Genomic DNA, 72,089 nt, shown 5'->3' on the forward strand with positions numbered 1-72,089 from the left:
ATCATCGACACAAAGTTTTCTAGTTGCACCATATAAATGTATGATCAATGTTACCATTGAGAAACCATTAACTTAATATTCATCTGATGTAGCTTAAGGTCAAAATATTTCACTAAAGTCATTTTAATCTTTTATTTAGTGGACCTTTTTAATGACATTCATTTTTGAGGTTGTTGAGTTTGTTTTTCTAGAACAATTACCTCATTTTGAATATAGAGTTGTTCAACATTGTCTTGTTGAGGTTTTGCTTCTTGATCAATAATAGGTATGAGAACCTGAATATCGTCAAAAGTGATAGCAGGAACTGAGTTAGAATCCAATTCCTCCTCAAAAGCAATACCTCTAACCTTATTTCTCCCTCCAAACTCAACATCCTCAAAAAATGTTACAATTCTCATCTAAAAATATTTCTAATTATTGGATCATAAAACTCATAGCCCCTAGATTGCTCAGAATTTCCTTGACCCTTATACTTCATAGACATCAAAAAGTCAGAAGTGATGTCATCTCAACCTTATTGTTTTTAGCAAAATGTTTCTCAATTTCGTCAAGGAAACCTTAGCTTGAGTAATCTCTTTAGATTCTATCCCCCTAAAGGCTTCTGGAATGCTATGCTTAATGATCATTAGACTCATGCGATTTGAATGATCCCACCTCTCAAAATCCCTTTTAACATAAGGGGTGATTTTCGCAATGAGAGGTGCGGGCTGTTCTTCCTTAAGTGTAAGGTCTACGTCCATACAACCAAGCACTATAAGTAAGTGCATTTTCCATTCATTAAATTCAATCCCATTAAGCATGGGTATAAAATTTATATAAGCAGATATTGTGGCGGCAGAAGATGAACTAGCTAAATATATAACAAAATAGATAAAAACAAGCTCACATGAATATTCATAAGTAAACAATAAATTCAAAATAGTGGTTAATCTCATCTCAATATACCAAACACAACATTAATATCAAGTCTTTGGACAGTAATATTAACAATAAGCGGTACTCTTATTGTAGCAATCAAACATTGACAATAAATTATGTCAAACAATCAATTAATCTTTGGACTAACATATTGCTCACATAAAGTACCTTATAATTGTCACACATTTATCACCACAGTTGTCATTGAAATTACGCGAATATTAACTTACATTTGGGTCAATTAATAAATGCATGAATCACAAAACATGTAATCATCTTAATATTTTAAATAAACTAATCTCTGAAAAAGAGGTCACTTTGGCGACATTTTGTTTCAACTAATCTATTTAAAATATTAGACATCCTTAATTAAAATCAAAGCCAAAATCTGAATTTATTTGTTTCAAAATATTTTTCTTAATTTCATCTTTCAATCAAATTAAAAGATAATAGTATATATATATTTACCCCAAAACAACATACAGTGATGTTAGCAAATATAATGATAACTGAATAAATCAAAATAACATCACATAATACTTTAAATTTAAACCAAAATAATTTGAAGAAAGGAAAACCTCATATCAAGATATCAAACACTCCATTAATATTTCATCTTTAGACAAAATATTAGCTTGTAAGTGATATCTTGATGTAGTAATCAAACACTAACAATAAGAACTCGTCGAACAATAAATCTTCCTTTGGGTCGATTTATTACTCACATGTAAAATCGGATAATCGTCACATGTTTAATTTCAATAATGAGATCACTTTGGCAACTTATTATTTCAATTAAGTTATTTTAAAATATATACATACCAATATTCAAATTTAAAATTTACCCAATAGTCAAAGGTCAAAACTATTTTTATTGCTTTATAGATTCCAAAATAACCCAAAATAAGGTTGTCTTAATAATGCAATAAAAACCGAAAACATTAATCTTTGACTCTTTTTTGTTCCAAAACCATATATATAAAAACTAAAGAAATAATGTAGTGGTTCAAAGTCAAATAATTAATAAGCATATGTATTCTTAATTTTGGCATAGACAAAAACACCAAAACAATTCACGTATATACATGTATTCATAATCAAATAAAAACTTAACATGAATATATCGTAAATCCAAAGTTGTATTTATGATTAAACAGAAATTCACGTGAATACTTTAAAAATATTTTCAAGCTAATAAATCCCAAAAACAAAATCATAATAGTTGTCATATCCCACAATTCATACAATAAACCATATCATCATAATTTAACCAAATATTTGGAACCATAAGATGTCAAAACCTAATATTATAGAACCAAACTTAAAACCAAATTATTTAGACATGTATATAGTTGACATGAATTTGCACCAAAGCACCCATAAAATTGAATATATAACCATAACAAAAAAAATTTAACAACTTCAACAATATCCATCAAAACTTAATTTCACCAATTAAACTATAAAATATATATTCTTGAATAATGGTTATAAACACCTACTCACATAAACTATAATCATGCATTAATTCTCAAAATCATTTATAAGCATATAATATATATACAAACAATATATAATAATAGAAAAATAATCTTGGCTTGCCTTACATATTTCATGTAAACTCAAATTTATATTCACGACTAGAGACATTATCATAAAACTTCTTTATACGCACAAATACTTAAAAAAATTCATAACCGTCAAATATAAAAAGAATCTCAAATTGTATATAAGCCTTCATATGCAACTACTTATGAAAATTCATAGCCGCCATATTAAAAAAATCCCAAATACTTTAATTTTAGTCGGGTTCTATAAGGACTAAAAATTATATAAAATGATTATAGTAGAAACCAAAAGTAATCATTCGTATATATGAATTGAATTCAATCGTGAATATAATTCATCATGAATAAAAACAAAAGATGATAATTCCATATACATTCAACTACAAACATAAAATTTAAAACAAATAGTGCAAAAGAAAAACAAAACATCTTATGACATTTATTTATTCGCTTATCAAGTGAATTTATAAATATATAAATATTCATCTTTCGAATAGATTATGCAAATATTAAACTAGATTATATTTATAAAATCCTAAAATTTTATTAAAAGAATCAAAACCCATAAATTTTATCAAGAATTTTAAAGATTCAATATAGTTTATAATTGAAATATCAAATTCGGAAAATTAAAAAAAACAAATCAATCCAAAAATAATAAATAATCAATTCATTCTCAATGATTCTCAGTAATATTAAACGTGTCAATGATTCTATTTTATTTAGTACTAATTTTAGTGAATAATTAAAATATTAACTTAAAATTTATTTTTACAACCAATGATATCCGTATTATATTTTCGAGCCTAACAATAACAAATGAAAAGAAGCTAAAAATAAGGCTCGTTTAGGGGAAGAAAATATTGGAAGAAGGTGAAGCTTAAGCTGATTTACTCGCAAAATCCAATTCTCCAAATTTCCCAAACGTCATGCATACAAATGAAATAACTTTTACACATGCATTGTTAATGGATATACAGATCATGAGTTGATTTAGATGCTGGTGCAATAGACGAAATCATGAGTTGAATTGAGTGAAGCTGTCATTGCACAGGATTTTCCACCATAGCTTCATCCCTGACCAACTCTGGCTTGTCCTCAAAGCGGAAACTTTTTGAACTTGATTCAGGTTTACAACTTTACATTCATTGACGTCGGTAGCTTTATGCTTTCCTGGTGGAGATGATGATGATTCGATTTCAGAATAAGAATGTTGGGAAAATTATTTAATTATATATTTTTAAGGAATAAATTGATAGAATTTATAAATGTGGAGTGTCAAATTGATTGAACTATTTAGAAATATGATCAAATTGGTAGAATATGAAAGTATTGAACACTAAATGTGTTATTATAACAATTAAGAAAATTCACGGCATCATTCCTACTAAAGAAAAACAATTTAGAGTGTTAGTGACAAAATTAATTTTTTTATACTTGAGTGACTAATTTTTTCTTAGTAAAGAAATGAAGAATAAGGGTTAAATGGAAGATATTTCAGTAGTCAACTCTCTTACTCTCACATTGCTCTTCTTGCACCGGTTGCTCGACTTGGAGCCACTACACCAAATCAGGTTTTTAGCGGCGTTTTTTAAGCCTTTAGCGGCGCTTTTTAGCGCCACTAAAAAGCGCCGCTAAAATTGCCGCTAATGACAACGCCACAAAGATTTGCGGCATTTATTTTTAAAAACGCCGCTAAAGAAGCTAAAGAACATGTTCTTTAGCGGCGCTTTTTACACAAACGCCGCTAAAGCTCATGTTCTTTAGCGACGCTTTCTACACAAACGCCGCTAAAGCTCATGTTCTTTAGCGGCGCTTTCTACACAAACGCCGCTAAAGCTCATGTTCTTTAGCGGCGCTTTTTACACAAACGCCACTATTTGTTTGGTTGCTTTTAGCGGCGCTTTTTTAAAAAACGCCACTAATTTTGGTGTTTTTGAAAAATACCAATTTTTTTTCTAGCCCTCCTGTAGCAACAAATCAAAAGAAACTAAATCTAAACCAGCCAATAGGAATAAATTTATATAATATTTCAAATTAAACGAATAATATAATATTAATATCAATATTCTATTATTTTCACAAAAATGTTAAAATAATAAAAATATTATACACTATGACGACGGAGGTTGGGACTGCTGAAACATCTTCATCATACTCTGAAGCTGCTGTTGGAGTTCATCGTACTTTCTGCTCTGCTCTGCTTCTCTCGTTGCAGCCTCTGCTTCTCTCACTGCAGCCTCTGTTTCCCTCGCTGCCGCCTCTGCTTTAAGTTGTAGCAGGAGTTCTTCATATTTTCTTTGAACCTCAGCTGTGGTCGCTTGCATCTGAGCCATCTGGTCTTTTAACCTCGAACTTGACTTGAGCCCGACTCCCAAGGCATGTATTGTCATGAAATGGATCCAAAATATTGGGTTGGGCTAATAAAAGATCCTTGAAATCGAACCCAGCCATACCTTTCAGGACCCATAACTTCAGTAATAATCCGATTATCAATGTCTTCAAGATGAACAGAACTATCACTAGAAGCAATCGCTTCGTACTCCGCCTTTTTATTCTTTAGTTTCTCCTAATAAATAAATCACATATTTAGGAACACAATATATATTAAAAAAACAAATGCAACACAAGTTAACAATAGTATCATTACAAGCAATGAATTAAACTATTAGAAAATTGTATTAAGTAAACGTACCATTATTTCTGCAGCTTCAGGAGTCATAGGAGATCCATCTTTCTTCTTATGTGTAATCTCAAAAAGTTGAAGGCGTCCAACTTTTTGACCGGACGACCGTTCCTACAATATAGTAGTAAAAATATTATTTAATGGAAAGTAACACATATTTTACAGTATTAAAAAATTAAAAATACCTCAGCCTCAGCTACACAAGCAAAACTTTTCGACCCGGCTGTGTGCGTGAATTTTTGTTTCTCCCTGCTGTTTTTTCCAACCCGTTCACGATCCTACGTTATACAAATTATTAGTACGTAAATAGTAAATACAATAAACCAAAATAATTACAAGAGTTTAAAAGTACATCATACCTCGCCTTTCTTCGAATGCCAAAATCTAACTGCATCTTCCCATTGGTACCTCAGCATACTCGGCGGGACATTTTGCAATTTCTCATTGAAGGTTGTTTTTACCTTATAATAATCTCTCTTTAAAGTACTTTTATGGTCTCTCCATCTTTTTCCCAATGCCTTCTTTACATAGGCATCCGAGACCTCTAAGGCAAACCTCGCCTACAAAAAACACAAGTTAAGAAAGTAAATATAAGTGAAACTAGTTCCCAAGTATTACAGATGACATTAACATTTTGTTACCTTAATATTATCGAGGGCTTGATTTTTGTTACTATCGGGCATTTGATGCCATGACTCGTAGTTGATAGGCAACATATTCGCATTTCGTGCTAAAATGCCCAAGTATCCTGCTAATAGTCGAGCTTCTGTTCCAACAGGCTGACCAAAACTGTTTCTGCATACTTTGACACGCTCGACTGGATCTAACTCGTACAACTCGCTAAGTAGCGTACGACCTCGACCTTTGCGCGTCCTACCATTTTCAGCTGAAAAATGGTATATTCCACATATATAATTTTGTAAAATAAACCAATTACAAGTCAACACGTATGTAAATTAAATGTAAAATTACTTCGAACTTCTGTAGGATCCTCAGGTATAATCGGAACATTCGAAGATCCAATTCTCGTCTGTTCTTCACTATTTATTTCTGCCGAGTTTGGAGCACTTTGAACAATGCCTACCTCTCTCATTTTTCTTCTGGGCATTTTTTTTGCAATACATATAAAATAGTTGAAAACTTAGTAACAAATTACAACAGCAACAGCGAATATAAAATAGTTGAAATATATAATAAGACCAAGATTTAAATTATATTATACATATAATTAAACAATCGTATATTCTTACTACATCATTATTCGTAAATATCTTCATCTGCATCCTAGCGAACCCATTGAAATTGCGTACTAGTACTAGGGATATTTTCGTTTAAGTGTTGTTCTGGAAAGGGCAAAGTTTCTGATCTATCATCGATATTATCTCTACTTCCACTGCCCATGTCAAACAAGTCTCTAGGGATGTTACGGAGTACAACGTACCAACCCTCGTCGGTTGAATCTTTTGAGTAAAAAACTTGTCTGACTTGATATGAGAATACATACGGCTCATCTATCAGTTGTTGTCCTGTGTGAATCAATCGAGTGAAGTTGACCATTGTAAAACCAAATTGATCAGCTTAATTCCACGAGCAGTATTAACATCGGCCCAATCACCTCGAAATAAGACAACTTTCCATTTGCCGTAGTAATCTAACTCAATTATGTCAGTAAGAAGTCCGAAATATTCCACATTTCCCTCGACAGGATTATTGTCCCTAGCACTAGCATAACTTGTAATTGAGGAATTAACAACTATTCCACAATTTTGCGTTCTCCTCAATCTCTCGCGATATTTTGTATGAAATCTGAATCCGTTGATGAGGAACACACTATATCTTTTAACCACTCGATTTGGACCTTGGGAAAGCCATTTAACTTCGTCATTCACATTCTTCCCACTCCAAACCTATTGAATGGAAAGTAAAATGAGTAATTAAAAATGTAATGAGAAAACATTATTATTTTTAAATGAAGCTCCAATTGCATACCGTTTGGCTTAACCATTCATGAAAAATTTCAGTGAACAACTTATTGATATCTCGATGTTGTGTTCTTCGTGAGCGCGAACGAGATCTCAATATTTGTTTGTACTCACTATGTTAAAAAAATGTTCACTTTGTTAGAAGATAAACAATTTTGGATTGATGAATATTTATCAAATTTCTACAACTTACTTCCGTAATGGTTCCATTGATTCATGGTGAAACAGAACATATCGATGTGCTTGTACCCACAATAAATCATCTAATTCTGCAATATCAACTTTGCCGATTGGTTCTCCAAAACTTTGGAACAGATAAGAATCGGCAGAGTTATGTTCCGTGAGTCCAGCATTTCTACTTGGTCTGTTCAACCTTGTTTCAACATCTTCCAAATATCTTGAACAGAAGGTCATACATTCTTCTGCCAAGTAGCCTTCAGCAATCGATCCTTCTGGATAACGCTTGTTGCGGCAATAAGACTTTAATTTGGATAGGAACCTAAACATAATATACAAATTATCAAAAGTTGTAACTAAAACAACTATAGTTGAATGAGGAAAAATTTTAAAAATAAATTAACACCTTTCTATGGGATACATCCATCGATAGAAAACGGGTCCGCCGAGAATTACTTCATGCGGGAGATGGATTATCAAGTGAACCATAATAGTGAAGAAGGAAGGTGGGAAGATTTTTTCCAAGTTGCATAAAGTCAAAGCAGCTCGATCTTGTACCTTCTGAAGTTCTTGAACATCCAAAACTTTGCCACAAATGGCTTTCATTATATTGGACAGTTCAATTATACAAGACGTTACCTTCTTCGACATACAACATCGTAGAGCAACTGGCAGTAAATCTTGCATCAAGATGTGATAGCCATGTGATTTTAGCGAATATAGTCTTCGATCTTTAACACTAACACATCGAGATATATTTGATGCATACGCATCTGGAACCTTTATATCCTTCAACACCATGCAAAACAGTTCTTTCTCCATCTTGGACATTGAGAAAATTGAAGGTGGCAACCGATATTTCCCATTCGGAAGTGGATTCGGGTGAAGATCAGGTTGAATTCCCATCTGAACTAAATCAAGTCGACTCTAAAGATTATCTTTTGATTTTCCGTCTACATTTAAAATTGTACCGACAATGTTCTCGTAGACATTTTTCTCAATATGCATAACATCAAGATTGTGTCGTAATAGGTGGTGCTCCCAATAAGGCAACTCAAAAAAAATACTTCTTTTTTTCCACAAGTCCGCCTCATTAGGATCATCCTCTTCATCGAAGTCATCATCAACTTCATCATTTGATCTTTTATTTCTTTGCATGTTTGCCGGTTGGTTCATCTTCCCATAACTGAAATCCATATCTTCCAACATTGACAAGATTTTAGATCCAGTTGTCTGCAAAGGAGCTTCTCTGAACTCTTCAGTACCGTCAAATACAGAACTTTGAAATCTAAATCTATGATTTTCCGGTAACCACCGACGATGGCCCATGTAAGAGAACTTCTTCCCATTGTATAACCATTGCGAACATGTTTGTGCAACACAATAAGGACACGCATAACGACCCTTAGTACTCCAACCGGATAAATTGGCATAAGCGGGAAAGTCATTAATGGTCCACATCAAAGCTGCACGTAAATTAAAGTTCTCCTTTTTCAGCACATCGTATGTCTCGACACCAGCCCATAATTGTTTTAACTCTTCAATAAGTGGCTGTAAATAAATGTCGATATCATTCACGGGTCCTTTCTCTCCAGGGATAATCATGGATAAGATAAGAGAAGATTGCTTCATGCAAATCCACGGAGGCATATTGTAAGGAACAAGCACTACTGGCCAAGTACTGTACGCGGTGCTCATGATCTTGTAAGGATTAAATCCATCAGATGCTAGCCCAAGCCTCACACTCCTAGGATCGTTTACAAAGCTTGGAAAATTATTGTCAAATGATTTCCAAGCTAAAGAATCTGCCGGATGCCTTAGTAATCCATCATCAGTTCGTCCATCATGGTGCCACGTCATAGACTCCGCTGTCTTCGACGACATGAAAAGCCTTTGAAGCCTCGGTATCAGCGGAAAATACCGTAAAATCTTTACTGGCTTCTTTCTTGACTGTGCATCATTTTCATCGTCATTCTCATCCTCTGTGCTTTTATTTATCCAACGAGATTGGCCGCATACATGACAGAACTGTTGGTTTCTCTGATCGGCCCAATACAACATGCAGTCATTCGGGCAACTATAGATTTTGGTGTACCCAAGGCCTAAATCTTTTATCATTTTCTTCATATCTTTGCATGATCGAGGGATTTTTGCAAACAGAAACATATCTCTCAAAAACTCTAACAGCATTGTTAAAGAGTTCCCGGTCCACCCTCCCAAACATTTTAACTGAAAAAGACGAATACAAAAAGACATTTTTGAGAATTTTGATCCCTCATACAGTTCTTCGTTCATGTCATTAAGTAGCGCGTAGAACTTCGCCGCTTCTCCATTCGGCTCTTCATGAGGTACACTTCTTCCCTATTCGGTAAAAGCATTTCCACCGAGATTACAATAATCAGATGCCACAAAGTCGGCTGGGAACGACTGCAAACCATGATTGTGTATATTAAATGCATCCCGCAACATCCCTTCCATGTCATCCCCTCTAACAGACTGATGGTAAGCATTACCATCATAAGATACATCCATCCTTGAAGAGGAAGTACTAGGCGGGCATTCTCCATGAAAAAGCCATTGTTTATAACCCCGAACAAAACCATCAACAATTAGATGCTCGTATACAACTTCACGATAATGTCAGTTTATGTTCACACACTTCTTACAGGGGCAAAGAATCATGTTCTCTTGGCTTGCATATTGAAATGCAAAATTTAGAAAAGTCTGTACTCCATTTCGATAACCGTCGCTTACCCTTGACAAATTCATCCAAGACCGATCCATTTCTTAATTATTGAAGTCTGACATTGGCAATAAATTGCACGGGTTTAGGATTTAGGAATAAGTGTAATTAAGGTATGTAAGTTATTATTTAAGTTAAGGTATCGTATATATCACGGTAACTTATAAGTGTATTTAAGTTATTTGAGTTCCACCACATAAGGGATATTTATGTAAGTTATGTATATAGTAAATTATGTAAGTTATGTATTATGCAAATTATGTAAGTTATGTATTAAATAGGTTATGTAAGTTATGTCTTATGTAAGTTATGTAAGTTTTTGTTTTTGTGTATTATGTAACTTATTTATTTTATGTAGGTTATGTATTATTATGTAAGTTATTATTTAGGTTATTATGTAAGTTTTTGTAAATTATTATGTAGGATATTATGTAAGTTAGGATATTATGTAGGATATATAATTTTAAAATTATATGTATTAAAACTATATATAAATATTATCAAGATTATGTAGAACCAAGTATTATATATTTTAATAGTTGTAAATTATGAATTATGTAAATTATCTAAAATACGTAAGTTATGAAATTTGAACTTTTAAAAAAATTAAATATTTTAAAAATTGTGATTAAAATAAATTAAAATATTTAAAATATGACTTTAAATAAAATTTATTTAATTAGGTAAATTAAAAATAACAGAGAACAAACCAAAATATATTTTTCCTAATTAAAATAGCATAAAATAAAATAAAAGATAATGAAAAGGAAAACATTATAATATTTTAATAGTTTTGGACCAATTTATTTATCCATGTTAATATTAGTTACACATTTAAAATGGGATTTTGGAAATGAATTCGTTGACAAATGGAAGAAGATTTAAATAGGGTATCATAATCGATATGAATGAAAGTTAAATGTTAAAAGAAATTAGATTAGAAAAGGATACTGTCAATTTTATACAATTATGTAATTTAATTATTTATTTAATTTGGGTCATACGAATCCTATGCAGTAACTGATGCTGTAATTAACGGCAATGGTGATGGCAGGGCACGTGAAAACATTATATTTAGATTCCTTTAGTAAAAGTATCATCAATTAGTCCCTATACATTAATATACAAAATCAAATCAAATATTCCACATTATACTACTGTCTAAATTTGCTCCATTATCTGAGACATTTTTTCCCAAAATATTTATGGATTTCGGTGAATTAAATAAATGTGCATTCTTTCCTTAAATAAATTAAATAGAGACATGGTGAAATAGATGAATGATTATATATTAAAAAAGAAGCGGCAGCAGCAGCATGCACCACCATAATATCACCATATCAATTAGTCCAAATAATTGAAAGGAAATCCAGCAATTAAATCTATACATAATCGGAGCCCCAAAAGATTAAATTTTCAGAAATCATCATGATATAACTATTATTGATTAAAATTTTGAACTAAAAGGTACCTTAATAATTTCAACAACCTGGACTACTCCACTCTCACTAGCAAACAGAGGCTGCAGTCAGAAAAATGGTATTTGTTAAGTAATTTAAAGGGAAAATGCATATAAATAAGCAAATAAATATTGCAACGAATCATGTACCTGCCGAAGCAATATTAATTCAGGTGTATTCGGTTGCACCAAATATTAATTCAGGTGCTCGATAGTACCTAGAACAGATGTAAGATTATAAGATTAGGACCAAATATTATGTAAGTCAGTTGAACCAAATATAAAAACTTTGTCAATATCACTACCATATATTAATTCGAAGATTAAATGCCAGCTTCAGTTGAACCAATATAGTTGCAGGAGGAGCAGAAGCGATGAATCGATTAAATGCGAGAGGGTCACGACAATTCCACAAGTCAGAATATATACAAGAATACAAAAAATATTATAGACGATAAAACTTAGTCAAATCTAAGGGTAGAAAACTACTAAGATAAAACTTAGTCAAACGAAAATAGTATTTGTTTTCGTTAGTTCAGTGCATAAACAAGTGCAACTTCAATAATAATTCTCATTAACATATAAAATAGACATACGAATGCCTCTAGTTTTATGATATACTTAGACCTACACATGGTAAATAACAATAACCAATAACAAATAAACAGTTTTACGATTTCCAAAATACAAAATACAATTAGAATATATAAACAGAAGTTTCTAAAAGATGGAATCCAAATTCATAGTTTATCATTATGGCAACCCAAAGCCGCACTCCTGCAGTAACTGTTGACTGTTCTTTTTTATAAATAGAACCAACAATTTCCTTAAACATCAGCAAAATAATTACATTAAAGCAGAAAGCAAGGCACCATGCTCTCACTACTTGAACCTTTCTTACTTGTCATTTTACCGAAAATTAAATATAAGAGGGTTGACTTTTGTCCACAGATGCTTATAAGTGTTTCTAAGGTGTTTTTAAAATTAAAAAAAATCAAATTACAATTCAATTTTTAAATCGTAAAAGTATTAGGTTTTTGATAAAATTTACTCAAAATTTATCTGCGTCTTAACTCGCTCTAAACTTATAATATTAGATGAACTATATTTTTCATTGCAATAAAATGAACTTTTAGTATGAAAGGATTGTTGTAGATAATAATTTAATTAAGTACAACATTTAACTAATTAACTGCAACCAATATTTATAACAGAGAAGGGATTATTATAATGATAATACTAATTCAACAAAAAATTAAATTAAATTCTATACTACCGGGAAAAAGAAGGAAGAACACTTACACCCCAAAATCGAGAATAAGCAAGGGGTCGAATGCTCTTGCAGGAACCAGAATAAAGTAACGGCGTTGTTCCTGTCTTGTATGCGACGCAGCTCCAACACCTTCGGGTTAAAGATTCGAGCTTTACAGCGGATTGGAAGATTTAAAGTTTGAAAGGAAACAATTTCGGTTTGGGAGAAAATGGAAGTAGCATGGACGAACCGGATAAGAAATAATGGGATTTCGGGAATTGGGGGTTTGGATCACAATGGGATTGCAAGTTTCAGGATTGGGGAAAAAATTTGGGGAAGAATAACCTAAGGAAATTTAGGGGAAATGGCGAAAGGAAATTGGGGAACTGCAGTCGATCGGGTAAATCTGAATTGGGGAAGAAAGTAAAGGAATTCGGGGTTAATAAAACGACAACGTTTAGGTTAGTTTAATTAAATTTTGTGGCGTTTCTTAATAAGCGCCACTAAAGCATAGAAAAAACGGCACCGTTTGGGAAACTATTAACACCTATTTGTGGCGTTTTCTGCTAAAGCGCCACTAAAGCATAGTCCTTTTACGGCGTTTTACAAAAAACGCCACTAAAATTTTGCATCAAAACGTACCGTTCCGCATTATAAGCACAAATTTTGCGGCGCAATTTAAAAAAACGCCACTAATTTCTATCCTTTTGCGGCGTTTTGTAAAAACGCCACTAAGAACACAGATCAAAACGCAGTGTTTTGCCATTTCTGAAACAAAGTTGCGGCGTTTTTATAAACGCCACTAGTAACAAAAAATAAAACGTCATCGTTTTGCATACTGTGACATATTTGTGGCATTTTTTACTAAAACGCCACTAATGCATAAACACTAAAATAAAATGAATTCCACATGTCTTTTTTAATAAACACTAAAATAAAATTATTTCTAAAAAAAGGGAAATTATAAAAATACGTATATAAATTGGTTTTTCTGTAGAAATTCAAATAATTCCTTGTAAAATCCAAGTTTGTACCTATAAAATCCAAGGTTTCCCTTCACTTTGGTTCATTTTTAAGCATGAGGAATTGAATTCGATCGTGAACGATTTTATTTTGATTCGAATCATAAAAAATAAAATTGAAATTAAAGCCAAAACATAAAAAATAAAATTGAAAAAGATAAAATAAGATATTAAAATGAAAACTTATAAAAAATTGGATTACTGATTGTATAATTTACCTTATTAATGCCATTTTAAACTTAAACTAGATTGATCCCTATTAAATTATTATTTTTCATTTCATTTTTATATTATTAAAGTATACATATATATATAAATACAAAACAACTTTTAAAATTACTCTCCATATATTCAAACAAGCAGTGAACTTTCAAAATCGGGGAAATCTGACATGGAGGAAATTAAAGGAAATTCGGGGTTAATAAAACGACGTCGTTTATGTTAGTTTTAATTAAATTTTGTGGCGTTTCTTAATAAGCGCCACTAAAAGCATAGGAACAAACGGCACCGTTTGAGAAACTATTAAAACCTATTTGTGGCGTGTTCTGCTAAAGCGCCACTAAAGCTAGTCCTTTAACGGCGTTTTACAATAAAACGCCACTAAAACTTTGCATCAAAACGTACCGTTTTGCAGTATCAGGCACAAATTTTGTGGCGCAATTTAAAAAAACGCCACTAATTTCTATCCTTTTGCGGCATTTTGTAGAAAACGCCACTAAGAACACAGATCAAAACGCAACGTTTTGCCATTTCTGAAACAAATTTGCGGCGTTTTTTTTATAAACGCCACTAGAAACACAAAATAATACGTCATCGTTTTGCATACTGTGACATATTTGTGGCATTTTTTACTAAAACGCCACTAATGCATAAACACTAAAATTAAATTAATTTTTGTCATTTTTTATAAACCTTAAACCGTTACAGCCATAAACAATAAGACACTAACAATTATAAACTATACCATAAACCAGACCCTAAATCTAAACCCTAAATCCAAATAACAAACATTAACCACTGAACCTAAAATACTAAACACAAAATGTACCCTAACACCCTAAACTTTAAACCATAAATATATATTATAAGTTACAATTAAAAGTAATTAAAAAGAATCTTATTGCTTGTTTGAACCCTAAAATAACTTTATATTTTTTTATCAAAATCCCTAACCCTTAAACCCTAATACCCTAATCGGCCCTTAAAACCATAATTAAACACTAAGACTCTGACTATAAAAACTAAACTCCAAACAACAAACTTTAAAACACTAAATCACAAACTCAATATAACAAACCCTAAACCATAAACTATAAAAGCCTTAAACTACATACTATAGTAAACATTAAACCTTAAACTATAAAACCCTTAAACTACATACTATAGCCCTTAAACCACCAATTAAACCCTAAACCCCAAAATTTATAGTCAATATTAAGTACTGCTTCCACAATTTTTTATAAACATATATAAACTTTTACATTAATATATATATATCTATGTATATACATGTACATCATGTTTATAAACATATATAAGCTTTTACATTAATATATTTTTTTGAAATTTTTAGGGGTTTAGGGTTTTAAGAATTATGAATTTAGGGTTAAAAGGTTTTGAGAAAGCCATATGGCCGGTGTCGATTTTAACAGCTTAATGGTAACTTAAATGAAAACTTCTAATTTTAATTAATATAAATAAATAAATCAATTAAATAATAAATAGGTAAATAATTTTTTTGCGGCGCTTTCTAAAAAATGCCACTAAATGAATAGCATTAGCGGCGTTTTTAAAAAAAGCGCCGCTAAAGGCCTGAGAATTAGCGGCGCATCAATAAAAACGCCGCTAAATCCCAGAACATTAGCGGCGCTTACTTAAAAACGCCGCTAAAAGCCCAGAACATTAGCGGCGCTTACATAAAAACGCCGCTAAAGCCCGGAACATTAGCGGCGCTTAAATAAAAATGCCGCTAAAGCCCAGAACATTAGCGACGCTTACATAAAAACGCCGCTAAAGTCCCGAACATTAGCGGCGCTTACATAAAAACGCCGCTAAAGCCCCCGAAAAGTCAGAAAACGGTGTCGTTGGGTTCCGATTTTTGCGGCGTTTTTTTTAAAACGCCACTAATTATATTTTTTGTGGCGTTTTATATAAAGCGCCGTTATTTCTCGATTTTTAGCGGCGTTTTCTATCTAAACGCCGCAAAATGTGCCGCTAAAAACCTGTTTTGGTGTAGTGAGCTTACGTCTTATCGGAAAGATTTAACGTTTTATGAAATTTTATAAATTATTCTAGAAGGATAAAATCATCAATATTGATTCGATGCATGAATTCATGTAATTTGTTTCAATGGCGGAGCATTTAATGATGTGACTTTGTATTTGTGTTGTTGATGTTTCTATAAAATTTACTTTTTTGGTGCAAAATGTTTTTGGTATGACTTGATTTTAGGCAATGATACAATGTTGTTTTTGGACTTAATTTACATATCAATAAAAGAAAAGGGATTTCTATTGCTGAAATCTGAAAAGAAACACCAAAAAAACAGGATGTGGTAAGTCTAAATTCCCTCAAATACATCATCAACCACCCAAAAGATGGTCGTCTCCTCTCAACTCAACCCCATATTGAGGTTCTTACCAAATTCCAGCTCTGGTCTTTTATCTAAACTAGGGTTGAGGTTTTGCTTGGAATTTCATACCCAGATTCTCCTCCCAGTATTACTATTTATTTGGGTTTACAACGAAAACCCTGCAAGTCAAACAAAATAGACCAAATAATTGACCTTTTCTTTTGACAATTATGATGACAACAGTAACAAACAGACAGTACTTCCTACTTAAAGAAAATGAAGAAACCAAAAATAAAAGGGTTAACAAGTGAAAAGAAGGACAAGCCCAGATGATTAAAAAAGAAAGCAAGATTAAGGAAGGATATAGGAATTAGTATTATATTACAATAGCAGTGGCTGTGTATTGATATGCACTCTCTCCATCTCATTAACACTTTTGTCGGTTTTTAGTTGATCATTCATCCTCCTCTTTTCACTCTCTTCTTCGCCAATATCCTCTCTCGTGGAGTTCGGGGGGCAAAATTAATTACTTCACCCTCCCCTGCTTGTCCTTTCTTCTTCCATTATTCCTCCTTTTTCTGCTCTGGAAATCTTCTAAGCTTGTAGCTAAGCTAAGCTAAACTAAACTTCTAAGACATGGATCTTCTTCACTCCTTTAGCTCATTAGCTCTTATTCTGTATCTCATTGTCTTAACTCTGAACTCTAAAGGTTAAACCCAGCTCTCTCCTTTTTTCTGGGAGTCTCTCAAGCATCGTGGTTTCTTATATTTACACTAAAAACCCCATCTGTTTTTTTTCTTTCTTTCAGGTGCATTAGGTGCTTCTTTCACATTTGTCAATCGATGTGGCTACACGGTGTGGCCTGGGATATTAGCAAATGCAGGCAGTCCTACACTCGACAGCACTGGGTTCGAGCTACCAAAGGACTCATCTCGTTCATTTCAAGCCCCAACTGGCTGGTCCGGTCGTTTTTGGGGTCGAACGGGCTGCACATTTTACGGATCCGGGTCTGGTACGTGCGTAACGGGCGACTGCGGGTCGGGTCAGATGGAATGTAACGGACTCGGAGCTGCTCCGCCCGTGACTCTGGCTGAGTTCACTCTGGGAACAGGTGGGCAAGATTTTTACGACGTCAGCCTTGTTGATGGCTACAATATCCCCATGATCGTTGAAGGCAGTGGTGGGTCAGGTCTTTGTGCTTCGACGGGGTGTACAACTGACTTGAACCGTCAATGCCCGTCGGAGCTCCGGGTTGGAGACGGTGACGCTTGCAAGAGCGCGTGTGAGGCATTCGGGAGTCCCGAGTATTGTTGCAGTGGCGCGTATAGCACACCTGCCACATGTAAGCCTTCAGTTTATTCTGAGATGTTCAAGGCCGCTTGTCCCAGATCTTACAGCTATGCATACGATGATGCTACAAGCACTTTCACGTGTACTGGAGCAGATTATACGGTTACCTTTTGTCCCTCTTCTCCTAGGTAAATGATTCACTTGCTTTTTTTTTTTTTAAATTGCTGTCTAAACTCTGAATATGATGAAGATTATAGTGATTATTAACCCTTTTAATGTTTCCAACGATGTGGGATTTTGTTGCAGTCAAAAATCTTCGAGAGATGCTACGCCAGCTACAGAAGCTACCCCAGTGACAGGCTCAACGTCACAAGGGTCAGGGACACAGCCCGGGTTTACTTATTCTGGTAATGGATATGGATATTCGGTTTCAGGGTACGGATACCCTGGTTCGGGTTCAAGTACTGGGTCAGGATCCGGGCAAACCATGTTGACAGATGGATCATGGTTAGCTGGTTTGGCAATGGGAGATTCACCAAGAACAATACCATCTCCCACTTTTCTACTACCATTTGCACTCATGGCATCAACAGCTTTGTGTTTCTTGTTTTCATTAGTTCACTTGTAGCCCATCCCTATCCTTTTGTATTATGGCTTTTGTTAAATGTGAATTCTTTACAGATTTGCAGCTTTGATGGGTAAAAATGGGGTTTTGGCCTTTGTTTGAGGAAAAAAAAGCTGACAGATTCTTGGTCCAGATTGTAAACCATCATCAGCTTCAAGATTCCCCAATGTTACATAAACATTTAAAACTGTTGTTTCTCTTAACATTCTGGGATTTAGAGATATTTTGGTTATGTGTTGTGTTGTGTTGTTAGCTTTGCTTTTTCAGCTTTGGTTGTTTGTTTCTTTTTTGGCAATTTGGATTGTAAAGAGAAAGGTGAGATCTTCTTCCTTAAAAGCTTGTTTGTAATGTGGAAATGTGAGGAATTTGGGTGTTGTATGTGAAGGATGCCCTAAGTCTCAAGTTTTTAGCTCAGCTTTTTGCCTTTGTGCCATGAATGATTGGACTTGGAATCATCAATACTAGTAAATTTTAGGTCAAATACTACATAAAGTCCTTGCACTATGCGTTTTTTGAGTTTAATCCCTCTACTATAATTATTGCACATTTTAAAAAGAAGTACAAAATATATCAAGGAGCATATGTTTTAAAAAACAAGCCGATGGATTTTTACAAAAAAAATAACCTTTGGGTTGAAAATATATTTCAGAAATAAAAATAAAGATTAAATCTATCAAAAATCCATAGTGCAGGGACCTTCCATAGGATTTTACCTAAATTATATTCAAATGTGAGTTGAGTACTCGAGAATATGCCTAAATAATCGTAATGGGGCCTTAATAAAGTGAATAAAGTCCAAGTGGTGGGATTAATTTGCTTGGAAAATTTTGGCAAATGAAAGACCTTTTGGCAGTCGCAAAATTTGATCCACATCATGCAACTTTTTGACCAATTTAGGTGGTACAATGATGATGAAATGTTTACCATCCATTAACTTAGAGAAGCACTGTGCAAACGGAGCCTGAATAATTGCCTTCCATAATTTCTTAATAATGGAGATGCCTAATCATACACATACTGTTGCTTGTTTAATTCAATGTTTCAGTCAGGGCAATCTTTTAAGTCGGTATAGAATTTTCACATGTATTATAATTCTGAATTTCCCAATAACCTATAGTTTATTATCATCCAATTTTTTTCCTCTTATTTTGTTTAGTTTAGTGTGGCTAGCTTTCAGGTTGGCTATTGTTGTCTTTTTCTTTTCTCTTTTATCAACTTTTTCTTTACTTGTTCTCCTCATTTACTCTATATATTTTCTCTTTTTTAGTTTGTAGATCTATTTTATAGATATCTTCATTGTCTTCACAAGTTGCGATAGATAATGGTGGTGTCTATCCTTGCTAAACCTCCATCGACCACCAGCAGTTTCTCTTCGATAATGGGTTGATCGTAAATACTCGAATGGTGACTCTTCGTCAGCTTCTTAATCTACTTAAGTTTTGAGACTATTTCAGAATCATAAATGATTACATGTGTCAGTTTCGATCCGTGTTGTCTTAGGTATTATATGTTTCTTTTATTCTTTAATAAGTCTTCATTTTTAGAAATTTTTGTCTTGTCTTGGACAAGTTTTTTTTGTCTTACTTATGCATGAAGTCTTTTGCTAATGATTTTAGGGTTGATTTTATAGTTGTCCTCTCCAAATTGGTGGATGATAAGTTCTTTTGCTGATTTTTTTCCCACCACTTTGGACTAGTCAAGATTGATTTCATTATCGTGTTAAATGCTTGCAATCACTCCTGATACATCGTGTTTAAGTTGTGACAAAGTTAGTTGATGCTGAGTTGAAACTTTTGTTTGTTGATGAACTGTCCTTCACTGCCTACGATGACTGTTTTTTTTCTCGAATAGTATGGTCCCATTAATAAAATGAATTAATGAATATTCCTTTTAAAAAATATTATGATTCAAATTTTCATTAATTATATATATGGGTTAGTATTTGGTACATTGACAATATACTTTTGTTTTATTCCACAAGCAACCTTAAAAAATTAGCATGCATATCTTTTTTTTAAATATTTATTTTTTAATATTTTATTATACTCTATAAGACACTTGTCAACTCTCTAGTTTTGCTTGTAGAGTTTAAAAACTCTCTGGGGTGCACAAAATATTTTCTCTATTTATATTTATACTATATATAAAGATTTTGATTGGGTTGGTGTCATGTAGAACTAGATCCCAACTCTATTGTTAAATAAGCAAAAGATTCCGGTCTTAATAAAGTAATAAATATTAATTGAAGGATATTTTGTCTTTTATATAAAATTCAGAAGAAAAAAAATTATATGCTTATGATGGGTACAAAATTTGAACCCAAGACATAAAACATACACTTTTAAGTTTGAACTTTATATAATTATTTTCACCTATATTATAAGTGTGACAAAATCTACTTAAGGTTTTGTGGAAGGTTGGTTTACAATCATAATATCATTTTGGTGTTAGTTTGATGAAATGGTACCAAAGTTGCAACAATGACTTCATATTTAGGAGGTCATAGGTTTGAATTTGGCGAACCTTAAAGTGGGAAAGTCTTGAGGGGTGTTTAGACGTTGAGAGAGAACAATACTGATATTTTTACTCATGATGCAACGCGATTAAAGGAAGTGGTAATACTTGCCAATCAACATCCCAAGACTGTTTAAATGACATGGGATGGATCTGCTTTTAATGTGAACGGTGATAGTGTGATTTTGAAGAGTAAGCACAAAGCAATGTGTGATTGAAGACATATTCTGTTTCAGTGGCTTGCTGATTGAACTCATTGAAGCCACGTAACTATTTATTTGTGCCTACGACATTGCTGCTGAACCAAACAGCTTGAGCCCAATATCCATTGGATAGGGGTGACAGCTCGTCCATAGCCCGAGGTAACCTTAGGTTTTAGTATTTAAACTTCAAATCAAAACATGTGTTTGTACTCTTGAGTACTGTTTAAAATCTAATTTAAAATTTCCATATACAAGATTCATGGGTGTTACAAATGAATGCTGAAGTGTTTAGTTTCACCGCTACGGGGGAGTGAGAAAGTAAAATTTGCAGCCCTGTCTCCATATCCAACATTGACCTTGTATTCGCCTAAGAATCCATAAAAGCTGTATGAACCATGCTCACCTGTTACCCCCTTCATCTCCCCGCTTTCCCATTCTTTCAGCAGCTTGTCAACCACATCACCCGCTGGGAGATTCTTAAAATTCTCATCAGTTAAACACATTTCGTAACACCCTTTTGGATGGAGAGCCGTCCACAGCATTATCCCATTCACTGAAGGGTGTGAAAACCCTTCTCTTAGTACCTGTTCTAGGTACACCCCCTGTAATTCTTTACCAACCGAACTGCTAATATCTACCTCTGTTAGCCATATGGGGAGTCTGAGGGTAGCCAATTTGTCTATCACGGCTCGCATTAGAGGAAGGTTTGGCACTGTAAAATGACTTTCCAACCCAATTCCATCCATGTACATGCCACCGCGTTCAAGCTCTCTTATCCTTTCAATGTAAGTGTCAACTGTTGATTTAACATCACTGCAGGTTTCCACAACATTAAATTCATTCGTGAACAGGGTTGCTAAAGGGTCCGATTGATGTGCAGTCTCGTAGAAATGCAAGGTTGCATCAGGTCCAAGTCGTTGCTCGTAAAAATCAAAGTGGAGCATCTCATTACTGACATCCCAGTGTATGAATTCTTCTTTGTATTTGCTCATTAAGCTCTGTATTCTGGAATTAACTGCTGATTGTAGGTCAGGGCCTGTAAGGTTCCGAACCCATGCAGGCGTGTACTTGGGGTCTTCCCAGAATATGTTGTGGCCTCTGGCTATTATTTGGTGGGCTCTAACAAACTCCAGCATTTGGTCAGCTAAGGTGTAGTTGGTCTTCCCTTGATCTGGTTCTGTTGCATACCATTTCAGTTCATTTTCAAACACTGCTGCATTGAATCGTTCAACAAACCAGTTCTGGAAGACAAAAGAAAACAAGATCAATTAGCTAGCATTGTCCGACATGTATTAAGAAATGAATATGAACACATACCTGATAGGGCAAATTCCCAAGAATGGTGTGTGCTATTGCAGAACCAAATGGAAAATCCTTTGAGACTTGGTTTATAGTTATTGCTGCTCCTTGCAACCTATTACCTTGTTGATCTGAGACATGTATTGTTACAGCACGCTTCCTTTGCTGGGGAAAAAATAGACAGTAAGTAATTTTGTTAAGATATTGGACATTACCATTATTGAAATATCATTTCACAAAGTGTGTCAACAGTAATTACAGTGTTAATCATGAATTGCTGGTTGAACCTCCATTCTTGATCAGTAAATGACTGTAACGAGGAACTATCAATTGTTATATCAATGTCTTTATCATCTGAGTTCTGCATATCCAGGACATTAGAAAAAAAAAAGGTTTTTAGAAGCAAAAATCAATGACAGCATTCATGATCTAATGCTCAATCTTTTTTAGAAGCAAAACAAAAGGTTCACCTGGAATAGCAGTAAAGCTAAATTTGAAGGTGAATCAAGAACAAATCCACCTTTGAGAAATGACCAGCAACCATTCTTAGCCAAAACAGTCCCTATACAATTATATGTTCTGTTTTCTGTCTTCAAGCTTGCCCTAATGAGAGCTGAATTTGCACCTTGTATTTTGATCCAAGCTGTAATTGCACCAAACAGAGTAAGCCAATCCTGTAATGTTTCAAAATACAATTTGTCTGATATTCACAGTAGAAGTTTTTGTCTATGTTAAAATGTCAATTGCCTCTACAATAGGGGGATGTTCCTGAACTGGGGCCATATCTAGCATTTGCATATGTCGGTTGCCACTTTATGTGACAAATCCAAACCTTAAACATTGCCACTTGTTGGGCCACGGGCGATACAGTGTGATATGCCAGTAAATAACAGGTACATTAAGGGTTCACCTATGTCGATGAACTTGTTTATTCTTTTTTTAAAGTATTTGTGTTTTAATATTTGTATCCGAAATTCATATGGATGGAGAACTTAACTGGAGAAACAGTAAAAATTGCCCACGGTGAGATTCTTCAAGAGAAAAGCTGGAGTGTAAAAACCAGTTGCAGTTTTGCCAAAAATGGCAGGTCTCATAATGGGCGGCTCATCTTTCAGAATCCCTCCTTGGTACAGTGGCTCCTCTGGCTGTGCTTTACACTGCAAACCAACAACATCATCAACAATTGTCATGGACATTGCGGTCAATCAAATAACTGCAGACTACATATTCATAATATAGTCAATAGATAAATGATCTATTCTCAAACTGTTTTACCTCTGTGTAAGCAGTAAAATCATATAAAGGCCCATCTGCAGCAATAAAAAGAAAAAGAACCCACTTAAGTTTTCTGAAAACCCCATTAGAATGTTTTGAACAGTCAAACCAAATGTAGAAAGGGAGAGAGAACCATATGAAGCAACCAAGGAACCACTAAGAAGAATGAAGAAAGCCCAGAAGCCACCAAAAACGAGAGAATGTTTCATGTTCCTGTTTTGAACAAACTGCTATTGAATTGAACAAATGCTGAAGCTTACATTATATACCATACAGAAAAAAAAATGAAATGATTTCGGATATCAGGAGAAAGAGGGGGAGTGTACCTAATTAAGGTTTGTGGTGGGGATCACAAGGGAACAGTGACAGGCCTATGAGCACCCGTGCCTTGCTCACATGTTTTACTTAAGGGTTTCATTTGATGTGAACTTTAAATAAACTTGTCTTTGCTGCTAAATGTCCATTTATGGTTAATACAGGCTTAGACTCAACGTTATATAAGTGGGAAATTTATTTATTTTCTATCCACCCTTAATATTAGTCACTTTAGCTTTAATGGAGAGTTGGCTTGTTGCTAAGAACTAAGTGATGAGTCCAAGTTAAGTGTTTTTTTAATCTAAGATTTGGTTGTGTGCCAAACTCTGGTTTTTGTCAGCAAACTGAAACAATGTTCGTTTAACCAATATTATTAGAACTTCGGTTGCTTTTGGCGACCAACTTGGGCTGCTTTGAGAAGTGTAAAAGAAGAAATTTATATAATGGACGTTCGAGGATTAGGTGACCAGTGTAACCAAGCACTGTTGCTAATACTGAGAGATTCCGAAATTAGTGTTTGGGGGATAGCTTAGTTTTTGTTTTGATCATGGAGATTGGAAAAAAAAAAAAGCACAAGCTGTACAAGGATTGAAGATGGGTAATTAATGGGAAGTGGGTTGGAAATAGGTGAAGTCTGCTTTAGATTAAAGTCTAGTCCTCAATTGTCAGACCAGTTTGATTCCAGGGGTGCTTCATTCATGGCTAGAACTTGCACGCGTGAAGCGTGCATGATATTGGGACCATGCATTCACATGCTTTAAAAGTCAAATCACATTGAATGCCCAATCCCTCGGTTCCTCCATGGATGTGGAACCTGTTGGGCATTGAAGGAAAAGGTGAAGACATTTTCATTTTCACTGCAAATCTAGTATCACTGTAGAGTGGCCTTCAACCTGCAAACCCCGTGTTAGAAGTAGGGTGGGTATTTGATCGAGTCGAGTTGAATCGAATAAAAAAATTTTGAATTAGTCGAATTGATGAATCTTATTTTAGCAATCGAACTCAATTTGAAATTTTTTTAATCGAGTCAAGTTAAGTCAAGTTAATAAATCTTATTATTTATACATAGACCGATTATTTAACTAGTAGACGAAGTACAAGCTTTTAGATTAATTTTGAGTAAAGGAAAAAGGGAAGGTAGGACAATTTGGGAAGGAAAATAAGACTATTGAGTAAACATTTATTAAAAAACAACGTAATTTTTCTTTTAACTTGATAGTTTTGACTTTTTAACTTTAGATAAGGTAAATATTTATCAAAACAATGTAGCTTTGTCTTTTTTTATTTGGATTTTCGAATAACTCGAATTAAGTGCGAGCGTTCAGTTGAATCGAGTGAGATTGTTTGAGTTAAATTAGAAAAATTAATATTGTCAAATTAAAATCTTGTTACAATATAACTATTTCCATGTTAGAGTATATAAATTTAAAACTATATATATTTGCAAACTTGTTTAAAGCATAATAATAAGATATTTTAATACAATAAACTTGAATCATTAATCATTCCAAAATTATTGTTTTATAAAATTTTTAAAATTTCAACTTTTTATATATTTTCTAGATTTCTTTAAAAAATTAAATTTGAAAATAATTTTAATTTTTTTTTTGCAATTTTGTTAAGAGAGACCAATTTACTCATTTTCAAATTTGATAAGGACCAAAATAGTATTTAAACTAATCTGTTATTCGAATTATTCGAGTTATTTAAATTGTAAAAATTCAACTCGACTCGAACTTAAAGTCAGAAATTTCTTATTCGAGCTGACTCGAATAATTCATTTCGATTAACTCGAAATTTAAACTTTTTTCGATTTTTTTATCGAATCGAATTTTTTTCACCTCTAATTAGAAGGATGTTGTTCAAATCAAGATAGTGTCAAAATGTGGGCCTCTAAAACCATATTTTTGAGCCCAGAGGCTTTAATCTGTCGATCAATTAGATACCGAAGACAAACTCGACTCATGTGACCCAAAAACACAAACAAGACTTTCAGAGATTCCTCCCTTATTTTCTTAGACCAGACTGGGCCAAATGAACCGTTTTTTTATCATGGGCAAACCCAAATAGCTGCAAGATTGTAAGTTTTATAATTATTTGAACCAAGAACATCAATATATATCTTGATAATCGAAGTAAATGCATTTAACCAAATGACATGCCTACCAATAGATCAATGAAGGCATATGCCATATGTTGCTATCTTAACAAGAATTGAACAAAATTTTAACAATTTATTACTATTACACGTTTTCTTTCGAGAGAAAAATCATACAATCATACTATTAATACAGTACTAGTGGTGTTCTAGAATCACTGATCACCTTATAAAATGATGAACCAGCCAATGGCTAATGGTGTATGCAGGATATCACTGAGCAAAGAGCTCATCAATCCTACAATTCCAGCCTTACCTTTTCTGCAGAATTGTCTATCATTGGCCATTAGATGCCGCCAAAGACTTCTTCGGTTTCCGACTGTTGAATATCTTGGTATAAATGTTCTTGGTTCTAATTGCCAGCAAAACATCCAACCCAAATCCAATAAGGGAGGCCATAGCCATTATGATAAACACGAGACCGTAACAATGGGCTCCCACACAGGTATTCCCACCTCCTGGTGTTGGAGTAGCTTGTGCATCATATAGGTAGCCAGCAAGCAGGCCAGAAAACAGGAAAGAACCTATGGGAAGATTGAGGATTAAAATGTTGTAGAGCAGACCGTAGTATTTGAGACCGAATAGTTCCGAGGCAACCGGGACGGTCACTGCTAGACGGACTCCGTAACAAATGCCAACAACAATTGAACCAATGTAAAGGCAACCAGGCAATGCCAATGCCATTAGAAGGAGCCCAACCGCCATCAAGATCTGAGATGCTGCATTCCAAAGTGGCCTAGGAGTTCCTGCTTTCCTGTTTGAAATCAATGCACATGGAATATAGATCTTATTAGACATCATTATCAGCCAAGTGAAAACTAGTCCCTATCAAGCTATCCAAATTGGCCAACCTTGCCATGACCTCATCTACATTGTCCATTTGCAATATTAGTTCACCTACTTTGCAACCAACACTCACTTTCAATCATTCTAAGATTTTACATTGTTATAACTAATCAATGACAGCATTAAGGCATTAATATGATGCATGTTTCATCTATTTATTGATCGCAATGCATTTAACCCAAACATCCATTAAAGCAACAAAAGCTGTCTAATCACAATATTAATTGAGGGCAAAACATTCCTTTTTTTGCTTCCAAAAGTTGGAAACTTATTGAATTACGTAAAAAGCAAAACAAACAGCAACAGCATGTCGTGTACAACTCAAGTTGAAAAACCAAACCACAAGCGGATTCAAACCAAGGTTTCTTAACCAGAAAGAAAACGTAAACCAGATTTTTTTTTTTAAATAAAAATAAATTATGCAGCTTTGCGGCTCAAAGCACAAAATATTGCCTTTCAAGAAAAGAAAGAAACCAACCCATACTTATTAAAATGATGGTAGAGATGTACCAGTTTATATATTGCTAAAATCATGCATATCTAAGACTCCAACACATAATTAATTAAAGATAGTTAAGATCATTGTTAAGTAAATTCTAAAAGAAAATATTTTTCTTACATAAAATGTTTTCTTGTGGTTTATTTTTTAAAACATGTATGTGATGTTTGCATACATTTGACGAAATTAATAAAAAGATCGAAAATAAACATTTTATGAACTCATCGATCAAATCAAAGAATATGGAAAATAATAACTAAAAAAGGGTATCAAGTTGCATATTACTAATAATAAACCGATGTCGACCTGAATCAATCAATAAATAAATATCCACCAACTAAAAGTAAAAGATCCTAATTATGCTAACAAAAAGTCACAATCAAGCAAAAGTAAAGGTTTTTGGCAACAACAAAAAAAGAACAAGTTGAGGTTAAGGGCAAGGAATGGAAGAAGCTTACTTGAGAAAGTACTCGGAAACAGAGCCGGAAATGATTCGTCCAAAAAAGCCCCAAATACTGGTCAATGAAATGAATATAGAAACGTCGGCGTGACCCAAGGCTAACCCGATCTGTGCCATGTTGTTTATCACCGCCATACCTGTTCCCACCCCACAAAGGAACGATGTGAACAATACCCAAAAGTCCCATGTCTGCATCGCCTCCATTATCGTGTGCTCCTCTCCTATCACCGGTTTTGTCTTTTCCACTAACACCGTTGCGTCATCCGCCGAAGCTGCTGCTGCCACTTCGGTAATGATCTCCTTTGTCTCCGCCGGCGGCGACGTAGTTTCCTCTTTCAGCAACGGTTGTTGTCGCTCCATGTCAGCTTCGAACCCGACCAAGCGCCAACTCTTTACAAAAGCATATATCGGCACCGCCAACGGACTAGCTAATAAAATAAGAAGTATAACCGCGAAAACCAGCGAAAACACTTGATTGGTTGAACCGATGAGGTCGTAAGTTAAAAGATAAACAGCGACGACGACGGCGACTATGTTGAATATTGCGAAATAGCGGGCTTCTTCCTTCTCCGCAGCGACGGAAGTAGATTGGGGGATTTCACGGAGGAATAAGATGGCGACAAGGCAAACAGCAAAAGGGATGACGGCAAGCATGACGAGGAATCGTGCTGGGTCATCGGAGAAGAGGGCAGAGCATAAGTCTGTGAAGATAGCGGTGCTGAGACCGACATACCCTTTTAAGATTCCGGAGACCGGACCACGGTTTCGCCGGAAGTTGCGGATGCAAGTGACTAACACGGCAGTGTTCATCCATGTGGTGCTGTTGCCTCCCAAGCACATAAATATACACATCTGCCAGTAAGGAAGTGGATGGATTTTCTGACTGACGACAAGCCATTGAGCACCATACCCAATCAAGCCTTCAATGGCACCAATAAGGAGGATGACGGGAGTGGGCAAACGATCAGAGGCAAGACCGGCAAGGAGACCAAAAGCCTTACCAACATCTTTAGCCACTGACAAATTGTTAAGCTGAAGCTGGGTAAGGTTCATAAGCGTCTTGATGGCATCAGAGTAGTTTGAGAAAGTGTAATTATTGCCTGAAATGGTCTGCACCCATACTGCAGATACGAAGCCTAGCCATTTCCAGGCACTGAACGTGTGACTTTCTCGAATCCCCATCAGAAAAAGCTCGCCGACAACCACTACACTTTGAACGGTAGGTGTGGGATGGATTTTTAAAGTTTTCAGAGCTCGAAATTTAGAGCCTTTCTGTATTTGTGACTTGCGGCCTTGCTTGGTTATTTAAAGAGTAAAAGTTTGGACCCATATGTAGAATCCGTAGACTTCGGTTAATTAAAAAATAATAATAATAATAAATTAGTAATTCAACTTTGATTTAAATCGCAGAATATTCATTTAACTTTTAATTCAGTTCAGAAAATAACAAATTAGTTTTACTAACCATTTTCCATTACGAATTAATGGAAAATTGACGGTCACCTTAGAGTCTATGTTGTCATTTAAACAACCTTAATAAAAATCTTTTAGATGACTATTATCAAAATTAAAATTCTTTTCAACTTCTTTCTTTATTTCTCTAATGTTATATTTTTCTCTATTTTTCCCTTTAGAACAATCCTTCATCCAAAACACCAATACAACTATTAACAAACCCCTAGAAAGAGGAAGATAAAGTTGAAGAGAGAATAGAGGGAAATCCAAATATTATTTTATTATTTTTCCCAATTTTAATTCTTTAATTTCATCAAAGCTGTATTTTTTTCATTTGCTTTTTGTTTTGTATCAAACAATTATTTTTACCTTATTATTTCCTTTCTCATTTGAAAAAAAATTAAGGGTTTCATTTATCTTTTAATTATTTAACTTCTTTCTTAAAATTGAAGTGTTTCATTTCGGAATTGGGGTTTAATTTTTCTGGGTTGTTGTTGATTTTTGTTTTGTTTGATTTTTTATTTTTTATTTCTCTTTGCTTAATGGAAAACGAGTATAATCGACGTGGTTTGGTGGTACAGTTTAATGAGTAAAATAAAACTTCAAAATCAAATTCTACCAAATGAGATTATTCTATATATAGAATACAAAAACAAAAAAAAATGAAGAAAAGAGGGGAAAAGAAAGAAGGGACCAGCTTTAGAAGAAGAAGACCCTTCTGCTCCTCATGTCCAACATGACACGTTAGTGATCGATTTATTATTTTTTGAAAGTTGAGTGACTGTTTTGTCATCAAGATCAAAGTTGAGTGACTGGTAGTATAATTTATCCCTAAAAATATTAAAAGTTATTAGGAAAAAAAACTGATTGGGCCATCTTTGAAAAGAAAAAAAAAGCTGGTAGGACCAAGTTTCGATTTTATTATTTTCTGTTCACAACAATTTTCTAATAAAAGTGGAAAAGAAAGAAAAGAAAGTTATTAATTTTTTCTTTTCTTTTTTAATAAAAGGAATTTTGATTTTGTGGAAAATAAAACAAGAGTTAATTGCATAAATATCCCTGAATTATAATTTATATTTTAAATTAATTTTTAAACTTTAGGGTATTATATTATTTTGCCATGCTATTGCTAGCCATCAAAATTTGACTTAAATGTTAGCTTAGATCTAATATTATTAAAGATATATTAAATAATTAATAAAGTTGAAGTTCAGACAAACGGTATAACCAAATTGAAATAATACTCTAATTTAAGGATTTAATAAAATATTAAAATGAATTAATTAATAATTTTGAGGATGTAAAAGGGTGTTCGCTTTTGTTAGGCTCCACAACATACAGGCGTACGGTTCGCTATTTGTTTTTACTTGCCGCTGAAATGTACGGTCTGCACTGCAGGAGCTGGTGTTAGATATTTTATTTTTGGGTAAACTACACCCAACTTCATTAAATTATTACTAAATTTACGTTTTGACCATTCAATTTCAAAAACTTATCAAATGGTAATTGCATTGTTTGAAAATTTCCATTTAAGTCATTAGACTATTAAAATTATTGTTCTATGGCCTTCTCTGTTCACATCACTTATACCAATTAAAAACTCTCATTCCTCTTCTCTTCTACGGTTTATTATTTTCAATGAAACAACTTTGAACGTCATGAATTTAAGAACCAAAATCCAAACAATTTTATTATACGATCTTCTACATTGACTGTTAGACCAACTTAGATCTAAGATATATTATTCTCCTTATCAATGGGTACTTTCAACTGTACTAGTCGTTGAATTGTTGCTTGAAGCTCACTAGCCGAACCTAATTAAAAAAAAAACTTAACAATCCAATTACTTAAATAAAATTTTATGAATAGTTTAATAATCATTTTGTAACTTTATTGTTTGTGTATAACATTTGGTGTACACATATACATACACATATATTAGAGTACAAGTTGATTTTGTTTCATCAACTAGAATAGAGCAATGGGATGTGGTTGGAGTGGATACAGCTTCTTGCTGTATAGCTGTTTGGTTTCAATTACTGTGGGATGAGACTTTGGCTCAACTAAAGACTCTAAATTCCATTTTGTAATCTTTTATCTTTCTATTATCATTTATAAAATTATTTTAATTATTTTTAAACTGAATTATAAAACAATTTTTAAATTACATTAATATATCATAATGATAATTACAAAGATGCATCCAGATAACTATAATAAAAATATATTATTATAAAGTATCGTTGGAGTAATAATCAGAAAATATCTAAATTTTAGCTAAAATAAATTTATACAGAGCCTACAAATAGCGAGACATAAATGATGATAAATATGGATTATGAACTTAAATAAAATATTTTAAAATTTTTATTAAACTAATTCTTTGTTGGTTATGAGTTTAATCGTAACTTATGCATAATTTACATACAATATAGCTAGAAAAATATCAATTTTCTCGTCACTTTTTTCAACGCTTAACTACGTTAATCATATAATTAATGGATTTTAAATGTGTAATATTCGAATATAATTAATTGAAATTTTAATTTTAAGATATTTAAAAAAATATATGAAATAAAGAACACGCTTAGATTATTCTTTGATGCTAAGAATATGTTAAAAGAAGAATATGAATCGTAATGTTGTCCACCATTGACCATACATAGTTGTACGACACGTCCCGTGGACTACTCAACAAACATTTATGACCCGCTTTGGGAAGTAATACCATTAAACAGAACTTAGGATCCCAAAACTATTTTTATATGATATGATGATCAATGAAATTATAGGAACATGTGGGGTATCATATAAGCACACGTCCTTATTACACAGCACAACCACATGCTTCATGCATTTCTTTTATTTATTTATTTTCTCCAATTGATGAGATCTACGTTATTTGACCGATGCTGCATTTATTTGTAGGTTGCGTTTTGCAATTGGATTTCCTTTTTCTTTCAAAAAAAAATCATAAAAACTTTTGCTTTTTTATGTATAAGTGATTGAATTGTTGTTTTTGTCTTAAATTCAAATTTCTTTTCTTTTTCTATTGCATTTGGTACTAGTGCTCAACAAGAATGAGATAAAAGAGAAAAAAGTGGTCATCATTTTACCTGTGACAGGCAGAGAATTAGAGAAAATGATTAAGTAGGGAAAAAGAGAGGTAGGAGAACTTAGGGAGATATGGGAAGGAGAAGCCTCTAAGAGTTTGGGTATCAAGTAGAATGGTTAAGAAGAAAAAAGATCATCCGCTCTTCGACTGTTGGGGTATATAAGAGAGGTCCCCTTGCCATGTAGTGTTATGCCATCGATAATACGAATGGTGGCTCACTCATATGGTTGGTTAGGTGGTAGGTCTGTTATATGTCAATTGTCGTCTAACCTAATATTGTGTGGTCCTACTCTAACATTCCCTTTGTTGAGGTAGTACAAGGAATGATCCCCATGGATAATCCGTAGCAAGTGATTGAAAGTGGGTGGATGACAACAAGTGACCTCCTTGCGGGTGGTGTGAGGTATGCGAGTGACTGATTATGAAACTAATGATAAAAATCGAATGACCATTCATCTACCCGTTATGAACTATCTCATGCTGTCACGTGTCTAAAGTGATAAACAAGTATAACAATTACATTGGAAAAAAGGAATTTCACAATAATTGAACTTTGTAGAATATGTCAACAAAATGCCACTAGTAACTAAAGTTGTAATATACAAGTTTAATAAGGGTTTGTTTGTTTGCATGTAAAATGGCTTCCGGAAATTGATTTCTAGAAAATGAATTACTTTTCTGGAATAGCTAATATTTTCTGGAAAATGATTTATTTATAAATAAATAAAAATATATAATAGTACCCAATTATTAAGTTAGAATATTAACAATCATAAATTGAAAACAACTTATGCGAATAGATGACTCTTGATTATGTTATAAAAAAAACAACGATCAAATAATAAATTAGTTTCCAAACCATAATTAGTACTATAAATTAATACTAAAACATACATAACATAGAAACGTTAACCTTAAGCCCTAAACCGACCTAATGTTTCTAGCCATATAATCAGTCCACATAGACTGTGCAATTTCATCTCTCTTAGTAGATCATTCTCTTGCTACTTCTATTTTTTCTCACTTCGTAAGAGTTGATATTATTAAATCAAACTCAGACTTCTCATATAATACTTGATTAATAAAATAATTAGGATCAACTCTCATTATATGATTATGAATGATACAACAAGCCAACACTATATCTACTTGAGTTTGGAAATTCTAAAGTGGTTTAGCATCTAACACACGAAACCGTTTCTTTAAAATATCAAAAACACGTCAACAGTGATTCGCAATGACGAATGACGAAGATTAAAGAGCTCTTTTGCATTTTCTAGCCCCTAATCACAAAATTCTTGTAAATGATATTGAACACCACAATATGGAGTAATATATTCATTTCGGATGCCATATCAATGAGAGCACATTGGTCAGGCACTTAGGATGGATGTTTTGACATGCTTTGAGCTTGTTTAATCGTGTTTTGAGTAAGTCTATTTGATGGAAATTGGGTTGCTTGATGTCCAAGTAAGTATGTTTTGGTAAACTTGAATTTGAAGGTACAAATTGGAGCACACGGCTTGGGATATGGGCTGTCACATGGCCATATACCACACACGGTCACACCACACTGTCGTGAGTCATTATTGTTTTAAGTGCAGGTTGGTCCACACAGACACTAAGAGTTACTTGGCCGTGTGACCCTGAGCTACATGATCACAGTGAGTTACATGACCTGGCCACATGGCCGTGTGACCTTATATTACACAGGCACAATTAGTTACATGGTCCACGTACATGGGCATGTGAAGTAGCCACACGGACGTGTGAAATAGACACATGGCCATATTTATGATCCACACGGTTTGGGCTTTGTCACACGACCGTATGACCCATGTTTTCAAAATTTCCAGGTTTTTATGTTTTGTTTCAAAATAACCTCTGATTGTTTTCAAATTATTTTTAAAGCCCCGTGGGCTCGATTTAAGGTCCATAAATGTAATTTTACCTAAAAATATATGAGTTGTGGAATGTTATTATTTAGTTTTGTATAATTGTTTCTTTATGAAGTTAAATATTTTGTATTATACTGTAACACTCCGTAACCCTAATCTGGCAACGGAGACGGGATAGGGGTGTTACACTAAAAGCTTATACATACGATAGGTATATCAATAGCTGAAAGAGAAAGATGATTTTGTAAGGTGAAAATAAGTACCATAACAAGTTTTAAGTTAGTCAAAGAACCTCTCAATATAGAAGTGTCACAAGATTAGTGTTTTCCTTTAATCTTTTAATCCTGTCTGTTGTACATGTTTTCCCTTAAAACTAATGTTTACAAATATCTATCCTATACATTTGGAATTCCCCATGCTATACGAAGTATCCTATTACTTAGTCACTCATTCACATTAACCCCTATAAGCCTCATTCTCATTATCTCCTTTATTTTTCTTATAATTTCTTGTTCTGTGTTCCTCAAATTCATGAATTGTCTACCATTTCTCTCCTTTCATATCAAGTAAAGATGTGCACTCCACGCCAGTCTCAAAATGACAGTAATAAGTGTCCTTCCCTTTAGCTTAGCACTAGCCAAATAAAGCTCCCATTGCCAACTCATTAGTTGTCTAGTTAATTGACAAAGTTGTAAGGCGACAACCTAAACAAATTTTGAGTATGCACACTTAAAAAATAAATGTTTTCTAGTTTTTGCATCAGCGAGAGACAAAATGCATCTTCCACCAATGTTCATTCCCTTAGCAATAAGTCAGTTACAAGTTGGCAACCTATTAAGAATAGCCATTCAAGCAACCATTGTATGCCTTGAAATATGAAGAGGAAACCATAAAAGCTTACACCATTGAACTCTATCTATTATTGGTCTAATCTCATTCCATACTCTGTTAACCAAATACATTTGTCCCTATAGAAACCAACTTCTATTTGAATTATGTTGAATCAAGGTTTTTGGAAATTTTAGAACTACCTTTTAGACAATTTTCAATTGAAACGTCTCTACAGAGAGGAAATGATTAAATATAAAATAGGATAATAATAAAAAAAGAAAGAGAGGGGAAAAAAGAACTATTGTAATAACTAAACCCAAGAATTCTTCACCTCACCATATTTTTTTTCCATTGTTAATATAAATCGCTTCAACTCAAACAAACTACCAAAAACACCCTACAAGAAAAAAATCATCGGAAACATCAAAATTTAGAAAGCCTATTTATTTTCATAAATGAAGCATTTTATCAAACACTTTTTAAGTTGAACCCAATCCTTACAGAATACAAAAGAATCCCAAATAATAATAAAACCTCCAAAATTGCCATTAGAGGGCCATAAATAATTTATCAACCAATTAGCACAATTTCCAATCTTGGACTATTGAATAATGAAAAATTGTACTTTCACCTCAGCAACCAATTGCTTAACCTTTCTTTTCTTTGTACTCGATCCTAAGCCCCTTAGGTTCTAAGATAAAATGCAAACCTTATTCAATGCACAAAACTTCAGTACACCAATAGAGACAAACTTGGAACAAAGATAATAGAAGCACATATCAATAAACTGAATAAGAAACCAGCTAAGTGAATCAAAGCAACCAAGTCGACCCAAACGCCACCCAAAGCACTAAGAATAGAAAGAATGCAGTTGTACAAGATATATTGGCAAACATTTCTTTAATTGATTTATGCAGATCAATTTATCCCGAAGTAAAAAAAATGTTATAAGAAAAATAATAATAAATTCACCTAAAAATAAATAGATCCATTTCGAATGAAGCAAATAACTTCCATTTCTATATAAAAAAAAGTTAGATGCAAAACCTTGATAAGAAAAAGATAGTGATATACCTTGATAGGACTGGAAATATTGTTTTTATTTTTATTTTTGAGGGTTTCTTAGAAATGAAGGCAAGAAAGGAAGACTTGATAAGGACAACGGTCGATTGATAGAGATGATGAGACAAAGATGAAGAGGTGAGGCCAACAGACAGAGATGAGGAGGAGAGGTAGAGGCCGACGGACAAAGATAATAAGAAAGGGAGAATGACTGTTAATCAAGTTAGTGATGAGAGTGAAGAGGAGAAGGGAAAATGTCTTACGGGATGAAAGTCGGTAAGACATTTTCCTTAAAAATGCATTGATTTTACTTGTGTTTTAGAGAATGTTTTCCTTTGAGAAATCATTTTCCACCAAACAAATACTGTAAAACAATGAAAATATTTTATTAAAATGTTTTTTTTTCCGATACATAAATAAATTTCTATACTCAAACTTCTTCAATTGTCTCAAAACCTTAAAAAAACTTTTTAACCCAAATTGGTTGGTGATAGAATTTGTGACGATTCAAGTTTGTTCTGTATTAAGTTTTGTATAAAGAAAAACAAATTTCCTCTGAGATTCTACTTCTATTAAATAGTTTCTTCTGTTTTCAAAATAATTCATAAACTTGAGAAATCTTTTTAATCTTTATTTATAAAAAAAATCTAACACAAATCACACAAATCAAAATTAAAAAAAGTCAATATTAAATAAGAAAAACTTAGAGGCGCAATTGATGCCAGTGAAAATCAGATTATTGCATTCTTAGTGTGGCCCCCTCCAAGTTGCTAATCTATTTAGAAATGATTTGGACCTTATATTATACTGGGTACGGTCCCTTTGTACTTTAATATAAAAGGAAAACCTGTCTGTCATAAAATCACGTGGATTAAGACTTTAATAGGCTTCTTTTAGACCACTTATGATTGGATCTCGGATCCTATTGAAATGTTTGATTTTGATTATTGTTTAACTACAATAAATATTTTTACCAAAATTATTTGGGTTAAAAATTAAGAAATAAATATATTCATCTAACCTTTCAAAACCATATTTATAAAAAGCAAACGCTATTTTATTGAAATGATAAATTTGAATATCTAAAATTTATCAAATTTTATTATTTGTAAAATTTTATAATTATAATATCTAAAAAATGTTATTATGAGTATATTTTGTGGGTTGATGTGATTTAAAAGAAAGATTTTTTTTAAATTAAGATGTTCATAATTGAGAATAGTAATTAATTTTTTATTACTTACGAGTTTTTTTAAAATAAACGATAAACCTTGACATATATTTCGTTCTCATTAGAAGAAATCAAACACCTAATATCATAGTTCAGGAATATAATTAATAACCTCACGAAATGGTTTGGATTAGAACTAATTTTGGTTTTTAATGTTGAAGGGGCGGCTAAAATTGGGTTCGCCTTCGTTTTTATGTCAACAAATTTATTAATTTATAAAGAGGATAGGAGAAGAGAGTGACCAGCCTGGCAATTTTTGGCAGCATCGGCCCTCAGAATTGTGGGTCGTTGGTTAAAATCTATCGCTGTCTTGGCAGATACGGTGGCTACAAATACTCCCAAGGGTCATTTTAGGGTTTTTACAAAAATAATACAAAAAAATTAAAATAATGCCAAAATAGCATCACAATTTTATTATGTACCAAAATGGTACAAACAATAAAAATTTTAAAAAAAATAGTTTTAAAAAAAAGGAACGAAGTGACAGGACCCTGGTGGAGAGTTTGTCACAGGCGGCACCGAAGGTGCCACTGCCACAGGCGGCACCACCTTGGGGGACCATTATAATGGTCCCCAATTCACACTTCAGCTGAAGGAGAAGAAAGAAAAGGAAAGGAGAAGAAGAAGAAGAAGAAGAAGAAGGAGAAGGAGGCGCAGAAGGAAGAAAAAGGAAAAAGAGAAGGAGAAGAAGAAGAGGGAGGGAAGGAAAAGAAAGGAAAAAATAAGGAAAGGTATTTTTTTTATATTATTTTAATTTTTTTTGTATTATTTGTGTAAAAAACCCATGTTATGTACATTTTATATTTTATTATTTTATTTTATTTATTTGTTACGTGTGTTTTATGTTGATTAGATATGTTTTTTATGAAATTTATTTAGCATGTTGTAATGAGTTTTTTACAAAAATAGTATTAAAAATAAAATACCGAAAAAATATTTTTTACAAAAATAGTATTAAAAATAAAATACCGAAAAATATGTTTCTAAAAAGATAAAATACGAAAAGAAATAAAAAAACGAAAATAGTATATTTATTGAAAGTAATAAAATCCGAAAAAAAAGAAAAATACGAATAAATGGCCAAAATAAGGGTTTTTACTAAATTTATATAAAAACACACTAAATTAATACATTTCAAACATTATGTACTAAAATAATATAAAATAATAAAATACGAAAATAAAATATATTTTAAAAGTAATAAAATCCAAAAATAAGAAAAATATGAACAAAGGGCCAAAATAAGGGTTTTACTAAATTTATATAAAAAAACACACTAAATTAATACATTTCAAACATTATGTACTAAAATAATATAAAATAATAAAATACGAAAATAGTATATTTTTGAAAGTAATAAAATCCAAAAATAAGAAAAATACGAACAAAGGGCCAAAATAAGGGTTTTTTACTAAATTTATATAAAACACACACTAAATTAATACATTTCAAACATTATGTACTAAAATAATATAAAATAATAAAATACAAAAATAGTATATTTTTGAAAGTAATAAAATCCAAAATAAGAAAACGAACAAAGGGCCAAAATAAGGGTTTTTACTAAATTTATATAAAAACACACTAAATTAATATATTTCAAACATTATGTACTAAAATAATATAAAATAATAAAATACAAAAATAGTATATTTTTTGAAAGTAATAAAATCCGAAAATAAGAAAAAAACGAACAAAAGGCCAAAATAATGGTTTTTTACTAAATTTATATAAAAAACACACTAAATTAATACATTTCAAACATTATGTACTAAAATAATATGAAATAATAAAATACGAAAATAGTATATTTTTTTAAAGTAATAAAATTCGAAAATAAGAAAAATATATTAAAATTAAAAACAGAAATTTGTTTTGAAGTTGCAGGCATCGCAATAACTCGATTGATTAACGACGATCCTCACATATCTGATGCGGCTAATAATATGGTAATATATTATTATTTGTTAATCACGGGTTATATTAAAAAAGGATATACGTAATATATAGAAATAAATTATGTTATCCTAATATTTATTTTCTGCAATTTAACACTATCAGGACTCGTACAGCGTATTAAGGGGCCGAATGAATGGTATAGGATATCCCCCGGATGAATGATTGATGCCCTACTTGGAGCAAGCTGGATTCGGGTCAGCAGCATTGATCCGGACGTTCGACTTGCGATACGATTTAATATCTGCACTAGTGGAACGGTGGCGCCCGGAGGCCCACACTTTTCATTTTCCGTGTGGGGAGTGCACAGTGACTTTAGAGGATGTTGCACTGCAGCTTGGGCTCGCAATCGACGGGAGTCCCGTAACGGGAGTAAGTACATTTGCTGAACCGGCTGCACTATGTTATAGCCTACTAGGAAACTCACCCAACGATGATGAGTCAAATTTTTTGGGCTTGAAAGGCAAATTTGGACACTTATTAACTAATGCCACTGAAGGAGAGTTGATGTGCGCTGCTCAAGTGCACATCATGCATATTATAGGGGGAGTATTGATGCTCGATTCAAACAACAACAATGTTCATATCATGTACTTACCTCTATTAGCTGATTTGAGTAATGTTCGCTCGTATAGCTGGGGCTCCGCAGTTCTGGCAATGTTGTATCACCGACAAAGCCTGCTGTCGTAGACATGGGCGGATCCCTTACATTGTTGTAGTCCTGGGCACTTTATCGGATGTCATTCTTGGCATTAGTTAGTCACCAACCATATGTATATCCACTAGTTAACAGGTGATAAAATATAACTTGTCATTAATTGTCACGATACTATATTGACTGATGTCACCAATCATACTATATTTGTTTTCGTAGATAGAGTATTTATCCGGGTATCAAGAGGTCATACACTGTCCCAATATACCGTCTGATGATCGAACAACATGCCGGGGAAGGGGTAAGCTATTCTAATATTCGTGACATGTTACTTTCTATATCTTACTCTCACCGTGTTAAATTATAACCATGTTATTAATCATGCAATTTATATGGATGCCATATCGTAAACCGAAAATTGCAGCTATTATACCCTCGTCTGCCTATGTTCATTCTCATATGTGGTGCATTAATGCACCAATTATAAATTTCAATGTAGTCGAGTGATACCATAGGGATCGAATGCTACGACAGTTTGGTTGCGTCCAATATATCCAGGATTCGCCATATGAGGTGGGGGTGGTTCACGGTAGTTGAATTGGGAGGTTAACCATCGGAGATTTGTTGCGCTGTGGAATAATCAGATGGCTCGAATACCTCAGATGGTTATGGCTTTCGATTTGCAACAATCAGTAGAGTACATACAATGGTACTCTAGTTTGGGAAAGCCATATCTACTTGGAAAGCAGTCGACTGTAGTCCCCCCGCACATGCAGCGACCTAGGGCATACAAGCCAGTAGCTGATATAAGGTGGAGCCAGCGGCAAATCCTGATCTCGAGCCTGATCCCGTACCGGAGTCTGAGTCAGAGCCCGAGCCAAATCTCGAGCAATCACATTTACATGGGGATTCACATTCTTATCATTCAGATTTGGCGGGCAATGACTATTTCTCGAGCTTGTCAGGGGGCGAATACCATTACGAGTTTGATATCTTTGGATCGTACCCACTACAGTACAACACTCCCGGCCCGTATCCAGTGCAATACATCAGTCCTGCTGGGTCGTATCCATAGTATCATGGCACTCCTTCCAGTTCAAGTTCATCGATGCCATTCGAGCCAAATGATTTTTCTTCCATGTTTAGCACACCCTCACTTACGCCTAATGAGGATGTTGGTCGTCGCGATCACCCACAACGTGAACGTCGACCTCCGCAGAGGTATACCCCTAGGACCACACCATCGAACCATCAATTTTAGGGGTTTCTTGCACTTTTTTGTATATTACAAAGTTTGTACTTTTTGTGTAAATTTAATTATTCTAATTTTAGGTATGCTTAGTACGGAACTTTTCTTCCTTTTTTGCATTATATTAAAGCTGAGTTTAAGGTTAAATAGATCCATTTTGGATATAATTTTAATTATTTCAAATCAATTATAATTTTTATAACTTAATTTGGAAACTATATAAATAATTATACTTTTTTGCATTATATTAAAGTTGAATTTCAAATCAGTTATCGGGTCTAGTAATGCTCCGTAACCTTGTTCCTGTGACGGTTTAGGGTTAAAGGGTGTTACAACAACATTACAACATTACACATAACAACTTTACAGCATAAGCTCAATTCCGACCTGATCGTGACGATTGTCCAACATGATAGTTTCGCTATGGGCATTTATTCCGATTATGACTAACTAACCTGCATAATCCACAATGCTTACCGTCGGATTTCTCCCTAATGTCCATTTCATAATGGATTCTGGATGATTGCGGACGACCTCTTGGATTCTTGCATAGCCCTCTATCTGGACAAGTTCGAAAGTCGTTGGAGGCACCTCACACGTATAAAGGTCAGGCAAGACAGGGAACTCATTTTCCCAGACACTCAATGTACGCTCGAGCGTGTACACATCATTGAAAAATTGTTTAATATTAAGGTTCACTTTAGCACACGCTGCCACGACATGCGCCCATGGATAATGAAGTGTTTCGAACATCCTACATTGGCACCGTCTGTTCCGGAGATTAACTCCATAGGACTTAGGTGGTATACCGGGTCGACGACCGATGGTCTTAGTAACTCAAAACATTTCTAGATGTCGTGAATATATTTCTACATTCATCAACCTCGCCATCCGACGGTTTGCAACCATTGCATCCCTGACATCTTCGACAAACACGTGCCCCACCTCCATCTGGTCGACTTGTTGCTGACCCATTCTTAGCATCAAGGTAGCCAACCTGTAGAATGTAACCGAGAAGACAAATGCAATCGGAAGATCACGTGTTTTCAACAACGCAGCGTTGACCCGCTCCACGAGGTTTGTGGTTATTTGACCATAACGAAAGCCCTCGTCAAAACTTTGAGCCCATTGCCACGGCTTTATTGTACCCAACCACTGTCGAAAAGATGTGTTCGTTTGACCCTCCATGTCACTCTCAAGTCGAATCGTTCTTTACCAGAAAATATGTGGCTCTAACTCGTATGCTGTATACGTATTAAAAAAAGATAAGTTCCAGTAACTCGATAACATAAAACATTACAACTTATATTGAAAAGATAAGGTTATCATTTACCCATTGCCACTACTTGTCTCTTCCAGTCTGCATTCTTATAATCTTGATGAAAGTTAGCCGCAAAGTGACGGATGCAGTAAATGGATGGCACATTGGAACGCCTAATTGCTGCAATTAAACATTTCCCTCTATTGGAGATGATGCAAATATTATTGTTGTTAATAACACACCTCCGCAGGTTGGTAAGGAAAAATTCCTAAGATTTCAAGTTCTCCTTATCTACGATGGCAAATGCTATTGGGAGCACGTTTCTATTGCAGTCTTGAGCAACCGCAAGAAGTAGGATCTATGTATATTTTCCATATAGCTAGGTCTCATCCACTTGCACAAACAGCTTGCAGTAGGGAAATGCCTGCACACATGGATCAAACGTCTAGAACATCCGATGGAAAATTATTTTCCTCGGCTGTAATTGGTCGTCCGGGCTGTAATAAGGTCTTGTCTGTAACTCAATCACAGTCCCCGGTACGTACTCCCGCATAGTAGCTATCCATCCTTGTAGCTTGTTATACGACGAATCATAATCCCCATACAATTGCTCCATTGCCATCTGTTTAGCTATCCACGCCTTTCAATATGATACTCGATACTGGAATCGTGCTTGCATTTTGGCAATCAGTACCGAAACTTTAATGGTCGACATGTCCTTCACCATTGGCATGATACACGTACATATAGTTTTGGAATCAAGTTTTCGATGATCTTCTGTCATACGTGTTGATGTGCATGTATGAGGCCCAACAAATTTTTGTATCTCCCACATCTGCGAATTTTGAATGAATGCAGCTCGTACTCGCTAATTGCAGCCTTCCGCTGCCTTTCAACACTCCCCAATGTATACTGTCGGTTTAAACACTACGACTTTATAATCCACTGATATGTTTATGCTATACCATTTAATAGCAAATACGCACTCTTCTTTACTTTCGAATCTCTGGCCTACGAATAACTCGTGATGATCAAAATTTACGGCCAGCCGGTGAGCAGGAACTATTTTAGGGTACTCCGGGAACTCAGCTACATGCACTGCATCGGGGTTTATGAGCGACATGTGTGGCCCAGGATTATTGTGTATCATAATGCGTCGCATCTGGTTCCCGACCGAAGACGCATTAATGTTTCCATCGTTATTCACATCTTCATCGTGAATATCATCAGGTACATCGTCCACACCGGGATCACTGTCGCTATCGACCTCTTGATCACAATGATCGCTACCATCGTATCCATCATCAGCAACCACATCAATATCGGGTGTAATAGTGAGATCGATATTGATCCCACCTATAGTCGATTCACTATCAATGTACTGTATTGGAGCCACTATGCACGGTTCTTGAGCTCCATGTTCTTCACCATATGCATTGACATTTTTATTTTACTCCATACCGGCTAACTCAGCAAATAAGTGAATCGGTGCATTTTTGTCACTCCCATTCAGATAGTAAAGAGCGATCATTGTCTCCACGTCTTCATCGTCTACAAGTTCCATTTCAGTGAATTTGATCGGATCTGTCAAAACTGAAAAACTTGTAGAAAATTTTTGATATCATTCTCTCACAACGTCTAACAATTTTTTCATTAATTCTTCCCTTCATATCATCCAACGAGACATTTCTATTAAATCTCATTGCTATTTGTTACCGACATTCAAATATGCATCCAACAATTGTTGTCAAGATGATTCCATAGAAATAAACGCATACAAAAAACTTATCATCCATCTTCAATATTCAATCTGTTAAAAAATAAACAAAATTTCAAAAACAATTTCGAACAGTAAATAAATTACTTAAATAAAAATTAATGTTTCAATATGCAATTTTTTCATTCATAAGCTCATACTATTTCAGTTATCATTTTGTATATGAACAACATTTAACCACTAATCCTAATAACTAACACAATAATATTAATAATAATAGTTTACTAAAAATAATACTAACTAACAATAATAATTAGGGTTTTACTAAAAATAATAACTAACAATAATATAGTGTAAAAACTAACAATCATACTAACTAAAATAATAATTAGGGTTTTACTAATCCTAATAACTAACCATAATAATACTAGTTTTTACTAACAATAATACTAAGTAACAATAATTATTAATAACTAAACCCTAAAACTAACAATAATAATACTAACTAAAATAATAATTAGGGTTTTATTAATCCTAATAACTAACAATAGTAACTAAACTAAGAACAAAAACAATAAAAAATATACAAAAAATAATAATAACAAGATAATCCATTTTTTTAAATACCTTATTTTTTCTATTTTTTTCTTCTCTTTCTTTTTCCTTTCTCTATTCACTTTCTCTCTTTTTCTTTTCTTTTTTCGGCATCGCCCTCTCCTTCTCCTCATCCTCCTTCTTTTTCCCCTTTCCTTTTCTTTCTTCTCCTTTTCTTTTCTTTCTTCTCCTTCAGCTGAAGTGAATTGGGGACCATTATAATGGTCCCAAAGTGGTGCCACCTGTGGTAGTGGCACCTTTGGTGTCGCCTCTGCCACTGTCACCTTTGATGCTGCCTGTGGCAGACCCTCCACTAGGGTCCTGTCACTTCGTACCTTTTTTTTTTACTATTTTTTAAAAATTTTTTTACTGTTTGTACCATTTTGGTACATAATAAAATTGTGATACTATTTTGGTATTATTTTAATTTTTTGGTATTATTTTTGTAAAAAACCCGTCATTTTATAAGAAAATGGTTTGATTGGATTACTTTCTACTTTGGTTTTAATATTTAATTTTACATTTCAATTTTTTATTTTAATTTTAATTTTAATATTTAATTTTATATTTGAGTTTAGTTTCAATGTTTAATTTAGTTTTTGGATTAGATAATATCATGTAGCTCAATAAATATTTAATACATGTGATCTAGTAAAAGATTTTTACGTACTTATTCGAGATTAAAAAATTAAATACCAAATAAAATACTAATGCCAAACTAAGGTACTTAATTAGAATTTTAAAAAAACTCAAATACCAATTTGTATATTGAACCCAAACTCAAATATCAAATAATGTATTAATGCTAAGCATAATAATACCAAATCAACGGTAAAAGTACAAATGGGCATATTGGCCTCCTCTACTAAAACATGGGCATATTGATTCATGTACGATAGATCAAATAGTAAATTGGTCTTTTAGTTAAAAATTTGATCTATTTTTACTGTTAAAAATTGGTTCTTATACATGAACATAATGTACATGTAATGCACCACATGTCACTGCCTGATTATTTCGTCAAACATACTAATCTTTAAAAGTAAAAATAGATGAATTTTTAATAGAAATGACTAATTTATTTTTGATCTAATACACGTAAATTAATTTACCTATTTTTAAATAAAAGAGACAAAAACTAATTCGACTCTTAATATAAGGATCTCCATGTTACTTTTACCGAAATCAACCTACCTTATCATTGTTTTCTTTCTCATAAATGTATGAATCTAATATATAAATGTGAGTATTTATTACATAGCAAACATATAAATGATTTTTGTACTCATTACAAATCGCATTATATCAAACATAGCAACATAATTCAAGTGGCAGAAAATTTAGCATTCCTTATTTAGAAGATCTAAATTGGTTTAAATGCATCACATCATATCAAACATATAAATATGTAACTATCATGATTTCAACTCCTTATTTCAAGGTTATTTGTTTATTATCTATTATAATAGATATTGACTTTTATGATTCTTTTTTGTTATAATAGACGTTGATAATAGTAATAGAATGATCGTAAAGTAATAATGAAAAAATACACAGATTTTACGTGGAAACATTTCGTATAATCACTTCATATAACTAATTCCATATAACTGATTTATATAATCATTTCACATACTCATTTATATAACTCTTTCAGATACCCATCTCATTTTACCATTTCGTTTAACCATTTCATATAACCATTTCGAGTAACCATTTCATTTTACACATTTAACACGTAATTATCACATTTCATTTCAATAATTCATATCAATTTCTCCATTCAATATCCCATTCCATATTTCTAATTGATATATTCTTTTCATTGTACACTTTTATCACCCAATGAATCAAATAAAATAACGTCAAATACGCGAGAACAATGCTCACACAAAGTGTGACTATAATTGTAACTGTAAATGCTCACACGAGCTGTAAAATGGGTTTGCTTACACAAGCTGTGTGATACGAACTCGTCTAATGGCTCAATTGAATCCGTTCGTGATCTAATTGAACTAACAGCTGGTCTAATTACTCGAGCTTGAGCCAAGCAATTCGAAGAAGCAATCTCGGCCTTAGTTGAACAAGTTTGGGAGGAAGCTTCAACTGGACTCGTCAATCGAGCTTGGGATGGCTCATCAAGTGCCCTATGCAATTTAATTCAAGTCGAATTCAGCCTAGCCAACTAATTAGCTGCTGAATAAGACTTAAACGTTTTTAGTCATTTTAATTATATTAATTATGTTTTGATTTTATACAGCATTATTGCATGTCTGATTGTTTTAGTTGTTTAAGTCTATTAATTGTGTCTTAGATTATTACACATTAAAATCGTGTTTAGTTTGTCTATTAAGTATGCTCTAATTCGTACAACATTAATACGTGTCTAAGTCAGACATCTTAATTATGTCTTAATTTCTTGCAAATTAAATTGTGTTTTTAGATTGTTTTAATAATGTACTTGACAGAGTTTAATTTGTCTTAACAGGTTATTCAACCATTCGGTTGGACATTCATGCATTTTCTAGATTCGTTGAAACTTATTTAATGAGAAACATGCACCTGGTTATGCATGAACGTTGGAGCTACTTGGTGCATTTATCCAGGTGACCTTTCATGAAACGATGAGACATCAAGTGTGAGCTGATCAGCCAGCACATCAACTGACCATTCGGAACTTGGTGTTCACACCAAAGAACCCTCCAAATCCGATTGTTCACACTTAAGGGCCATTCGGTTGCCACCAGATGCATTCATTAACTAATTATCCATTCAGTGAACCATGCAACATTCAGTCCAGCTTATAAACAACATTGACTGATCAAATTAATGTTTCTATCAACTCAGCTATTAAGTCCACCTCCATGGTTGTTTGGGAACTCCAAGTGACAAGCTCCATGGCTGTTCGGGGACTTCAGTTGTCAAGATGATTAATTAAGTTTCTTTAAGACTCATTCAATTAAATTAAATTGAATTCCAGTTTCCTTTAATTGTAATTATTTAGTGTCCATTCGGCTGGAATTTTAGTAGCTTATAAATAGCTTGCTTGTAATCTGTTTGAAGAACTTTTGAATCTTGAATAAATTTTATCACTTTTGTGAGTTGTTCAACTCTTTTTGTTCTTAGTGATTCAAATTGACTTATCTAGCTTGCTAGTGGCGTCAATCTGTTTCCTTTCTGAACTTATCACTCTTTGAGTGTGGCGTTCAACCCCATTGATACCGATTGGTTCCTATCTTCCTAGATAGAGGGTCATGGTCTTTAACCATCTTTCCAACTATCACCTTAATAGCCATATAAGATTCGGGTCTTTATTTCTTAATAAAGGTTCTTTCTTCCGCTGTCGAGTTCACTATCCATTCAGCCATTTGTTACATCAACTTATCATCTGTTTTACTATCTTTGTTAAACTTGTTTATCTTTGAAATCAACCCTAGTTAAACGAAATCCTTTTATTACTTAATTTACGATCAGACAACAAACGACTCAAATTCGACAACGAATACGAGTTCGGATCATTGTGGGTCGGGATGTTAGGCTACGCGATGCTGCACATATGAGCTGTAAAGAATCCGCAACAAATGTAGGACCTCAGCCATCGGTAAGACATCCAAAACTAGCACTCAAACTGTAATAATCCTAATGACATGTCATTTGTATCCTAAGCATTCACGAGATTCATATGGGTGGTGTTTCATATCTATATCATTTAGTCATATACACATTATTTCATCATAAGAATTCATCCATGTAGTTTCTCATTTTCAAGCATAACCTTTAATTTAATTAGCATTACAACTTAATCCATTTCATCTATTACCATTTAACTAGTAAATGAACTCAATCACAGCATATATAGATAAATATTATATCACAAAAAACTAGCAACTAATTAGTTTAACCAAGTTACGAACTTACAGAAATACAATAACTACTGATACCTCGACGATGACTACTCAATGACTTTTTCTTTCCCTTGATTACCAACCGAATGATCCGTTTCTTGATATAAATACAATAATTTTATTCAATTAACCAATTCAAATATCATAAAATAATGAAATTCATATATTTGACCCTTAATCGTTATTTTATATTTTACCCCAAACTTTTAGTTTTTAAATCATAAATTAATCCAAACAAGGCCAACTGAATTTTCTATAATCCCCATACAGCCCATATTCATCATATTTTATAAGAATTTCATATAATTTTACCATTTTAGAAATTTAGTACCAAAGAATATCCCAAAGCATAAACTTCAATGCCTCTTAGCTCACGTTTATATCGTAAGAATTCGTTTCAAAATACAATATTAAAATAAAAAATTACATCTAATTGGCGAACTGAAATTTATATTCGAAGAGCTTACAAAAATAAATTCAAATGAGATAGCCGAAATCTGAATGTAAAACCTTCACAACTTGTTCTCAATTTGACAGAAAAATTTCCGCAAGTTGATTTTGAAGAGGCGGCTCTAAGTGGGCTGCCCGTCGTTTTCTAAGAATTTCTACGGGAGGAAAGATCTGAGCAGCCTGGCAATTTTTGGCTCCATGTGCCTACGGCCTACAATTTATATCTTATACGTCAGCAAAGCAAATCAAATCAACCTGTAACCTCATAATTGTTTTTGTTCTTCATTAATAAATACCAAAATTCCCAAAAGCAGTTGGATTTAAAAATATAATCAAATTGTATAATCATAACAAACGCTACTAGCTCCTCTGGAACATTTTCAAACACTTGTATAAATGGAAACTTTCTTGCTCCCTCGATTTGGATGAATGCTAAACCTCTTTTGGCAATAATCCACCCTGCATTTAACTTATTACCGACATATAAACATCTTTAGACCAAAAATATTTTGAGTCCGGAGTTTAAAAAAAATAAAAGGGAACACTTTTGTCATGCAAGCTTTGTAGAAACCCTGTGCAGAAAAAGCATTTTGTTTTCCAGTTTAAGATGAGGAAGGTTATGATGTATTGAAACCCTGATTCTTAAGTTTGGAGAAACCCACATGTTGGTGTCGATGCCATTTTCTTAATTATAGTTTTGATAGATTAAAAGGGTTTTAATACCCTAGAGTTGAATGTTTGTAAGAGATTTACATTAAATCTTTGTAGCATGCATAAAAGAAATAGAAATTACTTCAATGAGTAGAATTTATATTATATTATAAATTCTAAGACCCAGCAAATGTGGGCATCTGTTTTACCTTAAATTGACTAAGAATATTTTATAGTTCATTTCTTCATTCTTTTCATTAAAAGTTAACATTAACTAGAAAACATTCTCATATTTCACATTTATCTTATAAATAAGTGACAAAATTTTTACTATTTTTGTTAAAAGTTAATTTTAATCTCACATTGACTAAGGATATTCTCATAGCTTACCTCTTAATTGTTTTCATTAAAAATTAATTTTGATCCCACATATCATAACCCACTTCTTCACTATTTTCATTAAAGTTTAATTTTAGTCCCTTAAAAATTTAATTTTAATCTAATGCTCTTATAGCTCATTTATTCACTATTTTTATTAAAAATAATTCCATACATTAAGAAGTTAATTTTCATCTCACATTAACTAGTAAATACTTCTATGTTCACGCTTACCCTATAAATAAGTGTTACTATTTTCACTATTTTTATTAAAAAGTTAATTTTAATCTCACTGTTTAGAAAACACTCCATATTCATATTTATTTTATAAATAACTGACAATTTCTTCACTATTTTTATTAAAATTACTTTTAATCCTAAATACAATAAACCCGTACAAATTCTAATTTACACTATTATTAATTAAAGGTATATTGACTGTTTTTTAAGTATAATCAATATTACCATCTAAACATATTAAATTATTTGAATTTACTTATTAAATAACTTATTACTGAATTTAAATTTTGACAAATTTTTATTTGCATATATTAAATCATTTAAACTTATTTATTAAATTCAAAACCAGATTTTTATATTATAATTAATTTATATGCCATGTACGGATTAAAAACTAATTATTTTCAAGAAAAATGTTGCTTTCTTTTGTAATAAATGCGATGGAGATATAGGACACTTTACCTTTTTACATAAAGAAAACCACAGTTTTAATTCATTTTCAGAAAAACCTTTTCTCTTTAAACAAAAAACAATTCTATGCGCTGATGATTTATTTCCTTTTAACTTTATAAAATAATCCTTTTAGTCTTTAACTTTTTAGCCTTTAAATATATATTTTTCAAATCACCCAAAATAATAAAAAATAATTTTTAAACTTTGTTTGTGTGGATGACACGTCAGTATTTAATTAATTTTTAAAATTTTTAAAAATTAAAATTATTAAAAATATTAAAAGTATTAAAATCTTTTAAAATTTTAAAATTAATTAAACGTTGACATGTCATTCAATCCACGTGCATACTAACTACCAAAGTTAACAAACATTAACATTTTCATTTATTTTAGGGTGATTGAAAAAATACAAATCTAAAAACTAAAAGAGACGAAAAATTAAATAAATGGCTAAAATAACTTTATTTATAAAGGTGAAGAGCCAAAAAAAAGAAAAAAATCCTTATGCTAATTTGAAATCATATTCATTCCATAATGTTTTGTCTTCAATTTTTTTATTTAATTTTAGTTATATTATAATACTTTATTATTGAAATAATGAAATTATTTTATTAATTAAAATTTAATTAATACGTTTTTAAAATAAATTTTATTAAATCAAATGACAAACAATTGCATTAAATATAGATTGTATTATGTTAAATTATGATAATGGTTCTTCTACTACAATGGTGAATCCTAGGATTAAGTTTTTCTAGGAGGTGCTAGTAAAATTTTAAAAAATTTAAGAGTTTAATGAGAATAATTTTTAAAATGAGGGCCTAATTAAAAATTTTAAAGTTTTTGTGAGATTAAGAGAATTTTCAAAATTTTAAAAGTGCTTAATTAAAATAAAAATAAAAAGTATAATGAGAATTTTTAAAATTTGAGGAGACCTAATTAAAGTTTTCTAAAAACTTCAATGGAGAAATGAAAATTTTAAAAATTTTGGGGCTTAATTAAAATTTTCAAAAGAATTCAAGGAAAAATTAAAATTTCTCAAAATTTGTTGGGGCAAAGATCTTCCCAACTCTACTATGTTTAAATTTAAGTTTTAATATCCATACTTTAATTTAATATGATTTAGTTTTTCTACTTTTAGTTAGGCCAAATAGTTGCGACTCTTAATTATTTTGTTTAGAATGCTTAAATTGAAGTTTTTCTTAAAATACTCATTCCAAACTTATCATACCGAACTAGATTTTTTGTGTGTAGGTTAGAATTGTATTTAAAAAAAATTCATGATAGCATTTAATCGAAATAGTTAATGATATTAACTATTTAAAATAATTAATATTATTGATAAAGTAGATGATTAAATTATCTCAAATTAAAATAGTAAAATTAAATTCTAAAAGTTGGCATAGTAGAGGGATGAATACTGAATTTTTATTGTTATATTACATAGGAAAAAAGGTGTGCCAAGATAGAATCATTTAAGACCTTTTATATAAGCAGTATAGATATGATAAATGTCTTTTTCTTTTAAATATATATTATATGAACCATTAATAAATTATTGCATACTTATTTTAAGTACATTTTTGTTGTGAGGCATCAATATATGCTTTTCAAGTATTGATACCTTTATTTGAAAAATACCAATGTACAGGATATTGATTGTAACACTTCAAATCCGACCTAGACATTAAAATCGGGTCTCAAGGAATTACATCATCTCGTTTAAAAATTTTAGATTTCATCTAACACAGTGTGTTTTACGAAAGTATAAAATTTTGGCAAAACTCTCACATATATTTTAAGAAAATCCCTGTACTCGAAAATCCTAATTTTATAGTAATATCGCTTAATCACTTTCTTAGCTTAGCAGTGAAAGAATTTTAGAATTTTAATTGAAAACTGAATTTCAATTTGTCAATTCATATGATTTTACAGTTTTACGTTAAAATTCCAAAAGTCATCAAGCAAAACGAAAATGAAAACAGAAAACAAAGTCTAAAAGCAGGTTTATAGTCCAAAAGTCCAGAAAAGTTAAAATGTAAACCATCATATTAAATTAACTGAGAAAAAATTAAAGCTCCCGCACGCCGTCTGATCCTAAATTTGCTGAATATCTAAAAAAGTCAAATACAGAGGAGTGAGCTAACACGCTCAGTATGTAACTAAACCCAAGCAAAAACACAAATAACATAATAACCAATAAAAAATTACAGAGAATCTCATCAAACTCACATGGAAAAATCCTGCATGCATGATTATGTCAATGCAATACTTTTAGAAATCAAAATGCAGATTTTTCAGAAAACTTCCTACCCAACTCCGTTACACACCAAATTGGAGTTCCCCAGAACTCGTCCATTCAAAACGCACGAACAGATAAATGTGGACTATGCCACCAGAGTTGCAGTTAAACTGCCAGATTAGATATATGTGGTCACACCACTATATTGTAGCCAAGCTGCTAGGACAGATATGTATGGTCAAGCCACAATAATTGCAAACAAGCTGCTATACAGGATTGTGGATAATCCACTAGAGAGTGCAGATCATTAAACTGCTCGAACTTCCTCCTTACCATATTATCCCAACCTCATGCAAAGTGTCATAGAATGCAAATATAGAATTTGAATGAAAAGCATGTAAGACATGCAATTGTACAATAACAGAAAGCAGAAGGCATGGAATTCCATACTTTGCAAAACAAATGTGTCACAATTTTAACAAAAGCCAATTAGTTTTGCCATAATGTTACATGCATGTTCACATAATAAATTCAAAAATATAAAAATTAACATAATCAGACACCATATGCTCATATACAAACATGGCAAAAGAGAAACATGCTATCAAAATTATCAGTATACAAATCATGCATATAAAAATCACATACCTTTTCTACATTACTTACAACATCACACTAATAGATATCATGTTTACAAGTCCTATTTATGCAATATGGACCCGAAAGGGCCAAATACGCATCACAGATAAATATGTCCCTAAATGAAATTTCTAAAAAATGGGCCCACACGCCCCAAAAGGTCTAACCTGTGTGGCTCACACAACCCAAATAGCCTAGGTTGTGTGGTCCAGACGGTCTGGAACATGACTTGGAACACGGCCATTGTGTTTCACATAGTTTGCCATACGGCCTGCCAAATAGCCTAGACAATGAGTTTTTCGACTTTTTACCGTTCGCTATTTTTACGAAATCGAGTCACACTTGGATTCTTTCTGAAAAACGTTGATACGACACACTCCCAAACCCTAAAACCAACATACCAAACGATCTAATAAGCATCAAAACACCAAAATTCAAATATTAACTAGTCTACTAGCATAAGACCTTCAACCTTAAAACTAAAACTAGCCCCTTCTAGATGTTATGAAAATTTACCCTTGAAGAGAAAAGAAATTGCAGAAATCCTCACTCACCAGAAGAGAAAACCTCTCACGAACCACCCTTAGCAAAATCACAACTAATGAAACAAAAAGACCTTCCAAAGATATCAAAACAACCACCCTAAAATGAAACTAACAAATTATACTTGAGGATTTTAATAACACCAATGCAGTTTAAATGATGGCACAATAGAAGATAGGTTGGCAATGAAGAAACAATAGCAAGAGATAACAACAGGGGAAAATGATAACAAATGTAAAAGAAACAAAAGAATAATGAAACAGAAATAAAGAAGAAGAAAAAAATAACGTCAGAGGAACAGAAAATAGGACAAAAGAGATGGAAGTAGTGGAAAGAGAAGAACATAAAAAATTGGGGAAATTGCTAAAATCATCACTCTCCAGAAGAGTAAACACCTTACGAACCACCTTTAGCAAAATCATAACTAACAAAACCAAAAGACCTTCCAAAGATACCAAGACAACCACCCTAAAATGAAACTAACGAATTATACTTACCTGAATATTTTAATAACACCAACGCAGTCTAAATGGCGGCACAACAGAAGATAGATCGATAATGAAGAAGCAATATCAAGAGACGAAAACAGGGGAATATGGCAACAAATGTAAAAGAAACGAAAGCAAAATGAAATAAAAAAAAGAAGAAAAAGAAAATAAAGTTAGAGGAACAGAAAGTTGGAAAAAGAAATGGAAGTAGTGGAAAAAGAGGAACATAAAAAATTTGGGAAATTGCTAAAACCCTCACTCGCTAGAAAAGTAAACGCCTTACGAACCACCCCTAGAAAAATCAACACTAATGAAACCAAAAGTCCTTCCAAAGATAGCAAAACAACCACCCTAAAATGAAACTAACGAATTATACATACTTGAAGATTTTAAAAACACCGATGCAGTCAAAATGGCAGCACAACAGAATATAGGTCGGCAATGAAGAAACAGTAGCAAGAGGCGTCAACAGGGGAATATGACAACAAATGTAAAAGAAACAAAAGAAAACAAAGCAAAAAGAAAAAAAGAAGAAAAAAATAACATCAGAGGAAAAAAATAGGAAAAAGAAATGGAAGTAGTGGAAAGAGAAGAACATAAAAAATTTGGGGAAATTGCTAAAATCCTCACTCGCTAGAAGACTAAACGCCTCACGAACCACTCTAGCAAAATCACAACTAATGAAAGCAAAAGACCTTTTAAAGATATCAAGTCAACCACTCTAAAACGAAATTAATGAATTATACTTACCTAATGATTTTAAGAACACCAATGCAGTCTAAATGGTGGCAAAGTAGAAGATAAGTTGACAATGAAGAAACAATAGCAAGAGACGATAACAGGGGAATATGGAAATAAATGTAAAAGAAACGAAAGAAATATAAAACAGAATGGAAGAAGAAGAAAAAAAATAACGTTAGAGGAACTAAAAATTGGAAAAAGAAATGGAAGTAGTGGAAAGAGAGGAACATAAAAAATTTGGGAAAATTACTAAAATCCTCACTCGCTAGAAGAGTAAACGTCTCACGAACCACCCCTAGCAAAATCACAACTAATGAAACCAAAAGACCTTCCAAAGATATCAAGACAACCACCCTAAAAGAAAACTAACTAATTATACTTACCTAATGATTTTAAGAACACCAACACAGTCTAAATGGCGGCACAATAGAAGATAGGTCGGCAATGAAGAAACAATAGCAAGAGACAACAACAAAAGAATATAGCAACAAATGTAATAGAAACGAAGGAAAAATGAAACAGAAAGGAAAAAGAAGAAAAAATGACGTTAGAGGAAGAAAAAATGAGAAAACAAAATGAAAGTAGTAGAAAGAGAGAAATATAAAAAAAATAGGAAAATTGCAAAAATCCTCACTCGCCAGAAGAGTAAATGCCTTACGAACCACCCCTAACAAAATCACAACTAATGAAACCAAAAGACCTCCCAAAGATATCAAGACAACCACCCTAAAAGAAAACTAACGAATTATACTTACCTGAAGATTTTAATAGCACCAACCCAGTCTACATGGCGGCACAATAGAAAATAGGTCGGTAACGAAGAAACAGTAGCAAGAGACGATAATAGGGGAATATGGCAACAAATGTAAAAAAACAGAAGAAAATAAAACAGAAAGAAAGAAGAAAAAAAATAACGTTAGAGGAACAAAAAATGGGAAAAGGAAATGAAAGTAGTGGAAAGAGAGGAACATAAAAATTTTGGGGAAATTCTAAAATCCTTACTCGCTAGAAGAGTAAACGCCTCACGAACCAACCTAGAAAAATCACAACTAATGAAACCAAAAGACCTTCCAAAGATATTAAGATAACCACCTTAAAATGAATATTTTAATAACACCAACGTAGTCTAAATGGCAACAGAACAAAAGGCAGGTCGGCAATGAAGCAACAATAGTAAGAGACGACAATAGGGGAATATGGCAAAAAATGTAAAAGAAACGAAAGAAAAATAAAACAGAAAGGAAGAAGAAGAAGAAGATAACGTTAGAGGAACATAAAATGGTAAAAAGAAATGGAAGTAGTGGAAAGAGAAGAACATAAAAAATTTGGGGAAATTGCTAAAATCCTCACTCGCTAGAAGAGTAAACACCTCACGAACCACCCCTAGCAAAATTACAACTAATGAAAGGAAAAGACCTTTCAAAGATATTAAGACAACCACCCTAAAAGAGTACTAACGAATTATACTTACCTAATAATTTTAAGAACACCAACACAGTCTAAATGGCCGCACAATAGAAGATATCAAGACAACCACCCTAAAAGAAAACTAGCGAATTATACTTACCAGAAGATTTTAATAACACCAATGCAGTCTAAATAGCAGCACAACAGAAGATAGGTCGGCAACGAAGAAACAGTAGCAAGAAACGACAACAGGAGAATATGGCAACAAATGTAAAAGAAACGAAAGAAAACAAAACAGAAAAAAAGAAGAAGAAGAAAATAACGTTAGAGGAACCGAAACTGGGAAAAAGAAATGGAATTAGTGGAAAGAGAGGAACATAAAAAATTTGGGAAAATTGCTAAAATCCTAACTCACTAGAAAAGTAAACGCCTCACGAACCACCCCTAGCAAAATCAACACTAATGAAACCAAAAGACCTTCCAAAGATATCAAGACAACCACCATAAAAGAAAAGTAACGAATTATACTTACCTGAAGATTTTAATAACACCAACACAGTCTAAATGGTGGCACAACAGAAGATAGGTCGGCAATAAAGAAACAGTAGCAAGAGACGACAATAGGGGAATATGGCAACAAATGTAAAAGAAACAAAAGAAAACATAACATAAATAAAGAAGAAGAAAATAAAGTCAGAGGAACAAAAAATGGGAAAAAGAAATGGAAGTAGTGGAAACAGAGGAACGTAAAAGATTTGGGGAAATTGCTGAAATACTCACTCGCCAAAGAGTAAAAGCCTCATGAACCACCCCTAGCAAAATCACAACTAAAGAAAGCAAAATACCTTCCAAAGATTTAAAAACAACCACCCTAAAACGAAACTAATGAATTATACTTACCTGAAAATTTTAATAATAACACCAACGCAGTCTAAATGGTGGCACAAAAGAAGATAAGTCGGCAATGAAGAAACAATAGCAAGAGACGACAACAAAGGAATATGACAACAAATTTAAAAGAAATAAAAGAAAAATGAAACAGAAAGAAAGAAGAAGAAGAAAATAACGTTAGAGGAAAAGAAAATGGGAAAAAGAAATGGAAGTAGTGGAAAGAGAAGAACATAAAAAATTTGCGAAAATTGCTAAAATCCTCACTTGCCAGAAAATTAAACGCCTCACGAACCACCCTTAGCAAAATCAACACTAATGAAACCAAAAGACCTTCCAAAGATATCAAGACAACTACTCTAAAATGAAACTAACTAATTATACTTACCTGAAGATTTTAATAACACTGACGCAGTCTAAATGGCAACACAACAGAATATAGGTCGGTAATGAAGAGACAATAGTAAGAGACGTCAATAGGAGAATATGGAAACAAATGTAAAAGAAACAAAAGAAAACGAAACTAGAAGAAAGAAGAAGAAAAAATAACATTAGAGGAACCGAGAATGAGAAAAAGAAATTGAAGTAGTGGAAAGAGAAGAAAATAAAAAATTTGGAGAAATTGCTAAAATCCTCATTCGCCAAAAGATTAAACGCCTTATGAACCTCCCTAGCAAAATCACAACTAATGAAAGCAAAAGACCTTCCAATGATATCAAGACAACCATCCTAAAACGAAACTAACGAATTATACTTACCTAATGATTTTAAGAACACCAACACAGTCTAAATGGCGGCACAATAGAAGATAGGTCGGCAATAAAGAAACAATAGTGAGAGACGACAACAAAGGAATATAGCAACAAATGTAAAAGAAACGAAGGAAAAATGAGACAAAAAGGAAGAAGAAGAAAAAATAACATTAGAGGAACATAAAAGGGGAAAAAGAAATAGAAGTTGTGGAAAGAGAGGAACATAAAAAATTTGGGGAAATTCCTAAAATCCTCATTCGCCAGAAGAGTAAACACCTCACGAACCACCCTAAAAAATCAGTACTAATGAAAGTAAAAGGCCTTCCAAAGATATCAAGATAACCATCCTAAAACGAAACTAACAAATTATACTTACTTGATGATTTTAATAACACCAACACAGTCAAAATGGTGGCACAATAGAAGATTGATCGACAATGAAGAAACAATAGCAAGAGACGACAACAGGGGAATATGGCAACAAATGTAAAAGAAACAAAAGAAAAATGAAACAGAAAGAAAGAAGAAGAAGAAGAGAACGTTAGACGAACATAAAATGGGAGAAAGAAATGGAAGCAATGGAAAGAGAGAAATATAAAAAATTCGGGAAAATTGCTAAAATCTTTACTCACTAGAAGAGTAAATGCCTCATGAACCACCCCTAGCAAAATCACAACTAATGAAACCAAAAGACCTTTCAACGATATCAAGACAACCACCCTAAAAGAAAACTAACGAATTATACTTACCAGAAGATTTTAATAACACCAACGTAGTCTAAATGTCGCCACAATAGAAGATAGGTCGGCAATGAAGAAACAGTAGCAAGAGACGATAACAAGGGAATATGGCAACAAATGTAAAAGAAACAAAAGAAAACGAAACAGAAAGAAAGAAGAAAATAACGTCAGAGGAACAAAAAATGGGAAACAGAAATGGAAGTAGTGGAAAGAGAGGAACGTAAAAAATTTGGGTAAATTTTAGGAGGTATTTTTTTGGATAATTTTCTAAAGTTCAAATCCAACCCAAATACCACTAGATGGGTGACACATGAGGATTTAGCAAAAATAATTCCATTTTTAGTAACAACTAATGAAACCAAAAGACCTTTCAAAGATATCAAGACAACCACCATAAAACAAAACTAACGAATTATACTTACCTGAAGATTTTGATAACACCGACGCAGTCTAAATGACAGCACAATAGAAGATAGCTCGACAATAAAGAAACAATAGTAAGAGACGAAAACAGGTGAATATGACAACAAATGTAAAAGAAACGAAAGAAAAATGAAACAGAAAGAAAGAAAAAGAAAAAAATAACGTTAGAGGAACAAAAAATGGGAAAAAGAAATGGAAGTAGTGAAAAGAGAGGAACATAAAAAATTTGGGGAAATTGCTAAAATCTTCACTCGTTAGAAGAGTAAATGCCTCACGAACCACCTCTAGCAAAATCACAACTAATAAAACCAAAAGGCCTTCCAAAGATATCAAGAAAACCACCCTAAAATGAAACTAATAAATTATATTTACCTGAAGATTTTAATAACACCGACGTAGTCTAAATGGCGGCATAACAGAAAATAGGTTGGCAATGAAAGGACGATAGCAAGAGACGAGAAGAGGGGAATATGGCAACAAATGTAAAAGAAATAAAAGAAAATGAAACAGAAAGAAAGAAGAAGAAGAAAATAACAACAGAGGAACAGAAAATGGGAAAAAGAAATGGAAGTAGTGGAAAGAGAGGAACATAAAAAATTTGGGGAAATTGCTAAAATCCTCACTCGCCAAAAGAGTAAATGCCTCACAAACCACCTCTAGTAAAATCACAATTAATAAAACCAAAAGACCTTCTAAAGATATCAAGACAACCACCCTAAAATGAAACTAACAAATTATACTTACTTGAAGATTTTAATAACACCGGCGTAGTCTAAATGGTGGCACAACAGAAGATAGGTTGGTAATGAAGAAATAATAGCAAGAGAACACAAAAGTAAAAGAAACGAAAGAAAAATGAGACAGAAAGAAAGAAGAAGAAGAAAATAACATTAAAGGAACAAAAAATGGGAAAAAGAAATGGAAGTAGTGGAAATAGAGGAATATAAAAAATTTGGGGAAATTGCTAAAATCTTCACTCACCAGAAGAGTAAATGCCTCACGAACCAGCCTTAGCAAAATCACAACTAATGAAATCAAAAGACCTTCCAATGATATCATGACAACCACCCTAAAATGAAACTAACGAATTATTCTTACCTGAAGATTTTAAGAACACCAACGTAGTCTAAATGTCGGTACAATAGAAGATGGGTAGGCAATGAAGTAATAGTAGCAAGAGACGACAATAGGGGAATATGGCAACAAATGTAAAAGAAACAAAAGAAAATGAAACAAAAAGAAAGAAGAAGAAGAAAATAACGTCAGAGGAACAAAAAATGGGAAAACGTAATGGAAGTAGTGGAAAGAGAGGAACGTAAAAAATTTGGGAAAATTACTGAAATACTCACTCGTCAGAAGAGTAAACACCTCATGAACCACCCCTAGCAAAATCAAACCAAAATACCTTCCAAAGATTTAAAAACAACCAGCCTAGAACGAAGCTAACGAATTATACTTACCGAAAGAGTTTATTAATTACACCAATGCAGTCTAAATGGTGGCACAATAGAAGATAAGTCGGCAATGAATAAACAATAGCAAGAGACGACAACAAGGGAATATGACAATAAATGTAAAAGAAATGAAAGAAAAACGAAACAGAAAGAAAGAAGAAGAAAAAATAACGTCAAATGAACAGAAAATGGAAAAAAGAAATGAAAGTAATGGAAAGAGAGGAACGTAAAAAATTTGGGGAAATTTTAGGAGGTATTTTTGGGATAATTTTCTAAAGTTCAAATCCAACCCAAATACCACTAGATGGACGACACATGGGGATTTAGCAAAAATAATTCCATTTTACCCATGCAGGGCTTCAAACATAGGACCAAAAAGTAAGCTGAGGCCTTATGACTAAACGAGTAGGTCCATCCTTGTCATTAGTTGAGCAAAAATAATATATAACTCTAATATCCAAGGTTAGAGGTTGGGCAAAATTTAACAAAATTCCACAGGATGGGATTCAAACCTAGAACCTCACACACACAAGCACAACACTTATCCACTAAACTAATTAGCTCACTTTTACAAAATTTTCACAACCTTAATTCAAAAACTGGACATGACCAGTCTTAGTATCACTAACCCGATTTCTACTAGCCCAATTTTTGGAATGAGACATTGATGCCTCTACTTTTTGGACAATCTTTATGCACTTTTATTTATTCTTAAATACATATAGAATTGTATGATCAAATTATATATATGCATGTGAATTTCTTAGCTTAAAGATATTATATGATATCGAAAATACAAATTGAAAATCTTTTGATATTTCAATAAATTATAAAGCTTAAAGATATATTTTATCAAAATCTATTGAACGTCTTTGATTTGTCGCTTAAACATTGTTGAAAATGTTGAATATGATATAAAAATGCTTTTATATTGTTTTGAATTTTGATAGGTAATTTACAATAAAATTTAGTAAATTTAGCTATGATTGCTCCATCACCTTAAAACGTGTATAATGTACGAACTGTACATAGGTATAACATTCTGTTGTATCTTCATTTACCTTTATCTTGGTATCTAGCAATATTTTGATATAATCTTTTAGATACATTCTTGCCATGACATATTTTAAGCTTTTACTTGAATTTTTGCTTGAACTAATCACATTAATATCCATTGTTCATTTACATTGCTATATTGATTAGACGTTATCACCATGTCTTGTGATTAATAGAAATTTCACTCAATATAAAACGTGGTGTTAATATGTGATGTTGAGTATGCATTTTGATCAAAAGTTTGTTTTGTTCATTTAATAAACCATATTTCACTTTTTCTTATGTGTTCAATTGTAATTCCCCAAAATTTTGGTTTCTAAGAAAGGACAAGTATTTTAAAGGTGAATTAGGTATTTGGAGAGAAAGTATGAATAATGAAATTTAGTAAGGACTAAATTGTGAAATTTTAAAAGTTGAAGAATTAAAAGTGTAAATTTAACTTTTAGAAAAGGGTGAAAATTTAAGAAATATTTTTTATTAATGTTACACGGAGATATATTGATATGTGAAATTGGAATATCAAAATAAGGACTTAATTGAATAAATATATACTAACTTGCAATTTTCCCATTTTATGGAGGAAGGATCTAAATGGAAATTTCCCAAATTTAATAGATTTTTTGAGACATAATGATGAGATTAAAATCCCCAAGCTTGTGAGGTGTGAAGTGTAGGGGAAAATATGGTAATAAAGGATGAAACTTGTTGAAAATTGATTGGTTGGTGGAAAATAAGGATGAAATTGAAAGAAAAGAAAAATGTAGAATTTTCTATATATTATTTTAGCATGGGGTGGCAGCAATAAGCATCAAGGAGAAGGAAAGAAAAAAAGAAAGAAAAGACAAGTAAGAAAAACAGAAAAATAATGAAAATTTTCTATGAATATTCCTTGAGTTCTACCTTAAAACCATATTCTAATTTCATATACTAGACTGTTATGAGATCATTTTCTACCATGGAGATGAATTAGTTGAAGGAGAAAGTGAAGGAAAGCATAAGATAGTGAAGAGAAAGGTTGAGTTCAAGTGAAAAATAGTTAAGTACTTAATTAAATTCAAGTTAGTTTATTTTAATTTGAATATTTGAGTATTTAAATTTTAATATGAAATAATTAAATAAGATATGGTTAAGATGATTAAATCAGTATATTGAACTTAGTAGTGAATATATAATTAAAGGTATGTTAGTAATGTAAGAAATGACAAAGTGATAATTTAGTGATTAGTGAATTTTATGAAACTAAGGATTAAATTATAAAGAGTGAAAGTTATTTATTTTTCATTGATTGATAAGTGACCAAATGTAGAATAGTGACATCACTATAGAGAGGACTAAATGATTAAAGGTTTAAATGAATTCAAAAGTAATATTAAAGTTTTATAAAAGTAAATATTGAATTTTGATGAATTTAGGGATTAAAGTGTAAAATGTTTAAAATTTACTAAGTGTGTTAAATTAGTGAAATATTAAGTGAAGTGTTTTATGAAAGTAAAGTGTTATATGAAAGTGAATTAATATTTAAAGTGTAAAGTATTGTAAATGTAACACCCTATCCCGTCTCCTTCACGGATTATGGTTATAGAGTATTACGACACATATCAAAACAATTTACATCATTAATCTATTCATTTATTAATTTAAATAACAAAATTTGAATATGCATTTCATTCATAGAAAAATAACATTTACAGGCCTTAAAAATGAGCTTACGGGGCCTTAAAAATAGTTTGTAAACAATCAGGGACAAATTTGAATCAAAACAAAAAAAATATGCAAAAATTTGAAAATTTTGGAAACAGTAGTCACACGGCCGTGTGGCCAGCCCGTGTGAAAGAGGCCAGCATGTGTGGCTTCAAACATACCTGTGTGGCTACCCCACATGCTCGTGTGCTCAGATTATGTCACTCACTGTAATCGTGTGAAAAATCTTGCACTTAAAATTAATAAGGCACTTGGCTATGTGGCCAGGCCGTGTGTCACACACGACCATGTGAATAAGCCTAGGCTGTGTGCACAAAAAACTTCAAAAACAAGGCATACTTTCATCCAAAACTTAGGTACCAAGCCAAATCAAAACCAACAATTTCCACATTTTAAAAACACATTTAACCAAGCTTAAAACATGCCAAAATAATCAACCTAAGTCCTAATCAATGTGTCCGCATTGACACCACAATTCAATTATCAACCTCAATTCACATGACACATTAACTAATTTGCATTCAAATTTATAAGTTCATATATAAAACTCATACTAAACTTATCATTTCCTCTTATTCATTCACATTCATTCCTACCATGATTCAAACACTTAAATAAGGTTTATATCAAAAGACCAAAACAACTTTATATAAATATATTCACACAAAGATTAAAGGCACATACACAAGTAAGCTTATACCAAGCTTAATACATAACATTTGTAATAAGTATCCAAGCATATACAAAACACCTATTACATATGAGCCTTATACCTACCATTTATAACTGTAATCAAAACGTTCAAAAACTACCAAAATGATTGGCGGATTGTGTGATAGGATCCGACAAGATTCCAACCGGTTGAGCTTTCTAATGATCTATAAAACAGAGGAAAATAACTACGTAAGCATTTAATGCTTAGTAAGTTCGTATAAGAGAAAGTTAAACTTACCGTTCCTTAATATTTAATCATTCAATCATGCTCATTAAATCATATAGTACTTGACTTTTCTAAACTCCACAATTCACATCATTAGCAAATAACTTAACAATTCATCATCTATGAAACATAGGATACAACATGAAATGACTTACATTTACTCACATTACTTCACATATGTGATTAATGCCCTTATTCATTCGCTTTCATAGCTCATCTTACCATTTCATAAAATCATTTATATCCGTAATTTTATATCTAAAATTTCCATTACTTTACTTACTCATTGAACCATATAGAATAACACCGGATATTGAGGAACACCTTTCCATATAACCATAACTTTTTCAATAATGCTCACACGAGCTTCGAAATGGGCTTGCTCACATGAGCTGTGGGTCGGTATGTTAGCTACATGATACTGCTCACCCGAGTTGTAGAGAATCCGCAACAAATGAAGGACCTCAGCCATCGGTAGGACATCCAGGACCAGCACCCGAACATATAATCCCTAATGACATATCATTTTTATACTAAGCATTCTCTAGGTTCAAACATGACTTTTGTCGTCAAGTATTCAATTATCGAATTATTACCGAATCAATTGTAAATAATATAATATAAACAAATAATCAATCAAAATAACATTTAATAAATATAAAATTCATACGAACTTACCTCGACCACAACGATTATATCAACAAAAGTCGAGAATTAATCCAAGACTTTCGTTTTTCCTCGATTCAAGTCCGGTTGATTATTTTCTTGATCTAAATAATAATTTAACTCAATTAAATATTTCAATTGACTACGCTTATCCAATTCAAACCTATAATTCAGATTAACGTGAAATTACAAAATTACCCCTAACATTTTAACTTTTATCATTTAGTCCCTAAATCTAAATCTTATAATTTAACCAATAAAATAGAATATCATAATACCAAAATATTCTTAAGGTTCCAAACAGCCCTAACTTTCTCTAATTCACAACATTAACCATGAATTTTACTATTTTCACCATTAAGTCCTTAAAGTTTAAATTTATCAAAAGTTACTTAACAAAACATGTTTATCTAACAATTAAACTTATTAATATATCAAAAAAATTAAAAAAATTATTAAATAATTCATGGAAAACCCTAAAATTTTTATAAATTTACAGTTCAACCCTTGAGCTAAGTAGATTAAGCTAAAACGAGTTCAAAAACATAAAAAGTTATTAAAAATGGGGTTCGAAAACCTCACCATGCACCAAAGGAAACTTGGATGAATTTTCTCAAGCTCAATAATGGTGGTTTTGAGCAAACACAAGAAAATGGGAAAAAGATGATAGCATTATTTTACTTGTACATGCTTTTATTTATTGTTTTACTGCTTTACCCTTTAATTAACACTTATAAAGTAACCAACCCATGTCCATCATTGCCCACCACCAATATAAATGGTATAATTACCTTATAGATCTACCACCTTACATTTCCAACTTACATTGCCCACCATCATTTAGTTCTTTTTATCTAATTAACCATTTAAACATTAAAATTTCTTAACAAAAATTTAATACGATTCTAATTTAACCCTATACACAATAAATAAACATTAAAATGTTTACTCACTTATCGAAATTGTGGTCTCAAAACCATTGTTTCTGACACTACTGAAAATGGGCTGTTACAGTAAATATGTGATATGTTAGTGTGAATTAATGTATGAAGTGAAGATGTAGTGCATGTGGTTGTGTAAATAAAAAAATAATAAGTAATGTGATATAAAGTGATATATGTTATATATAAAGTATGTTATATGAAACTAAATATGTGAATGTGTGAAATGAAAATATTATGTATATTCTTATGTGATTTAAAATGAATGAATAAAGTGTTATGTGAATAAAAGCGTAAGTGAGCTGAGAGGATATATGATATGTGATAATGAAAAGATTTTAGAGTTGAGAGGGGTCGGGGGTTCGGATAGTGTAACATCCCACACCCGACCTAGATGTTATTCCAAATATTGAGGAATTACATTAACATATTTTAAAACTGTAGATTTTAAACTAGATAAGTGTGTGTTTTGAAAATATTAATTTTGGCGAAACTCTCACAAGTTTTTAGAAAATAATCATAGAATTTATTTATTTTATAGAAAAATATTTAATTTGTTTCAAATTTAGAAAAAGAAAGCAAAACACTAAAGAAGAAATTTAAGAACTAGATAAATAAATATAATAATAAATCAAAAATTGGAATAATAATGAAGAAAATAAGGAAGATAGATGGAAAAGGTGGAAGGTTGCGTGTAGAAGTCCTAAAGGGCCTTGGAAACAAGAAGAAACCACAACCCCTTTCAAGCGGCTCTAATTTCCCCTCCAAGAAAGAAAAGTTGGCAAGAAAAATTTTGAAGATGATCTCCACAATTTGAAAAGATTGTTAAAACTCTTCTAAAAGAAACTCAAGAGAAATCATTGAAAAGAAATAATCAAAGATAATTTATTAACTCAAAAGGGAAGTTGAATAATGAATTGAATGAATTGTGTACAATGTAAAGGCCTTTATATAGGCTAGCTAAATAAATCTAAATAAAATTCTTAAGTATACTAGAATTCTAATTAACCTAAATAACTTAAAATACTGAATAATTATAAAAAATTTAGATTAAAAAATAATAGAATAATAAAGGCTGATAAATACAATATTGGGTTCATATTTAATAAAAATTAAGCATAAAACCCGAACTCAATATGAAACGCTTAAGCTTATGGGATTGATTGAGTTCCTTGAAAGGAAATGCTTAGGCTTGTTAACATTTTCTACATGGGCTTGTCATCATATATTGAGAATTTATGCCCACGAACAAAATTAGTCCTTTCTATTTTATCCTCGCTCCAAGATCTATCATCTTGAAGTTTCAACTTTTCTTCTCGAATTTTTTTTGTGTGATAAAGTCTTGAACAAATAAATTGAGTTTTAACTTTAGCTGCTTGGATTTGGATCTCGTGATTGGTCATTGAGGAAACCTAGGCTTATCGCCATTATAGCCATTGAAATGGACCAAGCTGCTTGTATCATTCCCTCTTCCTCAAAAGGATTCGCCTTGGAATCTTCAATATCAAAAGGAGAAAGGTCAGCGACATTAAAAGTGGTACTAACATTATACTCACCGGGAAGATCGGTTTGATACGCATTATCATTAATGCACTTGAGTGCTTGAAAAGGTCCATCACCACGTGGGTCTAATTTCGTCTTGCATTTAGTCAGAAATCGCTCTTTTCTCATATAGACCCAAACCCAATCATCTGGCTCAAATAAAACTTGTTTACGCCCCTTGTTAGCTTTGTTGGCATTCACTTCATTTGTTTTTGTGATTTATTGTCTTGATTTCTCATGCATCGATTTGACCAATTCAACTTCCTTTTCACCATCTAAATTAAAAATGTTTTCTATAGGCACAAGATTAAGTACAATTAGTGGATTAAAACCATAAATAAGTTTAAATGGGGTATTATCTAGTTGTAGAGTGAATAGATCGATTATATGCAAATTCAGAAAATGGCAAACATTCTTCCCAATTTTTAAGGTTTTTACCCACAACAAATCGTAGTAAAGAACCTAAGATCCGATTAACTGCCTCAGTTTGTGCATCGGTTTGTGGGTGACATGTAGTAGAATATAATAAATTAGTACCAAGTTTACCCCACAACACTTTCCAAAAGTGGCTTAGGAACTTTACGTCTCTGTCAGATACAATGGTGGGAGGTGTCCCATGTAGGCGTACCACCTCTAAAGAATAAGTCAGCCACATGTGTAGCATCATCCGTTTTGTGACAAGGAATGAAGTGAGCCATCTTGTAAAACCTGTCAACAACAATAAAGATACTATCTCAACCCTTTTTAGGTCATGGTAAACCAAGAATGAAATTAATGGATAAGTCTACTTATGATGAAGAGGGAATCGACAAAGGAGGATAAAGCCCATGAGGCATTACCTTAGATTTTGCTTGTTCACAAGTAATACATTTAGAACATACTTTTTCAATGTCCTTCCTCTTGTGCAGCAAATAAAAATGTTCATGTAGAATATCTAGTGTTTTGGCGACACCAAAGTGTCCCATTAAGCCTCCACTATATGCCTCAGAAATTAATAACTCTCTCATGGAACATTGTGGAAAACATAACCTATTTAGGAAAAAACGAAACCCATTTACAAGATAAAACTTGTTGAAGGCACCATTCCCACAATCGGAAAAAAAAACGTTTACAAAATCAGCATCATGTAAGTATAAGCCTTTGATATGTTCAAACCCTAAGAATTTCGCATTTAATGTAGTTATCAAGGAATATCGACGAGATAATACATCAGTAACTATATTTCTCTACATGTTTTGTACTTAACTGTATATGGAAATGTCTCTATGAATTCTACCTATCGAGTGTGTCTCTTGCTCAACTTACCTTGTTCCTTTAACCAATTTAGGGATTCATGATCTTTATGGATAACGAACTCATTTGGCAACAAGTAATGTTGCCAAACTTGTAGAGCTCGAACTAATGCCATCAACTCCTTGTCCTAAGTTGAGTAGTTTAATTGCGCCCCAGTCAGTTTTTCACTAAAATATGCGATTAACCTTTTTTCTTGCATCGATGAACACCAATTCCAATACCTAAAGCATCATATTCGAGTTCAAAATTTTTAGAAAAATCGGGTAATTTAATAACCGAAGTAGAACATAACTTATCCTTTAAGGCTTGAAAACCTTTTCCTGAGCTTCTCCCCACTTAAAACCCATAAAATTTTTAATAACCTCAGTTAATGGAGAGGCAATAGTGGAGAAATCTTTCACAAAGTGCCTATAAAAACTTGCTAAACCATGGAAATATCACACATCAGTAATTGATTTAGGAGTGGGTCACTCCCTAATTGCCTTTTACGTTGTCCTCATCGACATGAATACCTTGAGTACTTACTATAAAACTTAAAAAGATTAGTTTATCACAAAAAAAGTGCATTTATCAAGGTTGGAAAGTAATTTTAAGTTCTCAGAATGTCCAAAACAGATTATACATTGAAAAGATGATCATCTAAAGAAGTTAAGTAAATCAAAATATCATCAAAATATACTGTAATGGCCCAAATTCAAGGCTATCGGAATAGTGGTTTCGTAACCACAAATCTGATTTAAAGATAAATTTATTTTAATATTTTTGCATGAATATTGATATGATAGGAAAATCGTACGAAAAAATCGATAGAAAAATTTTACCGATTTAGTGGTTAGTTAGAAAAAGAAATTATTGAAGAAATTGGGTAAAAATAAGGTATCGAGACTTTGATCTCGTAAAACCGAGTCAAAAATAATTTTATAAATAATTATGAAATATTAGTAATATGGTATAAAAATTTCGTTAGAAAATTTTAATGTTTGGATAGTCAATTACGTAAAAAGGACTAAATTAAAAAGGTGTAAAAGTTACTAGAAGGATTAAATAGCTCAATTGTTAAATGAGGAGGGACATAAATTGAAAATAACCCCAAAAGGAGATATTTTGGGCGGCATACGCTGAGAAAAATCAGTAGAATTGAAGAATTAAGGGTAAAATTGGAATATTGCAAAATTTGCTTTAAAAGTTAGGACTAAAGTGGAATTATCTAGATTCCTCTTTATTTTTCTGCATTCCCATATGCCAAAAACGTCCTAAGGGTTTCTTCAAGCTGTTTTTTCATAATTTTTGCCCCAATTGAGTTAATTCTTGCCTTTTTCTTGTAATTTTTGTGTTTCTAAGACTTTTACAACTAGGTCCTATTACTAAATTCATTAGTTTTTGATTTTATGAATGAATTTGAAAGTTGCTATGGATATGTGCTAGAATTTTATGATGAAATAGCATGAAATTGAAGCTTTAACTTGTTTATGAGATGATTTTATTAGGTAATTTCAATAGAAATTGATTTGTAGGACCTAATTGTGAAAATGTTTGGAATCAAAGTTTAGTGCTGAAATTCTGATTTACAAAGGTTATAAAGTAGTTTAAAGTGATGGTATAAAGTGTTAATTGAGAAAAATCAGCTCAATTGAGAGGTTAATTGAGCAGGGATGAAATTATCATTTATTGAAAGTTTAGGGAAAAATGGTAATTAACATTATACACTAAAACAGTTTTGGACAGCAGCAGTAGTCCAACTTTGAAAATTCACCAAAAATTGTAGAGATCGAATTAGAGGATGAATAAAATATAAAATTAAAGCTTGTTGAGTCTAGTTTCTCATAGAAGCAATGGTTTAATTAATGGAATTGTAAATCATGAGATATAATATATTTTGTGAGACATGGTCAGAATGAATTCGGGTTCCCCTGTTCTGACTTTGGAAAATCATTAAAAATTGTAAAAAAATGATTATGAGTTATAATTTATATGGTTAGAATCCTTAATGAGTCTATTTTCAGAATAAACAAATGGAAACATCTTCCTAATTCTGTATAATGAGATAATTAATTTTGAGTGAAGAGGGGTCGGAACTGTCAACAAGTGAAACAGGGGAAACTTTAAAGAATAAACTGTACTTATTAGCTATGCCAAAAATTCTTAAAATTTTATGGTAAGAAGGTATGCATGTATAGTTTCAGGGAAAATTAACAGATCTTAATTTGAAGTTCCGTAGCTCAAGATATAAATAATTTAGTGACTGTGACTCAGTAAGACAGCTTTGAATGCACTATAAATAATAATGAAATTTTAGAGAATGTTACATATGAACATGAAATGTATTAGATTAATGATTAAATTTATTTATTTAGATCCGGAAAATTCAAATACAAAGCTAGATCGATGAAAAGAAAAAGTTCGGGATTGGTAGATTTTTATTTACGAACAAGTATCGAGGTAAGTTCGTGTAACTTGAATTATATTCCTAAATGCTTGAAATGTTTGTTATTGATGTGAATATGATTTGGATGTTTATTGTATGATAATTGATGAAGAATTGATATTCTTGATGAAAAGAGAAAATAAATCTCAGTTGAATGAAAGGAAAATTTGATGGATCTCTGAAAAGGAATTGACGGTAAAAAGGATATAGCCCGGACGGGTGATCCTATCCTGATATAGCCCTC

General features: G+C 32.5%; 4 protein-coding genes and 1 long non-coding RNA gene across 10 annotated transcripts; 2 read left to right on the top strand and 3 right to left on the bottom strand.

The window, feature by feature from the left end:
- Nucleotides 1-16,692: 16,692 nt before the first annotated feature.
- On the top strand, nucleotides 16,693-18,708 carry LOC105785894 (thaumatin-like protein 1). Its single transcript, XM_012612085.2, has 3 exons — nucleotides 16,693-17,088; nucleotides 17,188-17,857; nucleotides 17,976-18,708. The coding sequence occupies exons 1-3, from the start codon at nucleotides 17,016-17,018 to the stop codon at nucleotides 18,295-18,297; spliced, it is 1,065 nt and encodes a 354-aa protein (XP_012467539.1). The 5' UTR covers nucleotides 16,693-17,015; the 3' UTR covers nucleotides 18,298-18,708.
- Nucleotides 18,709-21,161: 2,453 nt separating this feature from the next.
- Nucleotides 21,162-23,891, bottom strand: LOC105785895 (endo-1,4-beta-xylanase 5). The gene is made up of 7 exons (XM_052634005.1): nucleotides 23,719-23,891; nucleotides 23,586-23,620; nucleotides 23,308-23,467; nucleotides 22,781-22,953; nucleotides 22,570-22,671; nucleotides 22,329-22,475; nucleotides 21,162-22,252 (listed from the first exon to the last, which is right to left on the bottom strand). Exons 1-7 carry the CDS (start codon nucleotides 23,792-23,794, stop codon nucleotides 21,278-21,280), a joined length of 1,668 nt encoding a protein of 555 aa, XP_052489965.1. The 5' UTR covers nucleotides 23,795-23,891; the 3' UTR covers nucleotides 21,162-21,277.
- Nucleotides 23,892-26,114: 2,223 nt separating this feature from the next.
- On the bottom strand, nucleotides 26,115-29,158 carry LOC105785896 (protein NUCLEAR FUSION DEFECTIVE 4). The gene is made up of 2 exons (XM_012612088.2): nucleotides 27,862-29,158; nucleotides 26,115-26,812 (listed from the first exon to the last, which is right to left on the bottom strand). Exons 1-2 carry the CDS (start codon nucleotides 29,043-29,045, stop codon nucleotides 26,335-26,337), a joined length of 1,662 nt encoding a protein of 553 aa, XP_012467542.1. The 5' UTR covers nucleotides 29,046-29,158; the 3' UTR covers nucleotides 26,115-26,334.
- Nucleotides 29,159-39,579: 10,421 nt separating this feature from the next.
- Nucleotides 39,580-40,101, top strand: LOC105787044 (protein MAINTENANCE OF MERISTEMS-like). Its single transcript, XM_012613503.1, has one exon. It carries the CDS (start codon nucleotides 39,580-39,582, stop codon nucleotides 40,099-40,101), a length of 522 nt encoding a protein of 173 aa, XP_012468957.1.
- Nucleotides 40,102-52,991: 12,890 nt separating this feature from the next.
- LOC128042595 (uncharacterized) lies at nucleotides 52,992-61,248 on the bottom strand. 6 transcript variants are annotated; one of them, XR_008198064.1, is made up of 2 exons: nucleotides 60,926-61,248; nucleotides 52,992-54,231 (listed from the first exon to the last, which is right to left on the bottom strand). It is a non-coding gene; the product is annotated as an uncharacterized LOC128042595 (long non-coding RNA). The 6 variants fall into 6 exon arrangements; XR_008198065.1 differs by lacking the exon at nucleotides 60,926-61,248 and adding an exon at nucleotides 60,572-60,906; XR_008198068.1 differs by lacking the exon at nucleotides 60,926-61,248 and adding an exon at nucleotides 59,827-60,532.
- Nucleotides 61,249-72,089: the final 10,841 nt, after the last annotated feature.

The sequence above is a fragment of the Gossypium raimondii genome, chromosome 1, assembly GCF_025698545.1.
Source record: "Gossypium raimondii isolate GPD5lz chromosome 1, ASM2569854v1, whole genome shotgun sequence".
Classification (NCBI taxonomy): Eukaryota; Viridiplantae; Streptophyta; class Magnoliopsida; order Malvales; family Malvaceae; genus Gossypium; species Gossypium raimondii.

Excerpts from the sequence above, each read along its gene's own strand:
- LOC105785894 (XM_012612085.2), top strand. The coding sequence starts at position 17,016 with ATGGATCTTCTTCACTCCTTTAGCTCATTAGCTCTTATTCTGTATCTC. Across the intron at positions 17,089-17,187 it reads CTTAACTCTGAACTCTAAAG|GTGCATTAGGTGCTTCTTTC; the intron begins GTTAAACCCAGC and ends TCTTTCTTTCAG. Across the intron at positions 17,858-17,975 it reads TTTTGTCCCTCTTCTCCTAG|TCAAAAATCTTCGAGAGATG; the intron begins GTAAATGATTCA and ends ATTTTGTTGCAG.
- LOC105785895 (XM_052634005.1), bottom strand. The coding sequence starts at position 23,794 with ATGAAACATTCTCTCGTTTTTGGTGGCTTCTGGGCTTTCTTCATTCTT. Across the intron at positions 23,621-23,718 it reads TTCCTTGGTTGCTTCATATG|ATGGGCCTTTATATGATTTT; the intron begins GTTCTCTCTCCC and ends TTATTGCTGCAG. Across the intron at positions 22,253-22,328 it reads TTGGGAATTTGCCCTATCAG|AACTGGTTTGTTGAACGATT; the intron begins GTATGTGTTCAT and ends TTTGTCTTCCAG.
- LOC105785896 (XM_012612088.2), bottom strand. The coding sequence starts at position 29,045 with ATGGGGATTCGAGAAAGTCACACGTTCAGTGCCTGGAAATGGCTAGGC. Across the intron at positions 26,813-27,861 it reads GTTTCCGAGTACTTTCTCAA|GAAAGCAGGAACTCCTAGGC; the intron begins GTAAGCTTCTTC and ends GATTTCAAACAG.
- LOC105787044 (XM_012613503.1), top strand. The coding sequence starts at position 39,580 with ATGCCCTACTTGGAGCAAGCTGGATTCGGGTCAGCAGCATTGATCCGG.